The sequence below is a fragment of the Ruditapes philippinarum genome, unplaced genomic scaffold (assembly GCF_026571515.1).
Source record: "Ruditapes philippinarum isolate M1 unplaced genomic scaffold, ASM2657151v2 ctg1484_1_1_1_1, whole genome shotgun sequence".
NCBI classification, from domain to species: Eukaryota; Metazoa; Mollusca; class Bivalvia; order Venerida; family Veneridae; genus Ruditapes; species Ruditapes philippinarum.
Window position 1 is genome coordinate 2195 of NW_026856993.1, and position 72089 is coordinate 74283.

The following is a 72089-nucleotide window of genomic DNA, read 5'->3' on the forward strand; positions in this document are numbered from 1 at the left end:
AGACACCCATTAGAACATATTTCATGCTAAATATCTTAGCTCTAGCTCATTGGGTTCTTTAAAAGAAGATTTTTTAAGTTTTTACAATATGCATATAGGGAAAATCAATGACCCCTGCTGGGGGGGGCCAATTTTGACCCCAGGGCTTTTATTTGAACAAACTTGGTAGACACCTATTAGAACATGTTTGATGCTCAATATCTTAGCCATAGCTCTTTGAGTTCTTTAAAAGAAGATTTTTTAAGTTCTAACTATATGCAAATAGGGAAAATCAATGACCCCCCGGGGCGGGGCCAATTTTGACCCCAGGGCTTTTATTTGAACAAACTTGGTAGACACCCATTAGAAAATATTTCATGCTAAATATCTTAGCTCTAGCTCATAGGGTTCTTTAAAAGAAGATTTTTTAAGTTTTTACTATATGCAAATAGGGAAAATCAATGACCCACTGGGGCGGGGCCAATTTTGACCCCAGGGCTTTTATTTCAACAAACTTGGTAGACACTCACTAGAAGATGTTTCATGTCAAATATCTAAGCTCTAGCTCTTATGGTTTTTTAAAAGAAGATATTTAAAGTTTTTTCTATCGGTTGCCATGGCAACCAGAGTTCTGCATGGAATTAAATTCTTTGAACAATTTTTAAAGGTGACCACCAAAGGAACATTCCTGTGAAGTTTGGATGAAATTGGCTTAGTGGTTTATGAGGAGATGTCATTTAAAGTAAAAGTTTACGGACGGACGCCGGACGGACGGACAACGGGCGAAAAGCGATCACAAAAGCTCACCCTGTCACTTTGTGACAGGTGGGCTAAAAATACAAACAAAATCTTGTCATGAAGAAACTAGTTAATGATAAAATCTAAGAATTTTATTACTATGGCTGTTTAGGTGTTTTAACACACTTATTAGGTCGCCGTTTAAACGTTTATCATTTTTACTAACCGTGACATCTCTAGTTTATATACTGTGTTCCTGGGCGAGTAGGATAGACCAACTAACCTCTGCATTATTCTTGAACAGTTAAGCTTAAAGGGGATAATTTGTTTGAATTCTTTTAAGCTGCATGCCTCCAGGTGAGCCAAATTATTTTAGGACAATCAAATTTGAGAAAAATATACAAAGATTTAAAGAAAATTAAAAAAAGATATTTAAGATTCCAGTAAATATTTACATGTTCTGCTTGATACATGAGTTATTTTGCAGTATTCTTCACCATACTTCTACTCACACCGTGGAGATTTGATCTCTTTTAGATAATTTACGTGGACTGCTATTTGCGATGTGTAAATTACTTTCTTTGTTCACTTCACAATACTTTTAAATACATATTCGAAAATATCAAATGGAAATGTGAAATTTAAAGAGAATACCTAAGGTGATGTGAAGTTTCAAGAGAATACCTTCAAGTTAGGTGAAAAGTGAAGAGAATACCTTACATGTAGGAAATGTGAAATTTCAAGAGAATATTTTGAGAAATGTGAAGTTTCAAGAGAATACCTTATGTGATATGAAGTTTCAAAATAATTTTTTAGGTGACGAGAAGTTTTAAGATAATACCTTATGTGATATGAAGTTTCAAAATAATTTTTTAGGTGACCAGAAGTTTCAAGAGAGTACAATTCTACCTAGGGCTCTCTCTCTCTCTGTTTTTCGTGAACAGGACCCCGAGAGTGGGGGAATTTTCATGATGTTTTCCTTTATAGAGGGAATCTCATGCAATCATTGCTGTACATCCATACGAAAGTGACAATACTCATGTTGTAAATGATTATAAATTTGCAAACAACGAATATTAATAGAATATTGTTCCAGCATTTGGCAGATATAGGCAGGTAAAGTTCAAATAAATTATGTCTTTTTAAAAAAAAAAAAATTGGGAAAATTATACATGACTTTGTTATATTATGTTAAGAGGTGAATCTGCAAAAAAAAGCACCAGAATGTGTGAAGGGTGGTTCAGATATCCCCAGTATTCTTTGGATAATTGCGCTAAAAACCTTTCAATCCACTCTTTGGTATCTGACAATAAATAAGTCAGTGCCATTTATCATAGCTAGCTAGTACTACTAAATCACTGTGATCGGTAAGAATTGAGGTGAAGAACAATATTTAACTTATAAATTTATTAACTTTTTCAAACCGATAATTAAATTTATTATTAAACTACAAATTTTAATTTTCTTCTTCCTTTTTGTAAAACAGAAATAAAATGTAACTCGTATCTCAATAATGGCATATGACAGATAGACCTTAATAAAAGGCCAATATTAAAAGAAAAGAAATATTGTGATCCATCATCTAATGAAACAATTATTATCAAGACACTGCGCACCAGCCTTTCTTAGAGTTGCTAGCATTCACTTTCTCATTTGTAATGTTTATACCTCCAGTTTCATCAGAACTGTCACTTGAATTAGCTCCCTTATTATTAGAGTTCTCATTGAAATTACTGCTCTTAAGAGTCTCTGTATTTTCATTTGGAATGTCTGCATTATTTTGATTCATATTAAGTCTAGCTGCAATACATTCATCTTCTGACCTAATTTCATCTAATGACACTCTGTTTAATGGCTTGTTCCATTCAGCGTTAGGTGTGGTCCTGTATTCCCATACATTATTTGCTGTTGCGTTTGTGACACGGAAGTCACGTTTTGCCTTCTCATATTGGACTATGTAATCCTGAAATCAAACACATTGATAAAGTTAATAAATCTGAATTTATGAAACTGTTGGTACCAATAAATCTAAATGAATAAAACTGTTGGTACCAATAAATCTAAATCAATGAAACTGTTGGTACCAATAAATCTAAATCAATGAAACTGTTGGTACTAATAAATCTAAGTCAATGAAACTGTTGGTACTAATAAATCTGAATTTATGAAACTGTTGGTACCAATAAATGTAAATCAATGAAACTGTTGGTACCAATAAATCTAAATGAATGAAACTGTTGGTACCAATACATCTAAATGAATGAAACTGTTGGTACTAAAAAAATCTGAATCAGTGAAACTGTTGGTACCAATAAATCTAAATCAATGAAACTGTTGGTACCAATACATCTAAATGAATGAAACTGTTGGTACCAATAAATCTAAATCATTGAAACTGTTGATACCAATAAATCTAAATCAGTTAAACTGTTGGTACCAATAAATCTAAATGAATGAAACTGTTGGTACTAATAAATCTAAATCAATGAAACTGTTGGTACCAATAAATCTAAATCAATGAAACTGTTGGTACCAATAAATCTAAATGAATGAAACTGTTGGTACTAATAAATCTGAATCAGTGAAACTGTTGGTACCAATAAATCTATATCAATAAAACTGTTGATACCAATAAATCTAAATAAATGAACCTGTTGGTACTAATAAATCTGAATCAGTGAAACTGTAGGTACTAATAAATCTGAATCAGTGAAACTGTAGGTACTAATAAATCTAAATCAAGGAAACTGTTGGTATCAATAAATGTAAATCAGTGAAACTGTTGATACCAATAAATCTAAATCAATGAAACTGTTGATACCAATAAATCTAAATCAATGAAACTGTTGGTACCAATAAATCTAAATCAGTGAAACTGTTGATACCAATAAATCTAAGTCAATGAAACTGTTGGTACCAATAAATCTAAGTCAATGAAAACTGTTGGTACTAATAAATCTATATCAATGGAACTGTTGGTACCAATAAATCTAAATCAATGAAACTGTTGGTACCAATAAATCTAAATCAGTGAAACTGTTGATACCAATAAAACTAAATGAATGAAACTGTTGGTACTAATAAATCTAAATCAATGAAACTGTTGGTACCAATAAATCTAAATCAATGAAACTGTTGGTACCAATAAATCTAAATCAGTGAAACTGTTGGTACCAATAAATCTAAACCAGTGAAACTGTTGGTACCAATAAATCTAAATCAATGAAACTGTTGGTACCAATAAATCTAAATCAGTGAAACTGTTGGTACCAATAAATCTAAATCAGTGAAACTGTTGGTATCAATAAATCTTAATCAATGAAACTGTTGGTACCAATAAATCTAAATTAATGAAACTGTTGGGTACCAATAAAATCTACAATCAATGAAACTGTTGGTACCAATAAATCTAAATCAGTGAAACTGATGATACCAATTAAATCTAAAATCAGTGAAAACTGTTGGTAATAAAAAAATCTAAAGTCAATGAAAACTATTCGGTACCAATAATCTAAGTCAATGAAACTGTTGGTACCATAAATCTAAATCAGTTGAACTGTTGAGTACTAATAAATCTAAGTCAATGAAAACTATTGGTACCAATAAATCTAAGTCAATGAAACTGTTGGTACCAATAAATCTAAATCAGTGAAACTGTTGGTACCAATAAATCTAAATCAATGAAACTGTTTGGTACCAATACAAATCTAAATCAGTGAAAACTGTTGGTACCAATACATCTAAATCAGTGAAATTGTTGGTACTAATAAATCTAAATCAGTGAAACTGTTGATACCAATAAATCTAAGTCAATGAAACTGTGGTACCAATAAATCTAAGTCATTGAAAACTGTTGGTACTCATAAATCTATATCAATGAAACTGTTGGTACCATAAATAAATCTAAATCAATGAAAGCTTGTTGGTATCAATAAATCTAAATCAATGAAACTGTTGGTACCAATAAATCTAAATAAATGAAACTGTTTGGTTACCAATAAATCTCTAAATCAGTGGAAACTGTTGGTACCAATAAATCTAAATCAGTGAAACTGTTGGTACCAATAAATCTAAGTCAATGAAAACTATTGGTACCAATAAATTAAATCAGTGAAACTGTTGTGGTACCAATCAATCTAAATCAATGAAACTGTTGGTACCAATAAATCTAAATCAATGAAACTGTTGGTACCAATAAATCTAAATCAGTGAAACTGTTGGTACTAATAAATCTAAATCAATGAAACTGTTTGCGTACCAATAAATCTAAATCAGTAAAACTGTTGATACCAATAAATCTAAATCAATGAAACTGTTGGTAGCCAATACATCTAAATCAGTGAAACTGTTGGTACCAATACATCTAAATCAGTGAAACTGTTTGGTACTAAATAAATCTAAATCAGTGAAACTGTTGATACCAATAAATTCTAAGTCAATGAACTGTTGGTACCAATTGAAATCTAGGTCAATGAAAACTGTTGGTACTAATAAATCTATATCAATGGAACTTTGGTACCAATAAATCTAAATCAATGAAACTGTTGGTACCAATAAATCTAAATCAGTGAAACTGTTGATACCGAATAAAACTAATGAATGGGAAACTGTTTTTGGTACTAATAAATTCCTAAATCAATGAAACTGTTGGTACCCAATAAATCTAAATCAATTGAAACTGTTGTGGTACCAATAAATCTAAATCAGTGGGAACTGTTGATACCAATAAATCTAAATGAATGAAACTGTTGGTACCCATAAATGTAAATCAGTGAAACTGTTGATACAATAAATCTAAAATGAATGAAACTGTTGGTACCAATAAATCTAAATCAACGAAACTGTTGTACCAATACATCTAAATCAGTGAAACTGTTGGTACAATACATCTAAATCAGTGAAACTGTTGGTATCAATTAAATCTTAATCAATGAAACTGTTGGGAGGGGGGGGGGTACCAATACATCTAAATCATGAAACTGTTGGTACCAATACATCTAAATCAGTGAAACTGTTGGTACTAATAAATCTAAATCAGTGAAACTGTTGATACCAATAAATCTAAGTCAATGAAAACTGTTGGTACCAATAAATCTAAGTCAATGAAACTGTTGGGTACTAATAAATCTATATCAATGGAACTGTTGGTACCAATAAATCTAAATCAATGAAACTGTTTGGTACCAATAAATCTAAATCAGTGAAACTGTTGATACAATAAAACTAAATGAATGAAACTGTTGGTACTAATAAATCTAAATCAATGAAACTGTTTGGGTACCAATAAATCTAAATCAATGAAACTGTTGGTACAATAAATCTAAATCAGTGAAACTGTTGATACCAATAAATCTAAATGAATGAAACTGTTGGTACCAATAAATGTAAATCAGTGAAACTGTTGATACCAATAAATCTAAATGAATGAAACTGTTGGTACCAATAAATCTAAATCAACGAAACTGTTGGTACCAATACATCTAAATCAGTGAAACTGTTGGTACCAATACATCTAAATCAGTGAAACTGTTGGTATCAATAAATCTTAATCAATGAAACTGTTGGTACTTATACAGTAGAAGTTGGTGGGACTTCCGTAAAAACTTCGACACATCGGGACTTCGGCTCCTGAATCGGTCTGAATTTCATGACAAAATTTCAACCCATGACTAGCCCTAATTATAAGATCTATAACGTTACCTATTTCATGTTTTTCTTTCATTCATTAATCTGATATTTTACATTATACAATGATAAATGTTACATGTTAAGTAACTTTTCAAAGATACATTGATTTGGACTACCTGTTGATGTATACAATGAAGTTACAAAAGGCTTAACAATACGAAAGGGCAATAACTAAACCAGCTTATAATAAATATTTTGCGTGTGATTATCACGCCACACCGGGTCATTAAAGTACTCTAATGATAGTTCTTACTGTTAACATGTTCTTTAAAATACCACTACGGCAATTAAAATAGTAACGATTAAAGCATTTTTTCACACATTTAAACGCATACAAAGGCTGTTTGAACACTCGGCTGTGTAATTTACTAATAAATCTAAATCAGTTAAACTGTTGGTACCAGTAAATATCTAAATTAGTGAAACTGTTGATACAATCTTAAACAACAAAACTGCTTGTACCAACTAAGGCCCCCACGATTACACGTTTAAACAGATTCGTTTCGTTTTTCATTCATAAACGTTTACGATATTGTTTACCGTTTAACCGAAATGACTATATTGATCTACAAAATTTCTTAATCATTGCCTGTAATCATGTATGTTATCAATTCTAGTGGTTTATTCCAAAGTAAACAAACGGAAAATGGGTGTACACCCCTCCACACAGCATTATGGGGTTACAATGCAAAAAATGTGTGCTGACTCAATCGTGATGAGCCCTTTCACATTCTTTATTTGTTCATGTATTAAAAATAGAAAGAAAGACATCATTTGGCGACTCAAATACATGATGTGTATAGTACATAGAGGTACCACCGTTTAAACGGTATCGTTTCAGTTCTTAGCAATCGTGTAAACGTTTACAAAAAATTGTAAACGTGGGAGCCTTAGTACCAACACATCTTAGTCAAAGAAACTGTTGTTTGTGAAGGTGCTAGGCGCTGGTGGCCATATTTAACTGTTGTTTATTTTTAACCATTTGGTTTATGTTCACCAAACTAATATGATATTTTAGATATTTATACCAGCTTTTTATTGTTGCTCTGCTTCTACAAAACAAGTAATAAAGCAGTGACAAAACCTTTGAATCACACCTCATATCTTTAATAATAAGAAAAGCACACCTTTCAACAATGAAAAGCTTTGGTCTGTTTCAAGTGTATTGGTTATCACGAAAAAGGCTAGTTCTGATAAATATGTATAAAAGTCTAGCAGTACTCTGGTGGAAGATGTACAACACACACGCTATCTTGTAGAGCTCTTTAGCTTTTTATATAATTGCAACACTCCTATCATTACTTTTATGTCTTAAGGCTCATTGGCTTACCTTGTATTCTTTTTCCCCAGACTCCAAGAAGTTGTCACAAGCTGTCATCACATGCTTATAATGTTCACAGTCAAGTTCCTTTCCATATACAAAATACTGATTGACTCTTCCACCAAATGCTATAGAAAAGCAATAACAAATTTGAGTGTATTTTCTGTTAATCGACATTCAGATCCCTAAATATCTGTACAAAAAGTGGTCCCTCAAAAGTATTAAAAACAGCTAAAATACATGAAAATTGCAGACTCAGTTTGAGTTTGTACATTAGGTATAATAAAAAGGGGCAACATCCCTAAGGCAGTGCAAGGAAAAGTGACTGAAAAGTTTAAACAATCATGTCAATTGGGAATTTGGGAAAAGATACATCATGGAAATTTGGGAAATGTTCAAACAATCATGTCAATTTGGAATTTGAGAAAAGATTCAGCAATATTGTCAATTTGGAAAAGATTCAGCAATTATGTCAATTGGGAAAAGATTTTAGCAATCATGTCAATTGGGTATTTGGGAAAAGTTTCAGTTGGGACTTTAGGAACAGTTAGCAATGATGTCAATTGGGAATTTGGGAAAAGTTTCAGCAATCATGTCAATTGGGAAAATGTTTAGTTAAAGCCTCAGTAACACATTTGGTTATCATACAAATATTTATAAAGTTGTTTATTTATTTCAGAAATATTAACTGTTGTTTCCAAGCTTACATAAAAAAGAGCAGGTTGAACCGGGTGATGCTCCACGAATAGGTTTTCGACACATGAAGGTTTACCTCTTGTAGTGTCAGAGTTATGTCACAGACAAAGTTCAAGTGAAAAATGTTTCGCGCGACACGTTGTCTCAATATAGTGATCATTTCTGTGAAATAGTTGTAAAATCCAACTTCAAATAACAAAGTTATGGGCCAGACACAAATAACAAAGTTATGGGCCAGACACAATTTTGCTGCAAGGTCATGCTGTGACCTTGACCTTCAAGGTACCGACTTCAAATAACAAAATTTTGGGCCAGAAACAAATTCGGGCTGTACATACGTAAGTATGGACGGACTGACGGATGGACAGACAGACAACCCGACGACTATATATGCTCTTTTATATTTTTTATATATACTTTTCGGGGAGCATAAAAAACCTATTAATTTTGCATTCAAATTCTATTGAAAAGCTATTAATTTTGCATTTGTCAATTTCCATTTTGTAAGTTAACAATGTACCTGATGTCAAATTCAAACCCTGTTGCTGATATTAATAACATTAATATTAATTTTGATTAAATTTTACATACATTTACACGAGCCATAATCTGATGCATACACGTCACACGATGTCATCTGAAATAGACAAAATTCCATGTTTGTACTGAATTCTATTTAAGAATAACATGTTACATAATTGAGCCACGTCACGACAAAACCAACAGAATGGGTTTGCGACCAGCATGGATCCGGACCAGCCTGCTCATCCGCACACTCTGATCAGGATCCATGCTGTTCGCTATCAATTTCTCTACTTGTAATACGGTTGGTAAGCGAACAGCATGGATCCTGATCAGAATGCACGGATGCGCAGGGTGGTCTTGATCCATGCTGGTCGCAAACCCATTATGTTCATTTTGTCCTGACGCAATTCATGTATATTAAATCCATGCAGTGCTCTTATTGTACAAAAATTAAAGGATTAATTTTAGATCTTGAATGAGTGACTTTCGATCATTCACTTGATGATTGAGGTACTAAACAGCTAAATTATTAATTAGTAACTGTAAATTATGCTCATTATAAAACCAGTGTGTCATGTGAAAAAAATCTAAAATTAAGCATATTTGGGCAATACCGGTATTAGGTTCTTTGGGTAATACATGTATTTGAGAAATATAATTGGGTGTTTTGGCAGACCTTGGTTCAATTATTTGAAAAAGTAATCATTATATTAAAATTAAAAAGGCTAGCCAAACTGCACTCTTCAAAATTATATGGAAGTTGAAAATGCATGTGTTATTTTGTGTCTTTAAACAAGGATTTTAACCAAGAAACAGCAGTTGCCTTCGTATATGTTTACTTTTCAGTGATTAATCGCCATGGCTACAGTAAAGAAAGTACAAATTAATATCTATCTTTGTCATCTCTAGATGGCGAGAAAAAGAGCTTTTGGTTGCAGTTGAATAACTTCAATTGAATTGTTTACAAAATTGTGATTATATCCTTTTTTGTTTCAATAAGTTTAAATTTCAACACCTTTAAAAATGAAAAAAGCACCGAAAATAATGGTTGTTGAGCTTTGATAATTGTGTCAATTACCGACAGTAGAAGTTTGTCTACCATTAAGGAAAGTTTGCATGTTCCGTGATATGCATTCTAAAATTCTATTGTCAGTCCCTGGATAGACTTTTATTCCTTAAGGCTAATTGATTGTGCTTTTTTGTTCGATATTTATCTTCTGTACTCAAAAATTATACAATTGTTTTTCCTTTTCAGCGTTTTTTTTTATTTTCAATGTTCTTTTTATTTATTTATTCATTGATTTATTTATCCTCTGATCATGCCATTATGAAAAAACTTCTTTTGCCGTTATGATTATTTATTTGATCCATGTGCTTAATTATAAAAACATGATTTAATAATTCATCTTTCATACGAATAAAACAACAACTCATAAGCATAAAAAATGATGTTATAACTTATAACATGCAACTTTGACACTTATATCAAGATTACAATGCTTGCATTACCTTGATTCATTTTTTTACAAAATGGTGGAGCATCTTAATTTAAGTGAACACACCATACATGTTAACTTTTTTCCATGATCAAGTGGGAGATTTTTTTCAAAAAGAGGGAGATTTTAGAATTTTCAATAAAGAAAGAAGGAAGTTCTGTCATCAAAAATAGGGAGATTTCTTAAATTTGTGAGAATACCCTTTATTTTAAGTAAGTCTTTAAAAATATGACAAAAGTCTCTCGCTAAAACTGGGGAGAGTTCACATGAATGACACATGAGGAAAAATGCGGGGGTCTTGGTTAAAGTCCTCGTTTAAAGACACAAATAACATAATTTGCATTTTCGACTCTCATATAATTTTGAAAAGTGCTGTGCGGCTAGACAATACAGTGTGTCCTGGCTAGTCGTACTTGACTAAAATATGTACAGCTATAACTTTTGGCTAGCCGTACAGGCCCTAGCCGCTTCAAAAAAAAAAAAAAATTAAAAAAAATAAAGAGAGAGAGAGATTTATCTATCTCTGATTACTGTCAATAGAAAATGAATAAATAAATATAATAGAGGATATTTGTTTAGTTCAGTGTAAGATCGGAATTTATCCTGTCACTTGTAGCAATTTTGGCCCGATAACAAGGTGCCGTATATTTTTACTGATCTACGGCACTTGATCACGTGGTATGCATGTTTGCCGGACTACTTTTCAAGAAAAAATATAAAAACTGTCGTTAAATCTTCTGTGTGTAGAATAACGAATTTTGGAAACGTTGATACAACTTTGTTTGTTTTTATTAATTCACTCTATAATTTTTCAAGCGAAATAGAAATTATTAAAAGTGAAATAAATGTAAAACTTAACTCGTTTGCGACATTAAAATAGCGTACTTGATTTGATTGTTTTGCACGTGCTGTTTGGCGCTACATTGTGACGTCACGTAAACAATACTTTAAACGTCTGTACAGCGTTAACGACTGAATAAAAGATATTGGTGTTCGAATTCATTTTCTTAGTTAGACCATTTCCTTTCATTCTAGATAGTTTTCACAACAAAATTCGACAAAAAATTGTTTATATTTATCACATTTTTCAAACAAAATGGCGCCCTCAATGTGAAAATACACAGGGAGATAATAAGAACGGCGAGTGCATTGTTGTAGAATTATTAAGGCCTTCTTTGTTTATATACAAACATTTCCGATAGCGTGATTTAATTTAGTTTGCCTAAGGAAAAATTCTTTAAAAAAACGGTGACAGGATAAATAGAATAATAGATTGGTGCGGTGGATGGAGAAAGTTTATCTGGCTCTGCTCCGGAATTTATTGGGTTCGCCTTCGGCTCACCCAATAAATTCCTCCGCCTCGCCAGATAAACTTTCTCCATCCACGGCACCAACCTATTATTCTCTATATATTTCACCGAGTGAGTACCAAAAGGTATATTTCACGAGTGGCGCAGCCACGACTGAAATATGAACTTTTGGTGTCCACATGGTGAAATATATTTTGATCTTGCACTAAACTAAACAAATTTTCTTTTTATTATAATTTATATGCAGAGAAACGTTTTAAAAAGACATTTAACCTAATAGATCTACTGAATGAAAAGCGCGCCAAATAATAATACAAGGTGATGTCATTTACGACGTCACGTCATTAAGTTGGTACCCAGTACTGTGCACGCTGGTATTTCACTGAAACAACGTAAGGGGCTTAAATTCAAAACAGTGAAATTATCAAAGTGGTAATTTCACTGTTTCAAACAGTGAAATTACCAGTTTTATATCACTGATATATTTCTATACACCACCGAAAAGCATGTAATAAATAGATACTAATTTGTAAATGGCGATTACAGATGCCTTTACTTTTATGTCTAATTTTTCACTGTCACAGAACAGCTGAACTGGTGAGTGGTGGGGTAAGAAAAGCATCTGATTGACAAGTTGGTGCATGTGAACTGGAGGAACATTGATGTTATTTATCTATACAAACGTGTTCAACGAAGAACTCGACGACATCATCCGTCGGTTGAATTCGTGTTGCATAATGGTATGGTTTTGGTTTGTCCTTGCTGTCAGATGCATTCTTTATGGGGGCTGCCATCTTTGTTGTTGTTGTTGTTCCGCTTTCAAGCGTGACGCGATGAGTGACGGTGACGGTGGAGTGAAATGCGCAAATATTACATGTGTGCATGTTTTTACTTTAAAAACATATATCTGAAAAATCTCGACGTGCATATTGAATTTAGAGAGAAGCCTCATTTTGTGAAAACTTACAGGAAGGTAAATAATGATAATATTTTGCACAACTTTGTCGATTTTAGGAAAGCTTGGCCACTCGGCCACGAGTCCTCTCGCCTCTCGGACGTGTTCAAACTTACCACAGAATAATTAACTGTTGACGAAATAAATGCCAGAAGTGCTGATTTTTAGCTCGACTAGAATAAGTAGAGCTATTGTAGTCACCCGAGCATAACCACTTATGTTCAAGTTTTTGTAATACCTCAAATATTTTCAAAGTCTAAATTTGACATAAGTACTGGCTTTGAAACTTTGTACACTTGTTCATCATCATGACCCCAACCTGTAGACAGTGTATCAAGCATTTTGACAGAATTATATTGAATATTTCAGATACTCGATGAAAATGGTTATAACGACGATGAAAAGATTAACAAGTTAATTGCACAGGTATTTAATTTTTTGTACATACCATTAGATTGAATGGTAGCAAGACACCTCACCCCCCAGACACTTCACCCCTCAAATTTTGAAGACACTTCACCCCTTAAGACACTTCACCCCCCAAAATCAGTAAGACACTTCACCCCTCATCCAATTTTGTTCTATAAAGTAAATAAAACAAGTTGGTCAACAACAAAATGCTTATATATGTTTATATTTATTATTTTTAGTATTATTTGATTAAAATTTTTGCATATTACCTTTATTTTTACTAAGTTTAAAGCTGTTTTAGGTTAATTGGTTGTATTGCCAAATGATATATCACAGCACTTTCATCCATTAAGTGTTAATTGCATGTCACCTTGTTTATTCCACATGTTGATTAGTTGTTTATTCAACGGTTATCTCACAATTGATTAGATAATTGAATTAAAATGGTATATTTGTATGAAAATTAAATTTATTCTTAATAAATAAATTAAATAAATAAATAAATAAAATGAATAAAAATGAATATGAATGAATGAATCAGTTGCTTTATAAAATATAGTAAATATAAATTATTTATCATCATTATCAGACACAATTATCCTGCATTTAATACAAAGATCATTCATAATGTCATTTATTAAACAAATAAATAGCACCAGTTATGTTAATTAAGCACAAGGTTAAAGCACAAACCATCACTAAATGAACGTAACTCAATTATTATTATATGGTAAGGATCAAACTGAAATCAAACTTAATTAAGTACCAAAACTTCAAGAATTAAATCAACTCAAAATTTATTAGACAATGGCTTAAAACAATAAACATACTCAATCACTATTGAATGTATTTAACATAATCTACATAAATAATTGTTTAACACAAAATTAAAAAAATGAGGGGTGAAGTGTCTCAATCAAATTTCTTAAAATGAGGGGTGAACTGTCTGAGGGGTGAAGTGTCTGTAAAAAAGGGCCTAGGGTGAAGTGTCTGGGGGGTGAAGTGTCTGTAAGCCTATTGAACCACCAGATAGAATATGTCCATACTGTTTTATCAATAGTAATCGTTTAATAATTGAAAATGAATATCATGCCTTTTTTATTTGTCCGAAGTTTGATAGTATAAGACAACAATATCTGTTTAATTGGTATAAGGGAAGACTAGAACCAGTTAATTTCTCATACTTAATGAAAACCGAATATCATCCTACATTAAAAAATTTAGCATTGTATGTAACCAAACTTATGACTGATATTGATAAGAATTGATTAGCTTCAAATATTTTTTTTCTTTCTAGAATACTACATGAATCATTTGAATGTCTATTGTATAGTGTTTTAAAACAAAAGTTTGATTTTCTTTCTCTTTTTTTCATGCATTTAAAGGACTAGTTTTTGTATTCTTTTTATTTTTATTTTTTCATTTTCGGAACTTGATACTGTGTGTTTCACATTAAGGGTTGTGGTAATATGTATATTCTCTACCTTGTTGTACAATGTTAAAAATTATGGAATATATATGCTACTATTTTGTATTTCATAACTTGTGACACAATCAGATGTATATGTATCTTTCTGTTATTATATTGTGTATTTGGGCCGATGGCCTAGAATTACATTACAATAAACTAAACTTGAAACTAAGGAGCACTTTCTTGCTATTTTTGTCCTGCCAAACTGTATTTCAGTTAACCAGTGCCCTAATTTATAGGGGCCCTCAGGTGCTGTTTTGGGGAGGGCTGATCGCTAATGTTGTAAGAACTTGGGCCCAACCCTTTTGCTTTTTGTTATTTCGAAATCAATTTGTTTCTCTGTATATTTACATGTATATATTAGTTATAAGATATGATTAAACTGTGCTGTTTTGAAGAATAAGGTGAAATCTGTCAGTTTTCAATAATACTAAGCGTTAAATAATTTGTTTTGTAAACAGCAAATATTAATGAGATATTGTTAATGGTCTCCTGCTTTAAGGGTCTCTAATAATTAAAAATTTTCTGTTGGTACAGACTGGTTAACCTACATACACATGTATAGTTTATCTGTTTCAGCAAGTTTGATATAGTTTAAGTTCCATATTTACCGCATTGCTTTAAACTTTACGCACTTCCTATCTCAGAATCAACTGGCACTGTGTGGCGGGGAGGCTAAGGGGTGAATGCATTCAACTAGTTATCTAAGAATTGCTCACCCTGTCAGAGCAAACCCCATCAAGGGCAAGCTATTGTTTCCTTGAGCAAGAAACTTTAGACTTATTGCTAAGAACTTGGTGAGGGTGTGTCTAAACACTTAAAGCAAACTAAAAAAAATTATGTATAAACATAACTTGCCCTGGAAGATTTTAAGTTTGATTTGGTGTAATCATTTTGTAGATAGAAGATGAAGTTGACCGTCGGAGAAAACTTGGTTTTGATAGTTTACAAAGGCTTCAAATGATAGAAGAGACATATCGGCCTCTACATCCAGAGATATTTGTTTTTAAGGTATGTATAACCACGGATTTATATTACAGGGATAGGACACTCCCAGTTAACCCTATATTAATGCTTAAATATCTTGTCGTGCACCCGATAAAGGTACATCGATCGATAATTTATCGGCGCTAAGCGAAAATGCCCGTTCGCAACGGATACCTACTTTTACAAAATACCATGTAGCTTTTCCATTTATTATCCGATTTCTGAATTAATCTTTCTCTGTGGAAATTCCCCTTTGGATGAAAAATATTTGACAATCATGCAAAATTCCCCCCCTGCATGGACCCTGGCCCCAGTCTCAAAATGCTTACGAGAGCCCTGGTATAATTTTTCACAGAGCTGCAATAACATGCGCATGCGCGCGACGGGACTTTAAGCGAAACGAAAGTGTCCGATCCTTGTAATATAAATCCGTGGTATAACTAGCTGAGATTGCCAAAAGTCACAGATGTATTGTTGGGTTGTAATGTGACCTACAGAATGATGACCCCTATAGATTGTTAGGTTAGAGGTCACATAAAAGCTGAAAATACAAGTGTCAGATTTGATAAGATTGTTGTTAAGATTGTGATGAATTTGACTTCATGTAATTGGTTATCATACTTTATTAGCTTCAAGGACATCTTGTGTAATTTAAATATTGCCTTGAGCTTTAAATGACTGACTGTAAAGGTCAGATGATTGAATTTTGCGTATTTTTTCTCAACTTTGTCATTTATTTATGAAATGATTCAAACTTTGATAAAACAATTTTTATGCTCCCCGAAAAAATTTCGGGGGAGCATATAGTCGCCGCCTTGTCCGTCCGTCCGTCCGTCTTTCCTCCGTCCGTACGTCCGTCCCCTTTTCTTGTCCGGGACATAACTTTGAAACAACAAGAGGTATCAACATGAAACTTTGTAGGTAGATAGATCTCATTGAGTAGGTGTGCAGTGCACAAGAACCGTAACTCTGCCTTGCCTAATTTTTGAATTATTCCCCTTTGTTTATTTTTACACTTTGAACTTTGTTCGGGACATAACTCTAAAAGTATAAGAGGTATCAACATGAAACTTTGTAGGTAGATAGATCTCATTGAGTAGGTGTGCAGTGCACAAGAACCGTAACTCTGCCTTGCCTAATTTTTGAATTACCCCCTTTGTTTATTTTACACTTTGAAATTTGTCCGAGACATAACTCTAAAAGTATAAGAGGTATCAACATGAAACTTTGTAGGTAGATAGATCTCAGTGAGTAGGTGTGCAGTGCACAAGAACAGTAACTCTGCCTTGTCTTATTTTTGAATTATCCCCCTTTGTTTATTTTACACTTTGATCTTTGTCCGGGACATAACTCTAAAAGTATAAGAGGTATCAACATGAAACTTTGTAAGTAGATAGATCTCATTGAGTAGGTGTGCAGTGCACAAGAACGGTAACTCTGCCTTGCCTACTTTTGGAGTTATTGCCCTTTGTTCATTTTGACACTTTGACTTTGTCTGGGACATTACTCTAAAATTATAAGAGATATCAACATGAAACTTTGTAGATAGATAGGTCTCATTGGGTGGAAGTGCAGTGCACAAGAACCGTAACTCTGCCTTGCCTTATTTTGAAGTAATTGCCCTTTGTTTATTTTTACTTTTTGACTTTGTCCTGGACAATACTTTAAAACTATTAGAGATATCAACATGAACTTTGTAGGTAGCTAGATATAATTGGATAGAATTGCAATGCTTAAAGAACCTAAACAAAGCCTGGTCTAATTTTGGAGTTATTGCCCTTTGTTCATTTTTACACTTTGACTTTTACCTGAAACATAATTCTGATATCATCAGGAAACTTTATAGATAGATAGATCTCATTGAATAGAAGTGCAGTGCAAAAAAACATAACTCCGCTTTGCCTAATTTTGGAGTTTTTGCCCTTTGTTCATTTTTTTTATACTTTCCTGTGTCCAGAACCTTCTCGGGGAGCATCACCCGGTTCAACCGGTTCTTGGGTCAGTATCTCGAAGCTATCGTTAGCATAACGACTGTCGTAAGCCTCTCGTTAAGGTTTTTACTGGTATCTCGAAACTCTCGTAATTAACGAATAATCGTTAAAATGCCCAATTATTAACGGTTGCGTTGAAGGTGTCGTATAGCTCTCGTTACTATCACTTTGGCACAAAAGGAAGAATACTTCGAATTTAAAATACACAAAAAAATGAGAATTATATCACCTTATTGATAAAAATGATGAACCTACATAAATATGATATTTTATTTCTTTTTCTCACATATCAAACATATGTAAGAGCTCTTTTAGTTTACATGAAGATGTATATTTAAATGCAGATGAAAAAAAATCATATAATAACTGAAGCATCGAAAGGAATAAACTCTGAAATGTGTAATTTTGCACAAGACAATATAAATAAATATTTGCATGTACATAATGTTAAAAATGTAACAAAATTCGGTACTTTTTACAGAATTATATTTCGAAAAGTTACCTGTGATGTAATGATTTAATGACATGAAGAAAAATGCATTACGTTACGCTGCAAAAATCAGTACAACAGATAGGCATGAAATATATGGAAATTTTGTTTGTTTAACGTAACAGATTGAAATATTTTGCTCTTGCCAACACCAGCTGTTATATTTTTACTTGCTATATTTAAATTTGTAATACATAATCCTTTCTTAATCCTTTGTTAAAGACAAAATGAAAATGTATCCATAAATTAACAGAAGATTATATAAAAATCTGGAAACAAAGTGATCCCTCGGAAGCATTAATCACAACAAAATCACAAGAGAACTGCTGACTCGGTTTGATTGAGTCTGTTCATGAGGGGTAATGAATACGTGCAACATCACTCACGCCCCCTAGCACCGGCTTGAGCGGTACTCAATTCTCAACACTTAATAGTGCTGGCATCAATGATCCCGAAGGACCAGAAAAATATAACAACACTGAAGTGGACTTAGTGAATATCCACTGAAAATAATATTTTTTAATATTAGACAGGTTGCGTGACCTTATATAAACGGTTGTTTGTAAATATAACCTGAGCCGTCAGGCGAGGTTTATATTGCAATCAACCGTTTATATACGGCCATATAACTTGTCAGGAATATTTATAACGAATTTATAAAGCTTTGAAATCGGAAGTTCTTTTAAAAGAGTAAAATTAAGATTTCCAGCTCGTGAAAATATATGGAAATTTATCATGTTTCGTGAACATATTCTATATTTCACTCAAACGGAAAACATCTTAATATTTCTTTAAAACTTAACCCATCGTCGCTGTCGTCGTTGTAATATCATCATTATCATAGAAATAAGCATTGTCACTGGTATATCACGATCGTTTTTTTAACTTACATAAGAAAAAAGAAATTCTAGATTAATTATGGAGAGATTAAGCGTTTACGTTGTATACTAAGCCGAGTTATGGACTAACTTGAATCTTAATTTATTGTCCTTATTATATGTGTTTAAATAAACCGACTACTAGTATTCAAAATATACATTATGACGACTGAATGTTCGCTATTTACATTCATTTAGATATTTGCAATTCCAATATTTCATCCATGAAAGCAACATTTTTCAAGTTTGAATCTTGGGAGTATACTTACACCCTGAAACATGTTAATTGCTGTAGCCTGAAAAAAATGAGGGAGGGTATTGAGAAGAAGCTCGGCCCGAATATTTGTTTTGACTTAGTAAAGTGTTTAAAATATTCTTTACTGCACAATCGTCAGTCTACAGTCGTTTTCCCTCAGTTACTAGTCTTGCTGTTTCTATTTTAAGTTTTTACCTTTCAATCGTAATCACGTCAAGTTCATAGGAATTTTCAACATTTGCAATTTTTACATAATTCAATCGTTAATAACTAACGAGTAAGGAACGAACGATTACTTAACTATCGCTTTCGAGATACCCGCGCTAGTCTCTCGTTCACCAACCTTCCGTCAATCGTTAGCACGTTCGTAAACGCAAATATAACGATAGCTTCGAGATACTAACCCCTTGTTTCTTATGTTTTCAGGAATTTTTTTTGTCACCAAAGTTTTTACAACTTGTGAAGTACTGTAAAGATGCCGATGCTACGTTTGAAGGTGTTTGCGAATATATTCAAGAATTAGAAAGTAAGTTTTAATTTAGTTGTACTCTATATTTTGTTGAGGTGTGGGGTTTTGTCCACTCTATAAAATTTTGAGGTGTGGGGTTTTGACTGGTGGGGCTTTGTCCTACATTCTACACCGACAGACCTTTTGATCATGAAAAAAGTCATAATCAGTGCTTCCTTGATTGGTTAATGCACCCTGTCAAATATTCTGATGAGGAAATGGCCATCTAATTTTTACACGTCATCAGTGAACTTGAGTGACCTTAGGGGAAATCAAGTTGAACACCTGTCAGATTATGCTGTAAATTATAGCATTTCTTAAAATAGCAACACATTTTGTTTTCAGTTATTTTTCAGTTATCAATAATCATTTTAAATATCAAGTAGATTTATGATTTTTTGTTTTTGTTTTACTGGATTAAATTTATGGTACTGTGTGGGAAAGGGATTGGGTAAGTAGATAACGTGGAAAAAGCTATAGGGAAATGGATAAACTTGAGAATATGCATAATTACAGGGGAATCTGTTGGTACCAGTTTTGACTGGATGACTAAATAACCCAACAGACAGTTTTGTTTTCATATGATATTAGTCTGGCTGCAGATATATTGCGTCCTCGGCAGATCTCTGCATATTGGATTTACTGAAAAAAGGTACTTGACCGGTGATGCATACAAAGAACAGCTGGTTTAGCGAAAATTCAGGACAAAATAAAAGGATTTATTGTCAATTTGAAGAAGTTTCTCTCTAATTTGACTTATAGTACCCAAATTAAATTGACCAAATAAATTACTAGTAAATGGTTTATCTTTTAAAATTAAGCAGTCGTTGCTTAACTCATGTGGTCAGGGATCAGCAGCAAGCTTGTTCATTGGACAAATGTTAATTAAAATCACAGAGTATTCAATTAATTAATTAAAGCAATTCAGTTCAATACGATGTTTTCATAAACTTGATTGATTATAACATATAAAGAAAAACTTGAATTGAAGATAATGATAAGTAATAGAAAGAGCACCGAAACACGAGGCTATCTGATTTGTACGAGGGGGCGTAGCCCCCGAGTATTAATCAGATTGCCGAGTGTTTTGGTGTTCTTTCTCTTTTGTATCATAGCCAAACATAAAAGCACGTTCCCTGTTGTCACAATATGAAACCCCGGCAAAAATGAACCAATGAACGAACATCTGAATATGACATTTCTGTCGCTTTCCCTTTCTCTGCCGCCACAATATGTAAACCCCAGCAAAAATGAGCCAATCAATGGGCATGCTCTGAAGTGCGGGTAACTAATACCCGCACTCCAGTTAACGCACTGTGCATGTATATGTAAACGATTTAACCCTGACACATTTTCAACAGAAAGGTCTCCAAACTATGATACAATTATTGAGTTAACGTACATGTAACAACCATCCATTATCGGAGAAAACATTCAGTTAACATGCAATAATATCAATATCTACATAATTATACTACTTCAGGGCTACAGATAATATTTTGTGTATATTGGGTAATTACCCCTTATTTTGTGATCTATTGGGTTTTTTCTATTTTCTTTGAGTTATTTCTGTATTTTTTACCCTACCCCCTCTAACCAATTTGGGTTATAAAGTACAAGTTCATGCATTTTACCCAAAATTTTTGACCTTCATTGTAGACATTAGTAGGTTTTGTACGGTTATAAAAAAGCTACTTACTACTTTGCTTTATGGATTATTGGCCTAGGAGATTTCCAAGTTGCCTTATATAATTTAAAGGTTAAAACAGTCTGAAACAGTATGATCTGCCTGATGTACGCGTTAAGTAATAATTTTCGTCATAACGCACCAGTTCAAATGTAGTTTGTATAAATAAGAATTCATTTACTTTTTCTTACCCTTAGTTATTATTTCTATTGGGTTTTTAGACATTTTAATTGGGTAATAACGCAAATACGCATGTTATCTGCAGCCCTGCTACTTATTTAAATTATTGTCATCTCATTTTTGTAAAATCATTTTAATACATGCATGTATGTGATTATAATGTACGTAATGAGATTAATAAGTTCTTCATCAAAATATATTTCTGTTGTACCAGCGTGTACACCTATACTGAAAGTGGGTGTAATACCTCATAATCTCGGTCTCGTCTGTCACAGTGATTAATCTAGGTGTGTGTCTTGCATAAAATACGCATAAAAATCGAAAAAGAAGCACAGTTTTAAAATATGTGCGTTCAATTTGACGCATGCAAATCTGGTAGTTTATAATCCAAAAACACAATTAGTGATTTCTATGTACCGTTTGATAACTTTAATTTCATCAGTTGAATAATGTATCAATTTTTTTAGTTGAATATGGGTATGTTTCCGATGATTACAGGTGCAAGACTCATCCCCCATTTGCTTAAAATGTTAAATTCAAAGCAATTGTTGCTTGTTATCGGTAACCGCCGATTATCGGCATTAGCCAATCAGAGCGTCCCTTTTGCATGAGAGCGAAACGCCTACAGTACAATGGTGAAATAACGCATTTACTTTGCTACATGACTCATTGAATTTGCTACAGGACTCTTTTTGTTTTCAAACTTGTGTGTCATGCAACACATTGTAAGGAATTTCTAGATTAGGCCATTATTTTTTGATATTTCGGTTTACAGACCCGCCGACTCTGTATTTTGGGAAAATGAAAAAAAAAAAAAAAAAATCTGCCCCCAAAAAAATTCTGTGTTGTCTTGAAATACGCTGCTAATAATACGACTTGTCAAAGAAATGTCGCGGTAAGTATTTTAATTAACTGTTAAACCTACCACATGCCAGACTATTTTACCTACGATTTATACACGCAACCGGTTACAGGGCTCGACACTAACGATGGTCCGTTAGCCCGAGGCTACCTATTTTCCCCAAGGACTACCCGAGTTTCCAAGCTGGGTATCCCGTCGGGCTACTCAAAATTTCAGTGACCTGATCTCTTAATTCACTTAAAATAATTAATAAAATAACATTTTTTTAGGCTATGATTCAAAACGAAAGATAAATTCATCTTACTAGTAAATAATTAGCCGTTGGGTCACAAATGATTGTAAACATTAAGCGCACGACATGCCTTCAGGCACTGAGGTATAATTGCGTCATCCGTTTAATCTCTCGACATCCCTTAATAAATCAATATCATTATTAAATAAACAAACCAATTTTATCTATCCAAGCATGTCACATACTTTCTCAATATAATTGTCAATCAGTGTCAGTCACAGCAGACGCATAATAGATTCTATTTAATCTCTATAAACTTGCGAAAAGTGAAACCGGAAGTCCAACTTAATTGCCGATTTTTCCAGCATACTTCAATAGAATTCTTTGTCTATTAAACATTTCAATGAAAATATTTGCTCATATTGGAACCTATTCAAGGGTTTAAACTTAAAAGAATATGATTTGTTGATTGATGTAAATCACACTGACAATGATAACCAAAATAAACGTGTTGTCTAAAATAGATCTGATTTCGGATGTAATTTATTCGAACATGAAATTATTGATTGGGAAAAAATCTCTTTATAAAAAAAGAGAAGAAAAATGTTTAAATCTCTTTAAAAAAGAGAAAAGAAATATTCTAAAGTGTTTATAATTGTCTTTGCAATAACTTCACAATGTTGTAAGCACTTCTTAATCATGTACAAGCAAATGTAAGCAATAATGCCAATACATGTATATGAAGAAAAAAACAAATACTTATACCCTAGGCATAAAAAACTAAGGCAATATAGTTTGATTAAAAATGGCTTTACATTTCTAATTTCGTGTTTAAATCAGGGACAACAGATATTAATCTAATGTCCCTATTTAAATCTTCTGACAGTTAAATAACTGAATTACTAGCACTAGTAAAAGTTTGTTATTCTGATATTTTGTTGTTTTATGTCTGACAAAATAAGTTTGTAGAATAAATCAATTAGAGTAAAGACAAACATATTTTGTTCTTGTCCAAGCTTTTTACTTCTGTTTTGAATTTAAAAACACATCTAAAAGGTCATACATTATCTATACCTGAAAGTAGATTTGTAAGCTTTATTGAAATATTTTTTTAATACAAAAGCCAGGTATTACATAAATTTAAAACTGACAGATACTTCTTTAGCTCGTATTGCCAATATATTCTCCCCTTCCCTATAAGCTGTCAATAATATAAGCTGAGCTGATTGCCTAGCAATTTTATTTGTAATTCCTGGCTAGAACCCTGTACCTGTAGGTAATGTCTGGCCTTTCAAAACCTAATGACTTTTGTGTGTCACACTGCCATATTTTATAACAAAAATATGTAAAAAAATTGTTGATGATGACTTTGAAGAGCTCAGAGGCTAGCCGGAACCTACATCTCATGCATAATAAAGCTTACAAACTTTTACTAGATTTATCTATTGGTGATTTTTTCGAATAAATTTGAAGAGATCTTATGCTATTGTTTTCTTATCTTCAGATACATACACTCAAAATGCATTTAAATAGAATAAGAACATTTTTTTATGTTTTACAATGAGGACTACCTAGATTTGCCAAGGACTACCTGATCCTCAAAGTAGGTAGTCCTTCTGACTACCCCTAAAAAAAGTTAGTGTCAAGCCCTGGGTTATCTTTACTCGAGAATAGCCTGTCGTCTGCTAGTTGGGCAAAGTGTTTATTGGTGTATTATGAAAGAATGTCTGTTAAATGGGGTCAAGCCATTCTCACAGAATTATAATTAGACTTTGATCATATTTCATCAATGCATTGAAGGTCGAAATGCGTAAAAATGTAAAACAACCAAACAAAAAAAAACACGCCAAATTACGTAAGCAATTACATTCAAGGACAGAGCGAGAGAAATCTGCTGCAATTGACAAGATCAGTATTTTCAGATTTAACAAAAAAAATTAGTCTTTAAAAGCAGATTGAATACAGGTTTCAAACAAACAAAATTAAAAAAAATGCCCGCACTTACTTTTAATAGATTTTTATGTCAAAAATTGACCCGCTAATTATCCGATAAAAATATTTTCACAATGGGCAAAATTGAACATGACTTTGTGTAATCTTTTCTTGACAGTTTTTTTTAACATCTGATCTATAAAGAAATGAGTGCAAGTCAGCTGATTTTCGGCACCTTTGATGATTCAGATTACACAGCAGTGTGTAAACATCAAAGAATGACAGATTCTTTTGAAGAGCTCGCTTGCCACTTGTCATAAGTCATTGTGTGTAGATTTCATGTGTGTTTTTAAACAATGGCAATATGAGCAAAAGTTGTTTTTTTGTGTATTTAAACAATCTTTGGAATAGACAATCGGCGATTTATTTAATTTCATTGCTCTAGTAAGTACTATGTATATGTATGCACCACATTTATAGTTATGAAAACTTTTTTTTTTTTTTTTCCCGCCGCCGACCCTACCTTTTTTTGGAAAAAATCAGTAAACCAAAATATAAAAAAAAATTGGCCTTAATCACTGCATTCATATGATACAAATTCTGGAGTATGTGTATAAGCATATAGCTTCAGACACAATCACAATAAAATAAATTCTGATGAAGAACCAGATGTGTTCAAAACTGATAGATCTCAATTAAAATACTGTCCATATTAATCAGAAAGATTTAAGGATCAGGCTCATATTTAAAAACTCAAATATTCTCCAATTTGCTGATCCACATATTAAATATTTAATATCAACTAGATAAAATTGGACTTTAAATAGCATGTTTATGATTATTTTGAATAAATTTATTGTTATTTTCACAAGAAATGGGCATTTTACAGTTGGTCCAAATATTAATCTTGATCCTTACTTTGATTCTATTATTTTTGTATCAGTGTTCCTATTTGTCTATTTTATCACAAAATAGGTTTGTTTCTTTGCAAATAAGCATTGTTTTATATTTTGAATAAGTATCATTTAATTCTAGCAAAATACAATCAATTTTAGTCTTATATAAAACAAATCAAATTAAATCAGGATAATTTTATCCTGATTCTGATATTTTCTTAGTGTACTCAGGGCCTGGTGTTGATGTGTGGTTTCTTTGTATTTTTCAGTTTCATCCATGTTTGTAAAATTAAACTTAATTAGTCAAATTCAGTAAGAATTTCCTAAAATTTCATTAAATTTAAACTTCTGATGTCAAAATTAGGCAGTCACAGTGGGTCATGGGTTTTCCTTTTATGGTCCTAGTATACAATTTAAAACTTTTCTTCTCTTAAACATCGAGAGACTGAACAGACATAAGATTTGCTGTGTAGGCCTCGCCATTTCAAAACCAACATAATGCGTTTGCGACCAGCATGGATCCAGACCAGCCTGCGCATACGCGCAGTCTGATCAGGAGCCATGCTGTTCACTTACAAACCCTATTACAAGTAGAGAAACTGATAGCGAACAGCATGGATCCTGATCAGACTGCACCGATGGGCAGGCTGGTCTGGATCCATGCTGGTCTCAAACGCATTATGTTGGTTTTGTCATGGTGCTGCTCATATAGGTTTACATGACTATTGATTTTGAGGTTAGTAGGTCAAAGTATTCACAGTTGAACCATATGGTGCCAGTGGCCTCCATGTATCACTAGGTGATCAGCAACCTTTTTCAATAAACTATCATATACCTATGATGGCCAATTTTATCTCCCTCATCCTTGTGGGTTTGAATCTGGCCAGGGACTTTGGACGCTTTGTGTTGGGCAGCTATCGTACTAATGTATGGAAGGAAATTTCTTCTACTAGGGTCTTCCTTCACCAGGAAAGATAGACAGTTGTCATAAAGCCCCTACAGTGTATACATTAGTAACAAAAGATATCTTTAATGTAATAATTGATACCAGTTAGATAAATATGACCTTCCAAATAACTAATTTGATACTATTTTTTTTAAGTTTCCAGAAGCTATGTTATTCCAGTATTCACAGACGAGTTTTGTAAACTGTTTCTAGAGGAAGTGCATCATTTTGAACAGAGTGATGCTCCAAAAGGCCGGCCTAACACAATGATTAAATATGGGGTAAACAGAATATATTTTATTTAGTTCCATAGTTCTATTTTGTGTATCATTGTGTCTATTTTTAATAAAGATTTTTTTTTATTAAAGTATCTTTTCTAACTAGTATTTCAGTAAGAAATTTCTGAGATAATCAATGTATTTGCATTCCTGATAAAGAGTATTTATTGTAAAACTGACTTGATATTGATGCATGTATCTTCTATTTTATAATTGTAGCAGAATTAAGATAATTTTTTCAAGTTTGTTTATTTAAGAGAAGAAGATCATTTTTGCATATTTCTTTTTAATAGTATTCATTATGCTAGTATTTATGATAATTTGTTATTTTTGAATTGAAAAAAAACAACGAACTTTAGAGCTAATGACATAAAACTTCAAAAAACAGTGTTTAAACAATTATATTAAAAATTATATTTACTTGATCCTCATGCCATTGTTACAAATTTATTTATTTCTCAGTTGGCTTGCAAATATGGGAATGCTATAATTGTATGATATCACAATTGAATTTTGTTTGTTATATGGAGTGTCAGTGGTACTACTAATCTTCAATGGTGCCCATTTATATCTGAAATGATGCTCAAGTGGGCACCTGAGGTCTTTCCCCACCAATAAGGCTGGAAAGCTGCAATATTACCTTTACAACTTGTCAGTGTGACTTAAAACCCTTAAAAAGTAAATAATCATGGTTCATACTTTTCTTCAAAGGTGCTTCTAGAAGAGCTAGGCTTCGATCCTTTCTTCACTGAACTAAGAGAGCAATACCTGAAACCAATCACCAGGCTGCTGTACCCAGATCTAGGAGGTGGTGAGCTCGATTCCCACAAGGTATTTGTAGTGCAATATAAAGTTGGAGAGGACCTTGACCTTGCATATCACTATGACAACGCTGAGGTCACACTAAATATAGCATTGTCACCCAAAGACTCGTACAAGGGAGGTAATCTTTACTTTGGTGCTATGAGAACAGAACTTGCTGTTGATCGATATAAGGAGATTGAGCATCAACCAACGGCAGGTGTGCTTCATAGAGGACAACACATGCATGGAGCAGCATCTATCACATCAGGAGAAAGGTTTAATTTGATATTATGGATGAGGGCCTCTATTGTTAGAAATAAGAAATGTCCTATGTGTGATAATATACCTGATTTAGTTGAAACTGTCGGGTTTGGTGATGGCTTTACAAAGCCAGAAACTGTAGATGTCTGTTCAGTGGTTTAGTTTATGGTCAAAAAGTGTTATATTATAACTATTTTTCAAATTGCAGCATTGGAAATAACCACATTGACATATTGTTTCTTTGCCACTTCCCACTAAAATGAATTCATGTCAGCAGTGCAATATCAGTTTTCAATGTGTAGGTAACTTTTTCATGTGTATTAGTGTAAACTATTTCATGCTATAGGAAACTTAAAATTCTATTTCAGGGCTAAATTTCTTTTTGCAATTTTGCTTGGAAACAAAGAAAAAAATATTTTTTTTGAAAAAAAAAGGGAAAAATTAGGATTTGCATGTTGCAGTCTGGTATGGCAAATAAATGATATGTGTAATTTAGCCCATTTTGTGGAGTTGAAAGTTACCTATGACAGAGTTATGTTAGAGTTTTTTTTTTGTTTTTTGTTTTTTTTTAACAGAAGTGTATATTTTTGGTGATTTTTTTTTCCAAATTTAGCATAATGTTTTTAATGTTATTTAGCATTACAAAACCATTAGGGTATTTTTGTACTCGTAGCTCTTATGAGCACAAATGGCACCTGAGCACAAAGTGCTTAGAGGTGAGCTTTTGTGATGGCAATGTGTCAGTAGTTTGTCTTCAGTTGCCTGCCACTTTCTACATTTTCTAAACATAAATTACATCTCCTTAACCACTTGGTGGATTTGGAACAAGCATTACATGAATGATCCTGAAGTGACCCTCTTCAAAAGTGATGTAAATGAGATGAAATGATTTTAATTAGTTGCAGAAGTTAGTCACAGAAGCTAAAAATAGACTTTAAAATGAATTCTTTAAAATTCTTCTTCTCGGACTTGACAACACTAAGAGCTATGATATTTGGCTTTGCAGCATCATGATCACCTTGTGGTCCTTTTATTTCCTTTTATAAATTACTGTCTTGGTTATTTTAAAAAAAATATGAAAGTCATTACCTGTTGTGTCAAATTGATCACACCCTAGAGGTCACTTTGTATGTAAAGACTTGCATAGAAAAATACATTCATGTTTTTCATTGTGAAACTACAGACTTTTGACTAGTAGTATTGCTCAGTGAACAATTACAAAAAGTGTATTTTACATATAACCTAATTTTTAAACTTACTTTGAATGTTTGATTTATTAATATTTCATGAAAATAATCATGAAAATAAACGTAATTTTATATCGATGGTTGATAGAGCTGGCTAGGTGGATTGATCTGTCTGTTGTGTGGAACTTTACAATTGTTCCTTGTCTTCCAGGACTCCCATTTCCTTCAGTATTTATAAGACTGTCTGTGTCACAGCGGGTTTTATATCATCTAGCTCTGCTATAGACTTTTGTGCTTTAGGAGAGGTTGATCGGTAGTTGCTGGTTCATTTTTGTTTGCTCATCTGAATCTGAACTTGCTGGTTGATTTTTGTTTGCTCATCTGAATCTGAACTTGCTGGTTGATTTTCGTTTGCTCATCTGATTCTGAACTTGCTGGTTGATTTTCGTTTGCTCATCTGAATCTGAACTTGCTGGTTGATTTTTGTTTGCTCATCTGAATCTGAACTTGCTGGTTGATTTTTGTTTGCTCATCTGAATCTGAACTTGCTGGTTGATTTTTGTTTGCTCATCTGAATCTGAACTTGCTGGTTGATTTTTGTTTGCTCATCTGATTCTGAACTTGCTGGTTGATTTTCCTTTGCTCATCTGATTCTGAACTTGCTGGTTGATTTTCGTTTGCTCATCTGAATCTGAACTTGCTGGTTGATTTTTGTTTGCTCATCTGAATCTGAACTTGCTGGTTGATTTTCGTTTGCTCATCTGAATCTGAATAAGAATGCTCAATGCTTAATGTAATGTCTTTATATTCTATATAATGAAAACTTATATTATATTACCTAGTTAAGATGTCCTATTCTTAACCATAAGAGAAATACATAAAATTGCAAAAAATATAACTAATAATATAATCAATTTAATTTTCAAGTTTTCTTTAAGTCCTTTATCCTATAGTATTACCATATAGTTTAATGTAAGTATTTATTATATTATGATATTATTGTTTGAAAATAGCTTTAAAATACACATTTATGTATTGTATGATCAACAATACAAAAATATTATTTGTAGTAATGTCCTATACACTGTTGTAATGTGCTATAGGTAACATGTAGTATGTTCCTATAGATGTGTTTCGAAACCACCCTGGTTGGTAGTAATTATATTATGTTGATAATGGCTTCTGGCTACTGTTGACCGGACCTTCTAAGTTTTTACACAACATAAACTGTATGGTTCATTCCGTTGTTGTGCTGTTATAATCCAGAATATTTCTTTATTATTTACATCGAATGATGACCCCTCTAATATTATGATATATGTAATTCTTCCCATCATCATTAAGATGAACACCATCTGGTTTCAAAAGATCTAGACTTAGTGTAGCATAATGTCTTAGTTTCCAAAATGATACCTGATGAAGACTTCTAGTGTTTTTTAGTGCTAATTTATTGACCTATTTTACTTCTGCATTGTAAAGTGTAGTGTTTGCATTTTGTGTGCGCTGTCTTTGAACTAGCTGCATTATACACACATGTTGTAGATTGTTTCTACCTTGGAAGCGAGTGGCAGTTGCAATTAGATGTTGACCCACTTCCTCTGCGGTAACATTACCCAAACTATCCAGATCATTGCCACGATAAGGTAGATGGGTCGCAAAAAATCCTCATTTTAGTGTGAAATAAGTTCATCATAAATGTGATTCGTAAATAAATCAGTCTCCCTCTGCTGTATCCAAAAATACTGACTTTCTGATTTTCATTTAGCGTAAACGCTCTATCAATTCAACAATGTCTTCTTTGTTAATGAGCCGCGTCAGGACAAATCCAACATGATGGGTTTGCGACCAGCATGGATCCAGCCCAGCCTGCACATCCGCGCAGTCTGATCAGGATCCATGCTGTTCCCTATCAGTTTCTCTACTTGCTATAGGGTTTGTAAGTGAATAGCATGGATCCTGATCAGACTGCGCGGATGCACAGGCTGGTCTGGATCCATGCTGGTCGCAAACCCATTATGTTGGTTTTATCGTGACGCGGCTCAAATTATGTCTGAAATGATTCATATGACAATTTTCATCCTCCGTTATCTTTGGATCTTCTGACAACATATCTCGGACAACATATGTGAATCTCCGAGCAACAGTATATTCGTGGCCATCTTTGGGCTATTGATATATCAATCCTTATGTGTATATTGTCCTTCCCCTTTAAGCAGTTCATAAATATTATATTTCCTGGCTTCTAAATCAGTCTTTATTCCAGTGACATTATGCACATACAAATATGTCTAACTCCGCATCATATTTACTGGTGACATAACTCACGTGATAAATCGATAAAAAGATATAAAAAATAATCAATATGGTTTATTTTTTTGTACTAGATAATCTTAGCGTAGAGTGAAAACGTGTAAGTAAAAAAACTTCTTTGTTTTAGTTTGTTTGAATAAATTAGTGCAGCATAAAATATACACATTATGGTACAATTTTATTTATTTAACACATATAGAATTTTATTAAGACTGCATGATTATTTTTATGCCCCCACAATGTGGGAGCATATAGCGTTGCACTTGTCCGTCCGTCCGTCATTCCGTCAGTCCGTCCATCAGTCCGTCCGTACGTCCCGAAATCTTGTGAATGCAACTCCTCTTAAACCGGATGGCAGATTTTGCTTAAACTTACAGGGATGAACAACCTTAATGTGTAGATGGTAATAAAGGAAGGAATTTTCGCTGCGACCAAATTTAACAGAATTATGGCCCTTTGTTGATTTTTTCACTAGATACTATGTAGAAATTTTGTGAACGCAACTCCTCTTAAACCGGATGGCAGATTTTGCTTAAACTTCCAGGGATGAACAACCTTAAGGTGTAGATGGTAGTAAAGGAAGGAATTTTCGCTGCGACCAAATTTTACAGAATTATGGCCCTTTGTTGATTTTTTCACTATATACTATTAGAAATTTTGTGAATGCAACTCCTCTTAAACCAGATGGCAGATTTTGCTTAAACTTCCAGGGATGAACAACCTTAATGTGTAGATGGTAGTAAAGGAAGGAATTTTTGCTGCGACCAAATTTTACAGAATTATGGCCCTTTGTTGATTTTTTCACTCTATACTATGTAGAAATTTTGTGAATGCAACTCCTCTTAAACCGGATGGCAGATTTTGCTTAAACTTCCAGGGATGAACAACCTTAATGTGTAGATGGTAGTAAAGGAAGGAATTTTTGCTGCGACCAAATTTAACAGAATTATGGCACTTTGTTGATTTTTTCATTATATACTATATAGAAATTTTGTGAACGCAACTCCTCTTAAACCGGATGGCAGATTTTGCTTAAACTTCCAGGGATTAACAACTTTAATGTGTAGATCGTAGTAAAGGAAGGATTTTTTGCTGCGACCAAATTTAACAGAATTATGGCCCTTTGTTGGTTTTTAGTTTTCAACTTGTGGCACATGTAGTCCAAAAAATATTTGACCTAGAGTCATAAGATTGACAGAACAGTGGCGTGTGGGGGCATCAGTGTCCTATGGACACATTTCTAGTTCTTAAAGGAATTTATGCATGTTGAATTTGAAACTGACTGGAATATTCCATGTAATAATTTCATAAATCATTAATTTGATTTGTTTGACAAGATGGGTGGAAATTTTGCTATTTTATTTTCTCTTTTGAAAAGTTAATCATAACAAAAGTTACATAGGTAGTTTTTACCATCCTTTGAATGTTGGATTTAATAGTATTTCATGAAAATAATAAAGAAAATATATTTCTTTCTGTTTGACCATATGGGTGGAAATTTTGCTATTTAATTTCCTCTTTTGGGAAGTTCATCATTACAAAAGCTACATACAAGGGTAGTTTTAACTTCCTTTGAATGTTGGATTTAACAGTATTTCATGAAAATAATCAAGAAAATGTATTTCTTTCGGATTTAACAGTAATTCATGAAAATAATCAAGACACAATGTATTTCTTTCAGTTTGACCTGATGGGTGGAAATTTTGCTATTTAATTTCCTCTTTTTAGTTGTTGATCATTACAAAAGTTTACATAGGTAGATTTAACTTACTTTGAATGTTGGATTCAATAGTATTTCATGGAAATAATCAAGAAAATATATGTCTTTGTTTGACAGATAGGTGGAAATTTTTGCTATTTAATTTCCTCTTTTTTAATTGTTGATCATTACAAAAGTTACATAGGTAGTTTTATCTTCCTTTGTATGTTGGATTTGATAGTATTTCATGAAAATAATCAAGAAAAAGGATTTCTTTCTGTTTTACCAGTATGGATGGAAATTTTGCTATTTTTATTTCCTCTTTTGGATTATTGACCATAGGTAGTTTTTTTTTTAACTTCCTTTGAATGTTGGATTTAATAGTATTTCATGAAAATAATCAAAGAAAAAGGATTTCTTTTTGTTTGACAAGATGGGTGGAAATTTTGCTATTTTAATTTCCTCTTTTGAATTGATGATCATTACAAAGTTATATAGGTAACTACAAGGGGGTCGGATGATGTCACGAGCACCTGTATGCAGATGACGTCACAAGCATTCTAGTATTTTTTAAATTACTTTAACATGTAAACAATCATACTTAAGTAATAAACTTACGTCTTTATCGGTAAACACATAACAGTGTTTCCTGCGTCCCATTTCTTATTAGAAGTTCAGAATAAAAAACAGCAAATTAAATTCCATTATGCATTATGGGATAGTCAAGTGAAGGCATCTTGACAACCATTCGTATAAGGTCTTCAGGCTTAGCCCTATCTGTCAGTTCTTAAATTACGGCACTGATTCTTCTATTATTATTAGATTTTCAGAGTAAAAAATAAATAAATAAAAATAAAATCCACTTTGCATTAGTCCATTTCTTTTTATGCCCCAACAGAGTGGGAGCATATAGCGTTGCACTTGTCCGTCCGTCCGTCACGCCGTACGTCTGTCTGTTCGTCCGTCTGTCCGTACGTCCCGAAATCTTGTGAACGCAACTCCTCTTAAACCGGATAGCAGATTTTGCTTAAACTTTCAGGGATGAACAACCTTAATGTGTAGATGGTAGTAAAGGAAGGAATTTTTGCTGCGACCAAATTTAACAGAATTATGGCTCTTTGTTGATTTTTTCACTATATACTATGTAGAAATTTTGTGAACGCAACTCCTCTTAAACCGGATGGCAGATTTTGCTTAAACTTCCAGGGATGAACAACCTTAATATGTAAATGGTAGTAAAGGAAGGAATTTTTGCTGCAACCAAATTTAACAGAATTATGGCCCTTTGTTGATTTTTTCACTATATACCATATAGAAATTTTGTGAACGCAAATCCTCTTAAACCGGGTGGCAGATTTTGCTTAAACTTTCAGGGATGAACAACCTGAATGTGTAAATGGTAGTAAAGGAAGGAATTTTTGCTGCGACCAAATTTAACAGAATTATGGCCCTTTGTTGATTTTTTCACTATATACCATATAGAAATTTTGTGAACGCAACTCCTCTTAAACCGGATGGTAGATTTTGCTTAAACTTCCAGGGATGAACAACCTTAATGTGTAGATGGTAGTAAAGGAAGGAATTTTTGCTGCGACCAAATTTAACAGAATTATGGCCCTTTGTTGATTTTTTCACTATATACCATATATATGTTGTCAGTGGGGGCATCCGTGTCCTTTGGTAGTCTTTCCTAGCAGATTAGACTTATGTTTGTTATTTTTACCTATTCCAGAAATTTCATTTGATATAGAGGAGAGGAGGTGCATGCTATATGATGATGTCATGAATAAACGTTTATGAATGAACCGCATTAACAACACGTCAATTTAGTGCATTAAAAAATAAAACTGTGTGCCAAGGATGACATCACTTTGCCATAATGAATAAAAAGATAAATTTATAAACTATTGTAAGAAAATAGTTATGGATAAAATGACATTAATTTCCATAAAAATTTGTATTAGTTTATTAAAATATGGTAGAATATGTAAGAGAAAAATATATATGGCATGTGTTTGCTGTTCAGATCAGAATATCTGTCCCTCTGTTACTTGCCCATTGATGATAACTCAGCAAGCGTCAATACCGCCCAGTAGGCAGGTACCTCAGGTTGGCTCACTGATTCTATCTGAACCACAATATATGACAAATTTTATAAGTATGCCCAAGTAAAAGATTTTCTTTGCAGTTTTTACGTATATTTAGGCAACATTTAACAATAGACCACTAAAATTTCCTTTCCATTGTTTAGATCTTCGTACTTACATTTGGTTGTTCGAAGTAAGGTGGACCACATTTTGATACTTACCCTAAAACAATAAAATCAAAGGCATAAACATATGCTTCATAAAGTGAATCATTCATAAACATTTTAATAGAATAATAGTACAAATAATTATCTTCTATAAGAAAATAAAGTCAGCAAGTACTTTGGCTACATTACATATTTTGAAAAGCACAAATTTAAATTTTAAAGGTGATTTATAAGCTTTACAAATTTAAATTATGAATATGACCCTTGGATCATATAATTTTTTAAGTATTTATGATACAGTCTATATTTTGTAGGAATGAAACTGAACAGCATCAATTATATACAGTTAAACTTCGTTCGCTCGAACTCGGATCGCTCGAATACCTCCCTTCGCTCGAACTCATCGCCCGGTCCCGGCAAAATTCCTATATAATATATATTGTTCTACCTCGGATCGCTCGAACACCGATCGCTCGAACTCTCGAACCTGATCTCTGGTCCCTTCGGCAGATATATAGTGAAAATCACACCTTTTCGGTCGAACACGAAAAGACAAGTCAACATGTCCTAAATAAATAACAGTCGGCGACACATGTTTTTAACACCTCGTGATTATGACAAAGGCAATTAAGGTTAATTGATACAAAATAAGAACGGTTGTCACCGATTTGTTTGTTACAATAATATTGTTTATTTGCCGTTTATGGTAACGATAAAAAGAAAAGAACTTGTGAAATAAGTGAAATATGCAAAAGTCAATAAAGAATGACGTTTATCCAGACGGCTTTAATTACAACCGTAGTTCATATAACGTGAATTGTAATAGTGTTATGTATTTATTGAATGATACTTGTACATGTGTTTATTTAAGTAAATGACTACAAATAAATGTTGCTGTAAAACATTTTCTTAAATATTTCATTAATTTATTTTTTAAAATTAAAAAATCCCATTATAAACATATAAATATATTTTGAACATTGTTCAACAAGTTTAGTCTGATTGCCCAATCGAACTCAACCAATTACAACATGCATGAATATAGATTAACACAACATACCGTTAATTCATAATTGAAAACACTGGGATAATAATTCTGAATATGACATATTCGACGAACAAATGTACAAACAAATACTTATATTTACATATTTATCAGTCGATCAATGTACGAACAAATTTGCACAGGCCCTCCGAGTTCGAGCGAACGAAGTTCGACTGTAACAAATAACATTAATTTTACTATTACTAAAACAAAAACTCAAAGTAAAATGTTATTCCTTAATATTCAAGTATCATACAGATAAAATGTTTATCAAAATTCGCTATTTTATTTCTTCATTACAAAAGTTACATAGGTAGATTTAACTTACTTTGAATGTTGGATTCAATAGTATTTCATGGAAATAATCAAGAAAATATATGTCTTTTTTTGACCAGATAGGTGGAAATTTTGCTATTTAATTTCCTCTTTTTAATTGTTGTTCATTACAAAAGTTACATAGGTAGTTTTTATCTTCCTTTGTATGTTGGATTTGATAGTATTTCATGAAAATAATCAAAAAAAGGATTTCTTTTTGTTTGACAAGATGGGTGGAAATTTTGCTATTTAATTTCCTCTTTTGAATTGAATTTCCTCTTTTGAATTGATGATCATTACAAAAGTTATATAGGTAACTACAAGGGGGTCGGATGATGTCACGAGCACCCTGTATGGCAGATGACGTCACAAGCATTCTAGTATTTTTAAATTACTTTAACATGTAAACAATCATACTTAAGTAATAAACTTGCGTCTTTATCAGTAACACATAACAGTGTTTCCTGCGTCCCATTTCTTATTAGAAGTTCAGAATAAAAAACAGCAAATTAAATTTTATTATGCATTATGGGATAGTCAAGTGAAGGCATCTTGACAACCATTCGTATAAGGTATTCAGGCTTAGCCCTATCTGTCAGTTCTTAAATTACGGCACTGATTCTTTTATTATTATTAGATTTTCAGAGTAAAAAATAAATAAATAAAAATAAAATCCACTTTGCATTAGTCCATTTCTTTTTTTTTTGTCGAAACGTCGGCAGTTCAATTTGAAAGAGTGTCTAAAATTTAAGAAAGGCAAAACCTGGGCATAGCCTGGCTCAATCTTTGACAACTTCCATATATTTCAGCAACTGCTGAGCTTCGGTAAGGTACCTATGCAGATATACAGCCATAAACCTTATAAATGCTGTGGTCCATGCTTCTATATGCTGGATTTTCTTGGATTGTGATGTTGGTTTTATAGTAAGATTTGAATGGTTATCCACTTGTTAGGCATTCTGTGTTGGTTAATGGTTTGTAGCTGAAGGTAATAGGACTTCCATATCATTCTTTTTCTTCCAAATAACCTTACATACAATTCTCATAATCTGGTTAATAACAGGAGTGCTTAAAGGTTCTGTAAACTAAATGTCATACCTGAAATAAAGGTATTAGAATGTTGCGAGACAGCATCCTGAAATGATGGAATAAATTTGGTGTCTTCATCCTTAAAACCTGAATAACTAGAGTCAGAGATATCTGAAATTGGGGCAGCTAAATTTGGTATTTGATTGCTTGACAGACAAAAATTAGAAGCATCTGCAGATGTAGTATGTCAACTTGACAAGAACCAGTTGTTGTTGAAGTAGTTGGTGCTGGTAGTGTCTGCCAGTTGTCTTGAAGAGCTTCGTTATGACATAAATTATTTTATTTGTTCATATAATCTATTAATTTTGAAGGTATCCAATCATCACTACCTTCGAATTTGACTTTCCATTCTTCTTCTAAAAATTTGGTTCTAAAACCTACAATAAGATAACTAACAAGTCCTTTTTAAAATCGAACACGTCGTTCTTTCTCTCACTTAACCACACTAACAATTCGGCCCTCTCTTTTTCACTCATAAAGTCATGACCGTAATACAGAGCATCTGGGTACGGTCCTACATAAGTTTGATTCTCGCTAGTATTAAAGTAATGAGGAAACCAACCTTTCTTTAATTCAGTCAATCCAAAAGCTTTAGGGAGGACTGACAATTTCATCGGTAAAAAGTTTAGACTGTCAATCACTTTGATATGTAGATCTGACTACTGTCATATACATAATTTTGGAGCCACTGTAAATAATCGTGTCAGGTCTTACAGATTGGTCTATTAAATATTCTAAAAGAAAATAACCGTCGTAACCTTTCATATTATGAACACTTTAAAGTATTCGTGATTAGGCGAAAACAACCATTCACCAAATTTTTCAGCGGTGTTGACCCATTCGAACATGACTTCCCTAAATCCACATTTCCAGGACACGGTCCTGGGTCTTCGTGGTCGTAGAGTTCAGACTTGTCACATTCGTCGCACCATGTGCCGCATTTTTTACATACAGATTCGGGAGTCAATGGCTTATCAATACATTTTGGACACACCTTATGCGCTACAACAAAATTTGGACGATGAGTGGCTTTTCCCCACCAAGATGATTTTCAGTGTTGACATTTAGAGCAAGATTTACATACCTGTTGTGATTGACAGTCTTTACAATTTTGTTTTCTTCTACGTACATATCCGTTTTTACACTGTGATACTTCGTCTTGACAACATTCAAAATAAAAAAATATAAATTTAGAATCGTAATGTTCCTTTGCCGGCGTGGCTCTTAAGTAACACAAATGTCCTTCCATTACAAAAGTGTGACAAGAGGAGCAATAAAATTCCCAACACTGATGTTCTTCTTTCTTTCTTTCTTTTATCGGTCCTTAATAATTTGTAACACTGAGGACACTTCCAATACTTTTGACACTGGGATGGTCCCCTGGGCATTCCTTTACATTTTCCTCTATCTATGCACCAAGATGATTTACAGTGTTGACATTTAGAGCAAGATTTACATACCTGTTGTGATTGACAGTCTTTACAATTTTGTTTTCTTCTACGTACATATCCGTTTTTACACTGTGATACTTCGTCTTGACAACATTCAAAATAAAAAAATATAAATTTAGAATCGTAATGTTCCTTTGCCGGCGTGGCTCTTAAGTAACACAAATGTCCTTCCATTACAAAAGTGTGACAGAAGGAGCAATAAAATTCCCCGCACTGATGTTCTTCTTTCTTTCTTTTATCGGTCCTTAATACTTTGTAACACTGAGGACACTTCAAATACTTTTGACACTGGGATGGTCCCCTGGGCATTCCTTTACATTTTCCTCTATCTATGCACCAAGATGATTTACAGTGTTGACATTTAGAGCAAGATTTACATACCTGTTGTGATTGACAGTCTTTACAATTTTGTTTTCTTCTACGTACATATCCGTTTTTACACTGTGATACTTTGTCTTGACAACATTCAAAATAAAAAAATATAAATTTAGAATCGTAATGTTCCTTGCAATATTTTCACCACGTATCCGATAACACATATAAGTCAAAATCATATTCAAATATTATATCTACAAAATAAAATACAATCCAATATACTAAATAGAAAGATACGGTATTACACTAACATATATACATGTATAATTGTTTTAAAATGTTAAACAATGTTTCAAAATATAAATTATATTAGAATATATGAAACAATATATAAAATATGTACTTGCATATTAATTATAGGTGTCTATTGCCTGTGGGAGATGGACAGAATTACAGATTACTGAGTGTCTCCATCTTAATATTTTTTTCATATTTATCTTTCCCGAGGGTCCCTCTAGAGGCTAAAAAATTTTTGGGTGGGGGAGAGGCTAAAAAATTTTTTTGAGGGGGGGGGGGTGGCCCAGACTAGCCCTTGTACTATACTACTGACCTTGAAGGCCCAACGTTCCCTGCCAGATCGCCCCAGGCTTCATCGAGCACAAACATTCAGTGAAGTCCTTTCCTTATATCTTCTAGTTTTTTTCCTTCATACTGTTCATTAATCTTAATTTGATAGGTACGATCAATTGTGGCATTTTTCGCGCAAGTCCTTTCTGATTTTTTTCGCATCATATACTGAAGCCCCCGCGGGGTGTTGAGCTTATGTGACGGTCCCTGTTGAGAACCATCTCCGTCCCCTATCATGACTGGTGATGGAGGGCTCCAATCTCCATGGTTTATACAATCAGTCGCCAACTGGTTCATTCCTTCGTCAAACAGTAGTGTTTTTACACTCTGTTCTATTTCTTGTGTTGGTGACGTAATCAAAGTTGTTTGTGTTCTGGTTTTTTGGTTCTTCAAAATTTTGAAGTATATTATCCAATCGTTCCTTAATAAAGTCACTACAGTATTGCGGTTTCTTAGCTGATAAAGTCGAAATCGCACCCCTGGGGAATCCTGTATCCCCATGTTGCCGCAGAATTCATAAGTTCTTCAGCGAAGGTAAACATATCCGCCATCATTTCGAAAAAGTCCATGTTGTCGAGTTGAATTCAAAGATGAGAATGATTTTGCCTGCTTATATTCTTTTCATCAAAAGTATTTTTAGTAATGTAGGTCATTTCTTTTGCTGTTTGATTGGCTGATATATTTAGAAATACCGGTTTAATCCGCTTTTAGCCTGCCTTATCAGGATACACAGCATCATGTGTCGTATAGTGGTTTAAGTCAATTAATAACACAAGAGAAATTTTCCCGTAGTCTGTAATTCTTATGTTACAATTGTAGTACTTCGCATTTATCTTATTTATCTTAACAATGTTACAATGTTCGAAAGTCGAAAGCTTATATTACGGCGAGAAGTGCACTGATCGCAATAAAGAGTCGGACTGCCGTTGCGGGCTTGTGACATCAGGTATATACGTATCGGAAATGTCAAAGGGGAGTTTGGATCCCTTCCCTTATGAATGCTTCAATTAAATATTATAAGAAATGATTTAAAAAGATGAGGAACCAGTCTGTCACGTGGGCAAGTCATATTTGCATAAGAAAGATCAAGACTTGTTGAAAATCTACCAACCTTAAAATGAATAAATGTTGATAATAAATGCATTTATAGCTAAAACAAATCTAAAGCATAATTTCCCCTTCCATTTATTACTGGCTAATCAAAGCTTAACTAATTGAATATTGGTTGTTCCGGGATAGTTATAACTTTGAAAATGTTTTCATTCTATTATGTTTTAATGTAGTTTTTCAGCTCTTTTTAAAGGCAGTTGACCAGTGAATCCATTTCTTCACTGGTGACTATGAAACACTGGTAACACCTTTGCTATAACTGAACTAGAGCATTATTTGTGAGTTACTTTTGTGTCAAATATGCAAAGTTGAGCCCATATCATGGTCTTTTGAGGCCATAATTAGTCCCCTACCGGTTTACCGGAGGGGACTTTAGGTTTACCCTCCGTCCGTCTGTCCGTCCGTCTGTCAGTCCGTCCGTCCACAAAACTGGATCCCGCGATAACTTGAAAAGTACTGAAAATATTTTTATGAAACTTGATATATGGATAGATGGCAGTATGGAGATTATGCACGTCTTTTTCTTTTCTTCCTATGTTGAAAATTCTGGTTGCTATGCTAACAAATAGGCTGAAAATATGGCAAATTTTACACATAAACTGGATCCAGTGATAACGCAAAAAGTACTGGAAATATTTTTATGAAACTTGATATATTGTCAGGAAAGGGCCGGGTCAAGAAGCAGGAAATCGCTAAACTTTAGTATACGATATATAGACGGAATTAGATATATACGGAAGAACACGGTTTTTAACTTAAACTGGTGTTTATTTTTGATAAACAAATAAATAAATGCAATGGAACAAACTTAATGTATATGCTTCAATTAATTGTTAATGTATGTTCGTAAGACTTTATCTGTATATGGTACAAGGTGGGTTTTGTGTGTCCAAGAATCTGTAAAACTCAGTTCATTTCATTTCAACGGTACAACTCAGTTCATTTCAGTTCAGCGGAATTAAGTTCAACGGAATTCGCTCCAGCGGAATTACAAAGTAATAACAATATCAGCGGATTTATATTTGTAACAATCAAAGATTCATTTCATCAGCGGAATATAACTCAATATAATGTTTTACCAAAGCAATATAATTATTTCAGCGGATTCTACTTGTTTACAACATAACGAAAGGTTTTCCGCTCAGCGGTTGGGAAGCTGACATTGAATGTTCGCGCCTGTATTTATATACTTTGGCGCCTTGATAACAGCGGGTAAAAAGTACCAGTCCAAAACATTTGAATAAGGCGTCGACCAATGAAAACGCATAGCGGATTCCGTTAGCCAATCACAAGTATTCAGTCTCCAAATAACTCACTGTCTGTGTACGCCGCATAAATAAAATAGATCCGCTGTAATCCGTTGTTTAGAGTTTACAATAGTTTCACAATGAATAGAAATATAAGAGACATTGTTATAAATACAGCAGATAAATGTTTTTTATTGGTACTTTTCTGTAGTTAAAAACTTTCCGTTTATAATTTATCGTTTGGTTTTTGAACGGAACTCATTTCCGCTGGAAACTTCTTCATAAAAGTAAACAAAACGTGTTTCGTCAAGGAATTACAATTATGTGTGAGTAACTGTTGTTTAGAGGTTTTAAAAAAAATATAAGTTCTTCGATAGTATAACTTGAATGAGTTAAACCAGCTCGTACTTCTAGCTGGATTCAGATATTGCCGTCAACGTAATTATTGTCACTAGTTTCCGCGAATCAATAGTTTGGGTAAGACGAAATTGTTAGAGTTATTTTTGATTTTATAGTACAATCTTATTCATATTTGATGATTTAACAATGATAATTGTTCAAACACTTCAGTTTCATATAAGTGGACGACTTGATATATGATATATAACACTATGGATAGATGGCAGTATGGAGATTAGGCACGTCTTTTTCTTTTCTAACTCTGTTGAAAATTCTGGTTGCTATGGCAACAAATAGACTGAAAATAAGGCAATTTTTACACATAAACTTGATCCAGTGTTAACGCAAAAAGTAATAGAAATATTTTTATGAAACTTGTAATATGTGTAGATGGCAGTCTTGAGATTTAATACACGTCTTTTTCTTTTCTTCCTATGTTGAAAATTCTGGTTGCTATGGCAACACATAGACTGAAAATATGGCAAATTTTACACATAAACTGAATCCAGTGATAACTCAAAAAGTACTGGAAATATTTTTATGAAACTTGACATGTGGGTAGATGGCAGTCTTGAGATTATGCATGTCTTATCTGTTCTTCCTATTTTGAAAAAATATTGGTTGCCTTGGCAACAAATAGGCTCAAAACATGGCAAATATACAATATTTGTGATTAGTCAAAAAGAGCTGAAACTTTTTATGAAATTGCATCTTTAATTCTAGAGTTATCTCCTCTTTAAGAATTTTGCTTTTTAAAATGTTGTATTTTGGTAACAGGGATGTTTCAAATATTAACTTTAGAGTGTCCTTCAGTCCGTCTGTCTGTCTGTTCATAAAAACTTTTTCCTGTGATCACTTTTTAAGACCATTTCCAACAAATTTACTTAAAATAGAGAAAAATTTACACATTAGTGAATGGCCAATGGCCCTTCAGAATGCTGATGGGGTTCTATCCGGTAGGGGACTTATGGATTGCTTGCAATACTATAATAATTGCTTGTTTAGTAATGAAATTCCAACTTTTAGCCCTAAAATTTCTTTTATTTACCCTAAAATTCCTAATTTTAGCCCTAAAATTTCTTAAAAATTGCCCTAAAATTTGCCCTAATTTTTTGTCAGAAGATGCTGGACAGCCTGTAAAGACTAGGAATTTTGCAAAATCTTAAGTCTTGGAAATCTCAGAAAATAAATAACAATTCCTAGTATAACTAAGAAATTGATGAGTTGTTTAAAAATTATTAGAAATGCCTAGTTCTCAGTAACTGGTATTTCCTAGGCCATACTAGAATAGCCAAGACTGGTTTTAACATTCTGGAATTTTCTCGGATAATAACTGGGAAATACTGGGACTTTTTAAATACCAGTATATATTTCTGCAAGGGTTAAGTCTTTCCTAGCAGATTAGACTTATGTTTGTTATTTTTACCTATTCCAGAAATTTCATGTGATATAGAGGGTGCCAGAGAAGGTGCATGCTATATGATGATGTCATGAATAAACGTTTATGAATGAACCGCATTAACAACACGTCAATTTAGTGCATTAAAAAATAAAACTGTGTGCCTAGGATGACATCACTTTGCCATAATGAATAAAGAGATAAATTTATAAACTATTGTAAGAAAATAGTTATGGATAAAATGACATTAATTTCCATGAAAATTTGTATTAGTTTATTAAAATATGGTAGAATATGTAAGAGAAAATATATATGGCATGTGTTTGCTGTTCAGATCAGAATATCTGTCCCTCTGTTACTTGCCCATTGATAATAACTCAGCAAGCGTCAATACTGCCCAGTAGGCAGGTACCCTCAGGTTGGCTCACTGATTCTATCTGAACCACAATATATGACAAATTTTATAAGTATGCCCAAGTAAAAGATTTTCTTTGCAGTTTTTACATATATTTAGGCAACATTTAACAATAGACCACTAAAATTTCCTTTCCATTGTTTAGATCTTCGTACTTACATTTGGTTGTTCGAAGTAACGTGGACCACATTTAGATGCCAAATATCTAAACATAATTGCTTCATAAAGTGAATCATTTACATCAACATTTTAATAGAATAGTACAAATAATTATCTTCTATAAGAAAAAAAAGTCAGCAAGTACTTTGGCTATATTACATATTTTGAAAAGCACAAATTTAAATTTTAAAGGTGATTTATAAGCTTTACAAATTTAAATTATGAATATGACCCTTGGATCATATAATTTTTTAAGTATTTATGATACAGTCTATATTTTGTAGGAATGAAACTGAACAGCATCAATTATATAACAAATATAACATACAAATATTATTTTTCTTAACGGTGTAAACATAGATATTGTCTAGTTTATCTTGCAATATTTTCACCACATATCTGATAACCCAGATTTAAGTTAATGTACTCGGTTATTAATAAACCACTATAGTTTTATATCTAACCATACATATAAGTCAAAATCATATTCAAATATTATATCTACAAAATAAAATACAATCCAATATACTAAATAGAAAGATACGGTATTACACTCACATATATACATGTATAATTGTTTTAAAATGTTTAAACAATGTTTCAAAATATAAATTATATTAGAATATATGAAACAATATATAAAATATGTACTTGCATATTAATTATAGGTGTCTATTGCCTGTGGGAGATGGACAGAATTACAGATTACTGAGTGTCTCCATCTTAATATTTTTTTCATATTTATCTTTCCCGAGGGTCCCTCTAGAGGCTAAAAAATTTTTGGGTGGGGGAGAGGCTTAAAATTTTTTTAGGGGGGGGGGGGGTGGCCCAGACTAGCCCTTGTACTATACTACTGACCTTGAAGGCCCAACGTTCCCTGCCAGATCGCCCCAGGCTTCATCGAGCACAAACATTCAGTGAAGTCCTTTCCTTATATCTTCTAGTTTTTTTCCTTCATACTGTTCATTAATCTTAATTTGATAGGTACGATCAATTGTGGCATTTTTCGCGCAAGTCCTTTCTGATTTTTTTCGCATCATATACTGAAGCCCCCGCGGGGTGTTGAGCTTATGTGACGGTCCCGGTTGAGAACCATCTCCGTCCCCTATCATGACTGGTGATGGAGGGCTCCAATCTCCATCGTTAATACAATCAGTCGCCAACTGGTTCATTCCTTCATCAAACAGTAGTGTTTTTACACTCTGTTCTATATCTTGTGTTGTCGACGTAATCAAAGTTGTTTGTGTTCTGGTTTGTTGGTTCTTCAAAATTTTGAAGTATATTATCCAATCGTTCATTAATAAAGTCACTACGGTATTGCGGTTTCTTAGCTGATAAAGTCGAAATCGCACCCCTGGGGAATCCTGTATCCCAATGTTGCCGCAAAATTCATAAGTTCATCAGCGAAGGTAAACATATCCGCCATCATTTCGAAAAAGTCCATGTTGTCGAGTTGAATTCAAATATGAGAATGATTTTACCTGCTTATATTCTTTTCATCAGAAGTATTTTTAGTAATGTAGGTCATTTCTTTCGCTGTTTGATTGGCTGATATATTTAAAAATACCGATTTAATCCGCTTTTAGCCTGTCTTATCAGGATACACAGCATCATGTGTCGTATAGTGGTTTAAGTCAATAACACAAGAGAAATTTTCCTAAGTCTGTAATTTTTAAGTTACAATTGTAGTACTTTGGGATTTATCTTATTTATCTTTACAATGTTACAATGTTCGAAAGTCCAAAGCTTATATTACGGCGAGAAGTGCACTGATCGCAATAAAGAGTGGGACTGCCGTTGCGGGCTTGTGACATCAGGTATATATAATATGTATCGGTAATGTCAAAGGGGAGTTTGGATCCCTTCCCTTATGAATGCTTCAATTAAATATTATAAGAAATGATTTAAAAAGATGAGGAACCAGTCTGTCACATGGGCAAGTCATAGTCAAAACTTGACCGGCCAGATTTTTTAATTACCAAGACATAAAATTTGGACAATAGAAGATAAAAACTGTAAATGGGTTTTTAATGGCCTGACCTGGTCATTGATTATGGGATGGTGACTTTAATTAGTTCCTGCAGACAGACGTCTCATTGTACTATGTCCCAATTAGGTGAACTGTCTGGGTGACCTGTCGTGTTCATTCTAGCTTGCAAAATAATATACATGTAACTATATGATGACCTTGATAGTGTGACAAATATACCCCTCATACTAACTGGAAATTATCTATGAAAACCAAGTTTGAATATAATTTCCTACAATAAAAGCACTTCGCCATTTCATTGATAACAAATAAATGAATATCACCTAAGTATTATGAAACAAGTAATTACATACTTAATATTATACAGGTGAAATTTAACAAGTAATCATATACTAATAAAAGTGAAATTAAAAATATCATTAATGAAATATTCACTGTGAGTAATGAACATCATAATTAATACATATCTACATTTATGAAGTAAGAGTCACTTTTTATTACAATTCTAACTTTAAAATAGTCAATGTCACTATTTAATAATAATCCGTCTATAATGTTATTAATATATAAGTGTCTATCACTCGCGGTCTTCATCTGTAACGAACGGTCTTCATCTGTAACGAACGGTCTTCATCTGTAACGAACGCCTATCCACAGAATGAGTGTTGATCTGTCCCTTCCTGGCCTGAGGAGTTATGACCAGGCTGGCCTGAGGAGTTATGACCAGATAAACCTTAGGTTCACGATAACGATAAGTCATCTGGAGGTCCATATATCCATCAAAATGAACATATCATAGCTTTAGTTCACTCGAAGTTCCTTTATTTTAAAGTGTTTGAGAGATTAGCAGAGAACTTATACTAACATCACTGGAATCGATTTATAAAGTTCATATCGTAACATGAATTCGAATGGTATCGTAAGTCCGAGTTATGTGCATAAATAGTTTACAAAATAGTTGTTATCTCGCCTTTTTCGTTTGTTATTACAGTTACTGAAGCTTCTTTTTCCACAATGGAATTGTTTTTGTTCGGAACAAGGTATACTGGATACACCTTATTACTAATGCTATTGTTATTATTGTTCATCGACGAGTAATTGTTTTTCATTACGATGACATCGTTGATTGGATTTGGTATGATCTTATTGTTTCCGGATTTTCTCGACATTATTTCCGTTACGTTTAAAATGTTCTACTGTTTTGAATCTAATACGTTGAACTTCTTCTTTATGATGTTTGACGTAGATGGAATCGCAAGACTGATTTCATTCGTTGGAACAAAATAAGTAGTTGTTTCTGGTTCGTCACCTGTTACAGAGTTCATTGTCATTGGTAATGCCTGTATGCTTTCTCTCGTTTTGGGCTTTTTATTAGAAATGGAGAGAAGTTTTTGAAAAAAAATTTGTTTGAAATCTTTTATAACAACACAACAAAACAATTAATGCAAACAGTGATGAGACTATCACAATTACCCAAGTCAGTGTCTTATTATGATTGATTTCCATAGGGTCCAAATTATCTCTACTATCCAATTCATTAGCCAGATTATTCAACGGAAAATCTTCTAGATTTGACAGTTTCTTCGGGATTTTGATTGAATTATTGTTCGATACAATAACCCCATTGATATTGTCCCAAACTCTAATGTCAGTAAAGTTATAGTCTTTTAACGTTAATGCTGCTGGATTGTCAATTGTTTTTTTTTCTGTTTTATTTTCAAAATAACCAATTAAAGTAAAGTCGTTTGAAGTCGCTTGACATGACCTTGTCAATGTTATAAAACTGAAAGGTGGATCAACTGAAATTCTACTTTGTCTCTGATCCTTGCAAGTCAAGTGAAACATAGTTGGCTGATGAGTAATTACTAAATAAACGTCATTTGACAAATAATAAGCGGTAGGTAAGCGCGTCTGATGAATCCATACATCGCATACTTTGTTAACTTTTTCTTTATCCTGATTGAAATTGCTAATTAAACAATTGTGACCAACGTTCACATTCCTCATTGGGTTTGGAATATTGCATATTTTTAACCTGCTTCATGACATTCGCTTACTTGCGATCCACTCAAGAGAATGTATTTTGACCTGTCGGAATTAATTGCGACAAACTCAATCTCTAATTTATAATAAGGTTAAAAAGATCTTTGTTATTATTCTCAACTTCCCGTCTATTAACTAATGGAACTAGAAGCAAATATGTTTGAAAAATATCAAACTGATAAGAATATTCGACTAATGGGATAAATTTTTTAATGATGATATGATTTCCGTCAAAGATTGTGACACTTTTGAGAAATTTATAATATTCAAATAGATGTGTCCTTGGGACATGAGGAAGACCTACAGTTTTTGGTAATTCTTCACGAATACTCAGTAAAACATTTCTCAGATTCTTTGCTGGAATAGTATTTGGTGATATTTTTTGCATCGCTATTGCTTGAACTTGTATTTGAAAATGCATATAGAAATAAATAGATCTTGTGAGCGCGTTCTTAATTTCTTCAATGACCATGTTCACTTTCGCGAATAACATGATAAGTGTTCCCAGTCACGAATTTCTTGTTCTAGGTGATTTGCGATATTAATGATAGAGTCTTCTACATTCATTACCGTATCAATTAACTTATTTATTTGTTGGCGATTTTCCGAAATTTCTAATCAACTTAACATTGAGTACGGATATTAATTCTTGTACATGCGCTAATGCATTTTGATTTCAAGATAAAATCTTTACATTCTTTTGAATCTTCGATAAATCAGCATCAGTTGTTCATTTTATCACCTATAAAACCAAAGACTGCACGTTTATTTTGGCAGTTTTCATGAGATTCATGCAGATTTTTATAATCCTTAAAACTAACAACAATATCTTTGTGCATGCTACGCACAACTTCTATTTTATTCTTTATTCCCTTGAAAATACCTTCATAAGAAGCGTAAATGAAGTATCAATAGGTACACCATATTTTTTAATTATCAAGTTTGTAAGATTTTCAGCATTATTGATATCAAAAGAAATTTTCATATGTGTTAAGATCAATCACAAAAGAAATTAACCATTTTGACCTCGACATTGAAAAATCTCCATTTTTGACCTTTGTATCGGCTTCATTATACATTGGTCTTGTTAGTTTAAATGCGCTGGACAATTTGAATGTTCATGTCCTTTTTCGTGACACCCCCAACACTTGATTTCTCTTCTGATATTGTTAATTAGTTTACCCTGCGCTTCTCTTTGTTCGTCGCGTCTACTATAAAGCCTATCATCGCGTTTATTGTCAAATCTTATTTTGTCGCGAATATCGCGGTTATCTGTATAAAAATTGTTTCTACCCCGGTCGAATTCCATTTTTCTAGCCCGCATGAAATAAGAACGGTGTCTAGCGTGGTCTATTTCAATAGGAGTTTCTCTATCTATATAATCAGATTTTGTTTTACGTGTCTCGCATTTGTATAATATATTCTGTTCCGTTAAAGCAATATTGTACGCTTCATCGAAATAGCTGGCCTAACTCCCCTCAACTTGCACTCTTATTTCGCGGTCGGATATACTTAACAATTGACCCTCTATTATCGGTTTTGTGTGTTCATTTTGCTTCGGATATGCTTTCTCAGCTAATTCGAGTAACCTTTCAGCATAGAACTGAACGTCTTGGTCCCTTTTTTGTTTCGTGTTTACTAATAATTCGAAGGCCTTAGGTCTGTGTACTATAGGTGAAAACCTACTTGTTAAATTGTCTTTTAAAATGGTCCTTGATTTTCGTCTGTCAGAATCTAAATATCTTTTAATATAGTCTGAGACTATTCATGTACTCATTTAATATGCTAGGAGTTGTCTCCTCGTGTCATCATGTCTTGCTAAAAAAATTGTTTCCTCTAATTCTCTAACCCAATTCTCAAATTTCTTCGGGTCCTTCTCAAAAACTCGTACATTAGGATGATTGCCTAAATTTTCCGTCCTATTTTCTTCCCCTAAGTCAAGGCTTTCTAACGATTCTGCCACCCTACCTGTACATTCAACTTCGACCCTATTACTTTGTTCGAGATCATGTGAATGTCTCACCAATACTTGCGTATTCTCACTAACAGCTTGTGTTAGATTTTGTAACTGATTCAATTCTCGCTCTGACATTTTTATTTATTTATGGATTGGAATAATCAATATAAACAATTCATAACTTTACATATCAATTTAATTATTTCAAGTTTATTTCAGAGCTTGATGCCAGCATAGCATGTACCACTTATTTAATGTAATCAATAATAATAATAAACATAAAATAACATTATAAGGAACAAAGTCGAGACTAGAAACAATTTTATGACTAGAAATAAAATGTATTGGAATGTTTGGCCGCATCTAAGTATATCATGCTAGGATATGACAACTAAATGTCCTTAGCATAACAAAGAAAATTCCAGCAACCGAATAAACCAGTTAAATGCAAAATTTTACATGTGAAAGTTACTGAGCATTTAAGGACAGATGTGCCTGCTTCTGGCATATGCGTGCCAAGATTGCGTAATTACCCTATGCAAGGGTGCCAAGATGCGTAAATGAGATAACTTCTGGCATATGCGTGCCAAGACTGCATAATTGAATATGCGAGGGTGCCAAATGCGTAAATGCAGTAATAAATGGGAGCAACTTTCAAGCAAATACTCAGTTACTTAAAAATGCCAAAGAGACACCTGGGAAATACCGAGCATAGCGCAAGCTTTGAGCAAAACCCAGGACTCATATAAAAAATTCCAATTTTGAAATTAATGTAATCTAGTAATTCCAGCTTATGGAAGGATATTCTGTCGAAACAAGACCATCTAATAGATGAAATATATACCAGACTACAGACTTAAGCGTAAATATATTACGAACCGATTTTCCCGAAGGATGTACCATAGAGGCCATCAAGAGAAACGGTTTTGAAAAATTTATACATAAACATGACTGGTTCTGGGCTGCCAGAATTTTCCGACACAATAAATATAACAAAAATTTATTCCCCAAAATTCAAAGACGATAAGATAAACTATCCTTTAAAGAATCTAGGAAAAAATCTTATCCAACGTCAGATAAATGAACACCATCTTTGCGGAAAAAACCCGGAGTAGAACCATCAATGTCAATGGACAAGATATAGCCTTTTGTTAGTGAACGCACTACTTGCCTACCATGGCGATTTATCCGACGACGTTTCTTATCGGCTATTTTCTTATCCTGATAAGTTACCCAATTTAACCTAGGAAGGATGTGGCACCAAATTATATCACATGAAGGGAACATACTGGCTACATACTTAAGCCCCGAGGATATCAAATTAAAGATACGTGTCATAGTCAGACCAGTTACATCATTGCCACCAAAATGCACAAGAAATATTGATGGTGGACTTTGAAAAGCAATTTTTAATTGTAGGCTATGTAAGAAACTTTCCCAAGACATACCCCTGGTTCCGTACCATCCTTACAATTTACCTGTTCTTAGATTAGGTTTTCCCGTATTGCCTGCCCTTACGCCAGCCCAATGGATAATAGAATCACCAAGTAACCATATATCTGTGCTTCTGTCGCTCTCATCTTCCTCCAAACAAGCCCGCTGTCTTCCTTGATCCATAGGCACCGTCGTTGACCTTCTCTTAACGCCTATCCCATGATCCAGCATTGTTGATTTCTTCGATTGTTGCGTTGTTGTAAAATACGTTGTGTTTCTTTCGGTTGTAAAAGCGAAAAGGAATTGTACATCCGGTGACTGGTATTTATACTCGACACCGGTAGTATTAACAGAACCAGTCCGATTATGTGCTATAAATAGCACGAAGAAAAACCCAATTATTCTTACCAAAATAAACTCGAGTTATTTCTATGCAGAAATAATCGGTATTATTTATCTATTTTTTTTGAATATTTAATAATAATTTCTTGTTTGTTTATTTATTAATTGTGTGCTGTTTTTTTCTTCAAATTTGAGCCCGACTAGATACTAACAAAATGGCTTACCTTTTATCAAAATATTTTCCATCAGAGAATATGTTTTTTCACTATCACAAATGTCTCTTTTACAACGCAGGTAAATTTTCCTAAGTTTTTAATTCTTATGTTACAATTGTAGTACTTCTTGTTTATCTTATTTATCTTAACAATGTTACAATGTTCGAAAGTCGAAAGCTTATATAACGGCGAGAAGTGCACTGATCGCAATAAAGAGTCGGACTGCTGTTGCGGGCTTGTGACATCAGGTATATATAATATGTATCGGTAATGTCAAAGGGGAGTTTGGATCCCGTCCCTTATGAATGCTTCAATTAAATATTATAAGAAATGATTTAAAAAGATGAGGAACCAGTCTGTCACATGGGCAAGTCATAGTTGCATGACTATGATGACCACTTCACTTTTGAAGGTTTGCCAAAACTTGACCGGCCAGAATTTTTAATTACCAGGACCTAAAATTTGGGAAATAAAAGATAAAAACTCTAAATGGGTTTTTAAGAGCCTGACCTCAGTCTTTGTTTATGGGATGGTGACTTTAATTAGTTCCTGTAGTGCACTATGTCCCAATGAGGTGAACTGTTTGGGTGACCTGTCGTGTTCATTTTAGCTTGCAAAATAATATACGTGTAACTATATGATGACCTTGATAGTGTGACACATGGTGGCAATTATCAAAAATAAATACAAAAGTGTACTTCTTGATTATTAAATCTCTTGATTTACTTGTATGACAGAATTATTATTATTTACAGCAAAAACATGTGTTCCATATAAAAGCAAAAAGCATGTCTACTTTTATTTTACAGCAACAACCTATTTCATAATTGAAAATGTTTATTTACAAAAGTTGATTTTTTTTGCTACTTACACTTTTTTCATGTTTTTAATAGTGGATTATTTTCACAATGAATCAGTAAAATACAGTTTTATGTCTCATCAAATATTTATTAAATGGAGGGGGGGGGGGCTATAATGGAATCGCTTTGTCGCGTCAGTCTGTCTGTTTGTCTCCATTTTGTTGTCCACTCTATAAATCCTATACCAATTGAAGGATTTTCTTCCAACTGGGGTGTCCGGGCTGAGTGGTTAAGGTTGTTGACTTCAAACCACTTGCCCCTCACCTCTGTGGGTTCGAATCCCTATAGGGACTTTTGATTCTTTCATGTGAGGAAGCTATCCAGCTAGCTTATGGAACGTCGGGGCAGCTTCCATCTTCTCTGCAAATCAGATAGCTTTCAAAATCTGGATACTGGCACACTTCATAAAAAACAATCATTCTGTGCAGTAACATGGATAAAATCAATATGATAATCATCTGCAACTGTTCCATCTCCAATCCTTTTACTCATTTGCAGGTGAACTTTCTTCTTGTAGGAAAATTAAAAAAAATATAAAATTTACAAATATAAAAGAAATCCTCTCTAGGTCACAGACCACCTTATACTGCTGACCAAAAACGATTGACATAACAATTCTACTACGACAGATATCGTAGTTAAAACTTGGTCATAATAAACTTTCACAGTTAATTTATCATCAATGGAGGTTTGTCTTATTATTCCATTTTCAATCCTTATACTCATTTGCAGGTGAACGTTCTTCTTGTAGGAAAATTTTGAAAAACATAAAATTTACAAATATAAAAGAAAGCCTCTCTAGGTCACCGACCACCATAAACTGCTGACCAAAAATGTTTGAGATAACAATTCTACTACGACAGATATCGTAGTTAAAACTTTGTCATAATTAACTTTTACAGTTAATTTATCATCAATGGAGGTTTGTCTTATTATTATGTCATCCGGAATATTTTCCTCTATTAGTTTTAATTTTTTGTTTTTAAAGACTTCATCAGTATCCAGTTGAACCTTTCGCTTATTACTTGTCTAAAAAATAAATAAAACAAAATGCAGTTTAAAAATAATATATCATAATATCGAATTGCGTTAATTTCTTTTTAAGCTCTCTTCACTTCACTTTCCCTACCAGATGTTAAATTCTGGTGTGGTAGATTGGTGGTCTGGTAGTAAGAGACATTTTTTACTCCCTGAAGTATGAGTTACGTAATCAACCTGCTCGGTAGCCAATATGTCTTCATTAATAGTATTAGTGGATGACATTTCACACTCTTATATGCTTAAAAAGTTTATGTGCATAAAGTTAAGAATTATATTTCTTTTTATAAAAAAAAGAGATTTAAACCTTTTATTTAGAAGGTCTGTAGCAGGTTTTTCAGGACGTCCCACAAAGCAATTGGCAGGTGCCGGATGTCCAAATATATTTGATGTCTGTGTCGTTGGTAATAATGGTTTTTGCGGTTCTGAAGAAAAGGGATTGTTCACTTGATTTTTGTTAACAGGCTGGTCATTACATCCGTATCCAAGCATTTTAAGAAAAATACACTGAGGTGAAAATTTTAAGTGTTCATCTAAGGCAATATCATTTGTATTCCAATCCCGCACTTTTACGTGACAGGCAAAACACTCTGTTATGTCACCACAGAGAGAATAAAAAAAGCCAGCCTTTGCCAAACTATATTTGTTAGGTATTATTTGATTGGACCAGGTTTTAAAAGTTTCAAGTCTGTCTTCGTAAAACATCATATCTTGTGGAACCATTGTTGCACAATCTATTTGCTCCATTTTTTTTTTTTCGAAAGTCATTATTTTTTTTTTTGCGGAAGTTTAAAAACTGTCACAAGAAAATTGACCAGTCTCTCAGTATACGTTTGGTGTTCATATTTTCTAAAATAGTTACCAGTTGGTAAAGTTGTCAGGATTACACTCAGAGCATCTCAGCATTCCTAACTGGTTCATATGATCTCCTTGAATATAGCACGGTACCACGGCGTCCAATTCTGGTAAAGTACGATTAATTTCCGGTAATAGTTCTTTTAGGCAAGAGAATTCTTCGGGTCTCAAGCAAAGTCCCTTTTTGGTGGGCACTACCTCTGTCGAAGGTTTCCAATGTTGTCTAATATCTATGCAAACGCTGTTTTCGGCCAATTTGCAATTAACGTTACCACCCAGGTGATGATTGTCATGTTTTTTCTCTTTTAAAGCTTCATCTTCGGAGTCAAGCTGGTCTAGAAAGTTTTTCCAGCGCATCAAAGTCAAACTAATGCCCTTTTTAGAGGGCTTATCCAGATTCCATTCCCTCAAGTCCACCTTAAGTTCGCCTTTCCACTCGCAAACTTGAACGTAACGGTTGTTTCCCAAAGAAAATTTACCTCTGTAGCTCGACATGTTTCTTGTTCGAAGTACGAAACTAGAATGATATAGACTGACACGTTTTCTGGTTTTTATACCCATCAGTACACATCTGTTGGCTATTTTTAAATCGTTGATGTCATTCTATACACGCAGTGTTTAGTCACCAATTGGTAGATGAATGTTATAGAGTGTCAAAAATCTATTCATAAAAGTCTATTTTCGTAATGCCCCATAAGGTCATGGAAATTTCCATGTAACCTAATAGGAAATGTCCATTGACCGAGTTGTGTCAGATAATATACGATACCATTCCTTTGATAGATCTTCCGTTGATGGTGGGTATTTAAAGTTTAACAGAAAGTGATAAGTATTTCTGATAGTCTACCATGCTTAACGCAGGATATAGGCAGAAATTTAAGTCTGGGATGGTTAACACACTCTTTATCATCTCGTACAATAGATGGCATGATGTTAAACACTTTGTCTCTATATCACCGTGTGCAGAATTTTTACTGTCCCTTTTCACTACTATTGCCAAGTTATCCACAGAGGACAAGGTTTTACAGGGTAAGATCGTGTTAATAGTTATCCTCGCGTTATTTCGCATTTTAAATGCAATATTAAAAGTTTTATATTTCTTTCTCTCTCCGAAGTCCATAAGCGTGTGACAGGTTGACATTGGATAAACGTTTAAAGAATTCTTATATGGCTTATAAGTATTGCACCATAATAGGGAAAACCTGTTTCACTATTCCAATCTGAAGAGTCTCCTCCCAGTTGCTCAACTACTGAAACATCACTGTCCAGGCTGTCCTCTTGTGGCATAGAGACCTGAAGCATGGTATGAATGGCACGTGCTCTTGTTCTTTTCCTTTTCTTATTCTCAGTGAGAGCACATGTGCCTCTAGTGTTCTTTACAGGATTTGTCTCTGACAATGTTTGTTCATTAGGTTTGTGTGTACTGCCCACTACTAGATGTTCAAGTTTTTTGGATACTTTGACACACGGATGCAATAAGATAGATTAATCTGAGCAGTTTATGCTTGTCCATTCAACAGGAAAACAGGATGTGTACTGACAGGGAATACTGGGACATCCCATCTCAGTAGGTCAAACACCACTATATTTTGGTAAGAACAATGACCACCACAATACATTGATTCCTCTTACTCTTTTATATGTTTCTTGATTCCTCTCAGTCTTCACCTCCACCTCAAACATGCGCTGGGCCTCTGCAGCCTTTGCTCACTGTAGATTTCTTAAATTGATACTTAAATTTCCTTTCAACGTCAAAAATACTTTAAGTTTCGTAAATTTTTTTCACCACAAAAATACGGTGATCTGGCGTCAAATGTGCCATTATGAAAAAATATGCTATTTTGGAAATGACATCATGACGTCAAAATTTTACAATTTTTAGCACAGTTTTTACAAAAAAAAAAGAAAAATTAATAGTTTACCCTTCAAAATGGTGTATTGAATTTGTTCATTTAAATAGCCGAATCTAAAGCAAAATTAAAGAGATTTATAAGTGTTACCTTCCTTTTGGGACACCTGTATTACTCAATTATTCTCTTACAGTCTCATCTCTATTTTCAAAATTTAGGTGTCTCAGACTCTCCAAACATGGCAACTCAGAATAACTTGTCTAATTCCTGCCACAAGGCGGCCATGTCTCCACAATGTAAAATTGTGTTATCTGGAATGACGCATGGTTCTTCTATGATTTTCCACTTGCTGTCTGTACTGCCCCAACATCTCATTGCTGTTATTCTGCCCAAGTGTAAGCCCCTTTGGGCCATGGACTAAACAATCCATTAGCAAAAAAAGGAATAGAATATTGTTGTAGCTGTAACAATTGATCAATATGATAAATAAACAATTTTGTGAATTTATATACATGTCAGTTAACCTTATTGAATTTCATAAGATACTAGTAATCAAGTTAACAAAAATCTTAAAATACTATTTTACCTGACACTTGGATTTGATATTGTCTTGCCTAAAGCTAAGAAAAAAAGAAGTCTCAGTTTAACTGTACTTAAATATATGCAGAACTAGCTTCATCACTCTAGCTGACACAATTCTCCTGCTTACATCCACAACACCTAGCTACATCACTCTAGCTGACACAATTCTCCGGCTTACATCCACAACACTTTCTCTCAGCTCTGTTGGCATTTCTTTACAGTTCAAACATCTGCACCAAGATGGAATATTACTTGCTGCTTGATAGGGAGGCTGCGGTGGTGGTGTCCCGTCATCCTCAATCAAGTCAAACAGCAAGCCTGGTTCTCTTTTTATCAGCTGAATAACCAGTTCTCTGAGTTTTTTTCGTTTTTGGTTTTTTAACCACATTCTTAAAAAAATTATAATGGATACAAAAATGATATGCGCATGTGATAATATGGGTATGTTTTATACATTAATTTTAGGATTATATTTTACAATGGCTTTTTACAACATATACGGTAAACTTACTACAATCTCTGTAAGGGTATCTTGGTGTCAACAACAGCTCGTGTTGAGAAAAAAACTCAATCATCTGTCCATGAGATATATCTGCTGGGATAGAGTATTCTTGGCCACTAAATGATGAGATCCAATGTGGACATTTCTTTCTAAATTCTTCTGCAATCTAAAAAATGTGATGTAACATTTTTGTTGAAAATTCAATTCCATATCACCTTACATGGATATATAAGTGTTTTCATACAAATACTGGACTGCGCAATTACGAGAAGAAAAATGCATTTAACCATACAGTTTTGTGAAAGTATGACATATGTCAGACAATATATGGTTATTGCCTGTCAGTAAACATTGATTAATGACATTAGAGAAAGAAAAACCTAGACCAAAAGTTTCATTTATAGGACATGTTCATGTATTTGACTAAAATTATAACTATACTTGGCATTTGTAGTGAGCAGCTGTGGAACTTTCCATTGTTTTGATAGTGATGAGGGAAGGTCTGGCATGTATAGAGTAAATTCTCCACTGAGAGCAAGAAGTTCATTCCAATTTCTCCTGTTCAAGTTCCAGATTGTTATTCTCTTGAAAACAAATTAAATATTTTGATGAGGCCATTACACATGAAACAACTAAAAGAAAGTAACCAACACAAGTTGAATTGGTAGATGCATGCTGTTAAATAATGACACATGTGTAAAATGGAGCATGTAAAATTTGGTTCTGAAAAAAATCTGAATTTTTTTTATCTAAAAATCTTTAAATTTCTTTTAAAGCAATATTTGCAACTTTTCTCACTTCTCCCTGAGATATATTCCATATTCTCTGGAAAAAAATATCCTCTTTCTAGTATTTTTACTGTTGTATATGACTATTATTCTAGAAACCCATTGACAACATTTTCTTTTAAAACATAACAAAAGTATATTACTCACGCTTAGGATGATTAAGGGAAACGAAGGAAACAGAAGTCCTTCTCCACCATACAGGGCAATTCTGCATATCGGCAAAAAATGTTTTTCTCTTTTTCTCTAGCTAATGAAAAATGATAATTATAAGTGAAAGCAAAAAGAATTAGTTAAAGAATTAATCCATTTGAAAAGAATTGTCAAAGAAGACAAAAATTTGAACGCTTCAATGCTGGGAAATGAAACTGACCAGATAATTATGATGAATGTAATGCTGTAACAGGAGTGTTTAAATACACAAAGATGAAGACATAAACATGATAACATAAACAAGAATGAGCTAAAAAAAAAAATTATAATTTGCAACACACCTGACTTTTATCTTGGTAAAAGAAGTAACTTACTTTTATCACTTCTCTGACTCAATGTAGCACTCCGGAAATTTAATCTCCGTGCAGACACAAAAGATCAGGAGACCTGGTCTGCCGCCCAGATGGGGATAACCTGGCGCTCCCTGAACATACGGAACTGGCAATCGTTAAAAGACCAGATGAGGCCTGGCCTGGGACAAGCTAGATCCAGGGCAATTTCCCCATATTTCATTAACTGTGGGGTCTCATGCAGGTAGGTTGAGGAGTAGATTGCCACAAACCTCAAGAAAGCAGTCGTCCAGCAGTCAGTGTTATGTATTTTCTTAGTAGCTGTAGAGGGAACTAGGCTTAAATGATTCTTGAAATTAACTGTCAGGGAAAAATTGTTTTGGTGTGACATTGACAATGCCATGTTTGGCAGAAAAGAAGCAAAATCTACAAATTTATTTGTTTGAATCATCCTGATAATCCTATTTGGTACAGAATGGGAAATAGGTGTAGAGACAGGCTCTTCGAATTAGGACAAACCAATGTTACCTGCCAGGTTTATATATGTATGGTTATTAACTATGCTATCTAAGTTAAAAAAGTCATCATTGCTTTCCAAGTCATCTAATTCATGTGATTCAGTACATGTGTCCGAAGAACTCTGTAGGTCTTGTAAAGGGGGTGTTGGCATATGGTTTTGTGTAGGTGTTACATTGGATAGAACTCTGTTAATGTGATTAATGTCGTAGATGGCCGTGATGGCATAGACGGAATGTTGAGATTCTGTTTACATTTGTTAAGTCTACTTGGAATATGACCAATGTTATTAGATTTTGTTTTCTTTGCTGTTTACCTTGTCATCACATTGTGACTGGCATCTTCTGCTGGACTATGACTTGAGGTACTCGACGTACAACATGGTAAGAGGCATTTATGGACTGTTGCCGATCGTTTGTTGTGTTTCATCTGGAATGAGGACAGAAAGAGGAATGAATTATAAATGAATCAAATAACCTGAATTGATATGAATATATGAATTAAAACAGCTGTTAAAAGCTCTGGTCTATTCTTTGATAGGATAGCACATAAAGACATGTACCTTTGATGGTAGTTTGTAATCAGACCTTAGTCCCAAAAACATGTACATCAGACATAGTCTGGAATGTTTACATGTATGTCTATACATTGAATTTAAACAAAATTGATTCCAATTAAAATGCAAGGACTTTTTAAAATTCAAATGAACAAAGTGTGACCTTTTTATAGATTTGACTATGAAAAAGTTTTAAAAAAAATCTTACTTTTGAATTCTAAGATGTTCATTTCTGTATACCATTAGTGTCTTCTTTTCAGCCTTTGTTTTAACCACCATGAGTTTGTTCTTTATCATTGTGCAGATATCACACTGTGAAAACTGGATCTCTGTTAAAGTGAAAGTAGATCAGAGGTTAGTGGTTTGCACCATTGATTTGGCATACAAAATTGACCAAGAATTTTCTTAGAAATAATTTTGTCAAAATCCATGCTTAAGTTGCCGGCTTTGTATATTGACCTCACAGTACTGTAAAAAAAATGTGTGAATTTACAAGTCAATAATGTTAATGTTTGATGAGATATAATGTGGCATGCAAGACTTTATTTTTAACCAGGTTTTCCGAAGGAAAAAACTGGTTATTAGATTGAGGTATGTCGGCGGGCGGGCGGGCGTAAACAATTTCTTCTGTGCACAACTCCTCCTACATTTCTCAACGGATTTTGACCAAACTTTCACAGAAGCTTTGTCATCAAGTGCCCTGGCGCATATTGTCGGGGTTTTGCGATTAGATAATATTTGACCTAATTATGGCCCTTTGTTTTTTTTCCTTATATAAAATATATAGTGAACAATTTCTTCTGTGCGCAACTCCTCCTACATTTCTCAACGGATTTTGACCAAACTTTCACAGAAGCTTTGTCATCAAGTGCCCTGTCACATATTGCCAGGGTTTTGCAATTGGTATATATTTGACCTAATTATGGCCCTTTGTTTTTTTTCCTTATATAGAATATATAGTGAAAATTTCTTCTGTGCGCAACTCCTCCTACATTTCTCAACGGATTTTGACCAAACCTTCTTAGAAGCTTTGTTATCAAGTGCCTGGCACATATTGTCGGGGTTTTGTGATTGGATAATATTTGACCGAATTATGGCCCTTTGTATATTTTTTCCTTATACAGAATATATAGAGAACAATTTCTTCTGTGCTCAACTCCTCCTACATTTCTCAACGGATTTTGACCAAACTTTCTTAGAAGCTTTGTTATCAAGTGCCTGGCACATATTGTCAGGGTTTTGTGATTGGATAATATTTGACCGAATTATGGCCCTTTGTATATTTTTTCCTTATACAGAATATATAGTGAATAATTTCTACAGTGCGCAACTTCTCCTACATTTCTCAATAGATTTTGACCAAACTTTCACAGAAGCTTTGTCATCAAGTGCCCTGGTGCTCACTAAATTCCCATGTTTCTTCCAAGACATCATTCAAGTATTTTTTTAAAATTGTGAACATACTTTTCTTGATATCGCACAAAACACCACACGTCAATATTGTTGACAAAAGAAAATGACAAGAGACGCAAAAATGCAAAAATTAAGCAAAAATAAAGTACTGTTTACCTTTCTAAAATATTTGGGAAAAAAAGGCGAATAGACAACATAAAATTTCTCAATCATTTTTGTTTGAGGAATATTAAAAGAGCCATAATTCCTCCTAAAAGTTCAATTAAAAACAAATGCCCCTTCATGACAAAGCTTCTGTGAAATATTTTGCTGAAAACCTGGTTGCATCGCATTGCGATGTTCCTTGTCAAATGATAGGCAGATGCAAAACCAAGGGTTGAAAGCATTTTGATTATAACTTTACAAGAAGGAACTGAGTCTTTGCTTTTATCATCTGAAGTAAGCTATTAAGAGATTACTTCATCTGTCACTCAATTTTTCAAAACTATTTCATTCTTGTTACCTGCGGTATAACAATATAGGTTATAGTCTCATGCCAAAGCTTCAGGAAATGAGTGAGGAACAAGATGTTGGTATCCTAATTTTCTTTGTACATATTATAGACTGAGAGCTTTGTCAAATAGGATGGTTAATGAAGCTTTGTCGAGTCTGGTAGTTTATCAGGATGGTCTGCAGCAAATGGTAGTTTATCAGGATGGTCTGCAGCAAATGGTAGTTTATCAGGATGGTCTGCAGCAAATGGTAGTTTATCAGGATGGTCTGCAGCAAACTGAAACAGCCAACCCATTGATCTTGAGCGGAACTACCCATTCTTCCACATACATGTATATTTCCTGGTCCTCCAATGCATGTATATCCTTCTAGAAAATATAAAGTATACAGATTAATGTTAAAGGCAAATAATCATGTTAATTTTCATGCAATTAATGATACAAATTCTAACATAACACACATTTTTCTGTATTGAACATAGAAGATTCAAAAGTGAGTGTTATTATGCAATAAAATCACTGTTGACGTTCTATTTTTAGACATGTGACTTAATCATTATTCATGTGACGTAACCACTAAAAATGTTTGGAGTTTGGATGTTAGGTATTTTTATGATTTATTACATGCCTTTTGGTAGTTTATAGAAATACATCATTGAAATATAGATGGACTATAACCCCCCATAGTTGATGCCAGGCATCAACTAACCCCACATTAGATGAACTAACCCCCCTAAGTTGATGCCAGGCATCAACTAACCCCACATTAGATGAACTAACCCCCCTAAGTTGATGCCAGGCATCAACTAACCCCACATTAGATGAACTAACCCCCCTAAGCGTGTCATAAGCATATCTGGTATGATGACCTCATTGTCTTTTAAAAACTGATGTTAGTCCCATTTGTTGTTTGAAGAAGGTTCCAAAGTTAAGTAGTAGATTTTCTACAGTTTCACCAAGCGCCCTTATGGTTGGTCTCCCAACTCTTTGGTATTTTATATACTTTTCTCATCGTCTGAGGCATGAATCGCAGACATCATTTCCTATGCTATAGAACCTCTCTGACAATGGACGATGGCGCCACTTACATTGTCTTCCATGGTCGCCGCAGGATTCACAGAAGGGTTTACCAGGTAACAAAACCTTCTTGTGGGAGCACCAGTTGCATGGCTTCTAAATATCCTCTGATTTTCTAAATTTCTTTTCTGTTAATTAAACCTTCATCCTGACGTTGACAGTGCTTAAGTTGTTTACATCTACAAAATTTGACCGCATAATTTGACAACATCATAGCAATTATTATTTTCTGTGGCGCTGTTTTAGCTTGGATAGATAGTCTTTACTAGTTTGAGAGGGACTTGTGAGGGAGTTTGGGGTCTAAATAATGACTCGGGGGGTATTGAAATATATAGGTTTCCTCCTCACTAAAATATCATAACAGCAATGTTTCTTCTAAATCTGTGAATTCATTGACTACATAACATAGAAATAATATAAATGAAGAATATCAGTTAGATTCTTGTGAACAAGTTTTAACACAGAATGTCTGATCCATCAATTAGGATAAAATATTAAATAATAATTTCTTGACAAACTGTCCAACAATTCAATAATTTCAATGTATGAATTCAACTTTTATATGTAAGCTACTTTCTTCAAAAAGTCATTTTGTAATCAGAAGTCATCAGATATATATACAAATACATTGGACAGTATCACACACTCATATAAAACACAGTATCATTCAGACATCAATAATATGTACATAAATTCTTTTCAATACTTTAACAACTTCCTTAATCCTAAATGCCTTATATTTGTAGTTGCATTTATAACTCTGTGGCAGTAATGTGCTTTAAATTATACTGGTAGCATCAGAAAACATCATATATTATTGAGCATAGATTTTGCTAAACATTTTAAGAAACTCTACAATGTTAATTTCAAAATAATAATAATATGCTGATTGCATAAAAAATAGTATAAGTTGTCACAAGGACAAATTGCAGAATTTTAGTGTTTACACTGATTAAGTGTGCAATAAAGGAAAACATGGGTTCTTTTTAGCAATGGTGTATTGTAACATATTAATGACATTTTGAAGTGCCATTTCATTAAGAATCAATGGAGAAAGCTGTCCATGTTGCAGAGACAGGAAGCCATTATACAAATCTTGTAAGCTGTTTTGTAGGTAATTGTAGTTATGTGATTGATCAATAACTCGTGCAAGCAAAAAGGATTGTCATTCAGCTTCATGTTAAGCAAAGGTATGAAAGCTTTCGGAATCCGCTCTTATCATATCGTGGTTTTGCTTTACACCTGTCATTTATATTGTCAAAAAGTTGATAATTTGACAACATCATGGCTATTATGATTTTCTGCGGCGCAGTTTTCCTGTCATTTATATTGTCAAAAAGTTGATAATTTGACAACATCATGGCTATTATGATTTTCTGCGGCGCAGTTTTCAACATGTGGCACTTCTAGGTGAGAATAACATTAGCAACTGATGGTGAAAGTCCTGGGTCAAAACTGGCCCCGCCCCAGAGTTGTCATTGTTTTTAACTATATGTGTATAGTAAAAACTTAAAAAAATCTTCTTTTATAAAACCCAATGAGCGAGAGGTTAGAAGTATAGCATGAAACATCTTCTTGTGGGTGTGAGTAGTAATATAGGTAGTTAGTCAACTCCGGATACCTTAGAAGCAGTATACCTTAAAAGTCGTAGGTGTTAAGTGCTATAACGACTTATCGATAATTCATTACTGCTTCGTTTATAGTCGTTATCCCCGCAGGGTGATTACATCATCATGGATACACAAAAGAATTTTCTCCGATAAATACAATACAGTACAATATCAACGGTTTTATACGATTTAATTAAAAGAATTTTTTTTTCTTTTTCTTGATTTGTGTGTGTGTGTGTTTTTTTTTGTTTTTTTGTTTTTTTCATTGTTTTTTCTTTTCTTTTTTTAATCTACTACATTCTTTGATCAGAAATGCCGATATTTGAAAGTGAAAATTTTGTGTTTTTCTTTGGAAGAGATTGTGAATTCAGTCAATTTTTTCCTTGTTCGTTCGTGGAAGATGAAAAGGAATTTAATTGCGCCGAACAGTACATGCATTTTCACAAAGCGGGTGCGTTGTTGTTGTTGTTGTAATACTAGAGTTTTCATATAAAATAAACATTCATTTTGATAGTCTTGATGAATCTACTTAGATCAATTGAGAAGGTATTATAAAAATTAAAGATAATCTTTGATTAATAAAGTCTTAATTGATAAAATTTGACTATCATCTTAATGATGATAATGATGTCTTCACTCCTTTTCTAGTTTGGACAGAACCAGCACCTAGCAGAAAAAATGATACGAACATTTCCAAAGATTCTTGCTGAAGCCAGTCCATATGACAGAAGATGGGGGGGTAGGCTTTGACATGTCTGACACTAATATTACTAACGCAAAGTTTTGGAAAGGAGAGAATTTGTTAGGTCAAATTCTCACAGATGTCAGGCGGATGATTATAAATAGTTCAATTTTGGACAAAAGACAGGTGAATTGTTATCCTCCTTTTTAGAGCATTTCACAGTTTGTCGGTTAGTTGAAATAGTACTTGTCAATTCACACCCGGTGATTTTTCTTTTTAGTGTATTGATGGAAATATAGATTATATCAAATTAAGAGGGGATTATAGGTAGACTGAAACGATACTAATAACTGTCAAAATACTTACTTTATATATCTTATCATAACCTTTTTTTTTTTTTTTTTTTTTTTTTTTTTTTTTAATAACTGTCACACTAGTTTGTTCTTTTAGATGGATTGAGCGCAAGCCATATACATATTGTCTGTTTCAAACTCATCCTTCTCGAGTACCTTCATTCTCATCTCATCTGTATCGTAATATTTCACGGTATTCAGTGATGAAACAACCAATCCTTTGACTCCAGATATTTTTTCTACTGCTTTCTCAGCAACCAACATGATTTTATCTTTATCATTTTCTAATAAAAATTGTACCATAGCCCAGTGATCATATACTACGTCTGTCCACTCAGCACAGCATCCATACAACCCTGTGTGATCTTTCTGGTTATGTTTGTCTGCAAAACACCCTTTCGCAACTTTTAGCCTTAGCAGCATGTAAGATTTCTATTTCCTTGATACAGCTGAAAATATAAGCTGTATTCAAAAGCCTCTCTGTTAAAAACGTGGCTTCCTTGATTTCGCATTGAATTTTTTTAAATTCATTTAAAAGCAAAACGGATTGTTCCAGTGTCAGCCTAACACCTTGCTTAGAATAAATGTATACATCATCTTTATCTTCATCTTCCATACATTTTCTTATATCTAACTGAATGGGATTTTTTCCGAATGCATTTTCCTTGACAAACAACATGGCTTTGAGCGTGCGTTCGCCTCCCGGTACAAGAACAAAAGGTATAAAAAAGAACTAAACAAATATTTAAATGAAGTAAATCTCAAATTTTACTCATATAATGTACATTATCTGTGCTTTTAAGTTGACTTGTGTTAAAACAATTACTTATTAATCATATAGGTAAGATCATTTTTGTGTGTGCGTGCGTGCATGCGTCTTTGTATGTGTGTTGGTGTGTGTGTGTGTGTTTTATGAAAGTGAAGAGTACTTACAAAACTTATAAAATCTTTTAACTGTTAACCACTTCTAGTTATAACTATTTCTATGAAAAATAAAATGGTGGACAAAAAAAGAAAATTTTCTAAAATTCACCTTTAAAGACTATTGAAAGAGTTGTGAAAATGAAAAATAAATAAATAAATAAATAAAAAAATGAGACATATGTATTAAAATTAACAATATGACAGGGAATGGTAAAATATATTGATAAATTTACCAACAAGTAGCACCAAAAAACAGTATTTTAACTGATCAAAGCGGAGTATTTTATAAAGAAAAATACCAACTTTAGTAATCTCAAGTCATGATATGTCAAATCAAGTCATTTAAAATATTCTTAGTATGATCAATTGCTGGATCAGAAATAATAATAAAAAAAAAACTAACAGATGAAATGTTTTTTTCCATTTGAAATTTTTGCTGCCGGTATTTTTTTTTTAATGTACACTTTTAATTTCTATTTCGAATTCTTGGCCTAAGGTTGTATTGTTGCTGGATCATGTTGTGAAATAAATTCCTCACTTCTCTCAATAAAGGTTGTCTTCTCCCATTTCTCGTTCTTTTAACTCTAATATGTATCACAATCACTGTGACTGAAAACAAAAGAATTGTATCAAACAGGGGTAGAGTCTTCTTTATTTACTGTTACTTGATTTTTTCTCATTCGCTCTGAAAAGGACGGTCTGTATGTCTGAGGAGGTATTCTTGATTGTAATTTTGAAAGTATTTGCGTATCTCCTTCTCTGCGTGCATCAGTTATTTGTTCACCAAATTCCTTAAAACAAGCGGTTTTGGAGTATTCAATTACTTGATAAATTACGCTTACTATCATTCCGTGCATTATATACCATTTTAATAAAGGTGTCATAATCAGCATTTTTTGTGCTTTTAGACCTCCTACTAAAAGTTGTCTTGGTCTTTTTGATAAATTATTTCTTTCAGCGTATTCTCTCATATGGTTTCCAATTTTTTCCCAAGGCACTTCTATAGTAACAAACAATGGAGCCATTTCTTCAAAATATTCATATGGTGTGAGATGAGTTTTCGGTTTATATTTCGTTTCATCCCACGACGTAGGAATACTGATATCACACTCAACGAAACCAAATATTTCATCATTTACAGTTGCATCTAAAATTACATCTTTAGTTACTTTGCGCGGGTATTTTTTGTAAAAAGCTGGTAATGACTGATCAACAAATGATTTCATTTCCACATCAATTTGTAAAAGCTTGCGATATTCACACTCCCAAATAATGTTAACTTTAAACCCTTGATTGCGAATATACTCTATTCTTTTCAATGTTTTTTGATAATTTGCTAAGTGTTTCAGATCTGTTGACTTTAAACAAGGACAAGAATGATACCAGCATCCTAAAAATTCGTAAATTTCGTGCGAATTTTTATCATAACCATCACAGTAATACGGCCCCACCCGGAATTCGTGTCCATTATTCATCTTTTGTAGAATCGATTTATTTTGAGAATAGTTTATCCAATTCATCCAGTCATACATAGCAAAACATCGTTTTACTTTATTTAAAGGTTTAAAATCATTTTCTTTTAATCTCCTTATGTACCTCCCTACAGGCATTTCTTGACAAATTGCATACAGATACAAGCTGTTAGCATCATAGCCATAAATAGATTTACATAATTTATCCTTTTGCTGTCTAATATATGTTTTATCAACTTCGTGATGTCGACAAAAGATGATAGATGGACCTCCCGTTAAATTATTCATGTATGTTTCATACAAATCATGATCATAGCTATCAATAAGTGAGAAAGAAGCACCATGCTTTAATCCGCAATTGAACAAGAGTTTTCTTGCTATACCAGGTACAGAAACAAAGTCTTTAAATACATCTAGTTCTTTCTGAAAAAAAAAAATTCTGAAATGTGACTACACCTTGCACGAACGGACCTACATCCAATTCCGAATAATATTTAAAAAAATCCAGCATTGTTTTCATATTATTATCTTTCCAAATGGTTCTCAGTTTAGCATAGTTCTGGTCTATTGTCGACTGCGGTTTCGTTATTAATTGTAAAATTTTCAGTGATTCATCTTCTGATTTGCATTCTTCGTCTATAAGTCTTCTAAAACGAATGTATTGCTTGTTTTCAAGTGTGTTGCATTTTTTTAAGGATGAATAAAATGCTTCTTTAGGTGGTAGAGTCATATCTTGTAACTTTGAAATGTCAGTCATGTATTCATAAGGAAAATACGATTTCCTAATTGGTACATCAAACGTTTCTAAAAACGAGTCGTAAGTTGTAGCTGGTGGCAGATAATTTGTCATATCTAAAAATTTAAAACTGTCATTTGCAATGCAAATATAGTTGTTATTGTTTTTGATAACAAACCTTTTTGTTTTGTCTTGATGTAGCTTTAAATGTTTGATAAACTTACTCTTTATCAAGTTGATGTCGTACTTTCCTGAATTAAAACCAAGTACCGGTACTTGCTTACAATAACTATGAAATTCTGCTATTATCTTTTTAACTCTTTTTCTCATAATGTTATTAGCAGTCATGCTACTTTTAAGATCATCAAAAGTTACGTGAGATTTTGAATCATCATCATAATCATCAGCATCATCATCATCATCATCACTTTCTATTTTATGTTTTCGTAGTAAAGGGCGAAAAGGTTGAATAAAATCATCATCTTCATCATCATCATCATCATCATCATCATCATCACCATTATCATCATCACTTTCTATTTTATGTTTTCTCAGTAAAGGACGAAAAGGTTGAATAAAATCATCATCATCATCATCATCAACACCATCAGTATCATGATTGCTGATGAAGTTTGCATCAGTAGAACAATTATCTTTATCATCAGTATTCCATTCGTTATATTGTACTTCAAATTCACCTTTCTTGTCAAGATTTTTCAATAGTCTGTAAAACCCGTTCTCTTTCCTTATAGCCTGTGAAAATTCCGTGGATACTGGTTAGAAAGCATTGCTTTCTCTCGCTTCATAACCATCATCGCCATCAACATCATCTCCATCAACATCATAGTTATCATTATCAGCAATCATTTCAGGATACCATTTCTATTCGAGTTTTTGTAGAGCAAGAAAAACATCTGACCATCGTTCTTTAGACAGATTCTCACATTGTTCCGAAATTTGCATTAAATATTCTATCATCTCTTGTAGCAAAATATCGAGATTTTCGTTCATTAAAAATTTCTCTTTTTCGAAATTTTTAACATTACTACATAAACAAACAGAAATTTGTAAATGCACACTAGTCAGTACTCTGTTTTGATTATCGATATCATGATTAGCTTGTGGAAGTAACAAAGCTTCCATGTCAAAAACAGAAAACCATGGAAAATGTCTCCGCTCAGACTCAACAACAATACCAAACTCTTCAAGTTTATCGAATACTGTTTTTTTCCGCTCGTAATAACCTCCAGGAAACCGCAGTTTAGTAGATTTTTCGCATACACGCTGGTGTTTGTTTAAGCGAAACGGATTTGGAAATAACTTTTGACATAATTTACACTCAAATTTAAAGGCATAACGAGAAAAGTCTGTAATGTAAGACAAGTGGTCTTCGTGTAGATTTAAATTCATTGTATTCATTTGTCCGTTTTCTTGAAAGGTATTCCTACTTTTATACATTATTTCTACGGTTTTATCTTTGTTAAAGCAATATACGTTGATATTAATATTAAAACATGATTCAATATTTGGAATATTAGAAAATGTCACATTTGAGGAGTGGATATTTTTTTGTTCTACATAAAATAACCAGTCACCATACAACTGTTTAGTTAATGTTTCCACTCTAATTTTCTTCAGGCGGTGATAAGCTAAGCACCTGAACAAACACAAGTCATCATCATATAATTTACCCGTATCAGGGTTCTTGTGAAACGCTATAATCGACTTATTTTTCAAAATGTAATTTGGTAATTTTCGACCGTTCCCTAGCGGAAACTCTGTTAAGTACACGGAAAAAACAACGTTTGTGACTATTACAGGTTTATATTTGGTATCGGGTCGTTGCAGTAATAAATGAGAAATGATATCTATTTCACTCAGTCGCTGTCGCAATTGTGCGATTCCATCCCTGTTTGAAATAAGTACAGGGATATCAAAAACGGTTTGGTTTGAATACGGAGCAAAATATCTATATTCGCCACTTTCTATGTTAACAAGAATTGACCCAAAAGAAAGATTTATTTTGAATGCAAGCTCAAAATTACTGTAAATTTCTTCGACTTGTTCAAACAGGTAATCAACTGTCAAATTCTCTCGCAAAGGAAAGTTATAGCGTATACCATTCGTTTGATCTGTTCTTCTTTGTTTTAATATCAAATGCGCGTGTTGGTCATAAGTTCTTTTCAATTCGTAGTCAATAGTTCCGTCTGTTTTTATCCAAGGTGGTTGATCCGAGTGAGACCAAGGAGATTGTTGAAACGAACTTGCGATTTCGTTCGATTGAAAATGTGATATCGCTCTATGATGATACAATTCCGCATGAGTGGAGCAGGTATATTTACACTTTCGACAGTGAAGAGAATGTTTTGTTCTTTTCACCTCTGCATCAACATTTTGTTCACTAGTCCTTTTCAATGAAGCAGATGATGTGCCGCTACCACTCGCGACAATATGACCGCTTGTTTTTTGATGATTCACAATATCCGAAGAAGTTTTAAATTTCT

The 72089-nt window shown here is 33.3% G+C and overlaps 3 protein-coding genes across 3 annotated transcripts; 2 read left to right on the top strand and 1 right to left on the bottom strand.

Annotated features, from left to right (window-relative positions):
• Positions 1-2109: 2109 nt before the first annotated feature.
• Positions 2110-12597, bottom strand: LOC132748414 (uncharacterized). The gene is made up of 4 exons (XM_060738023.1): positions 12437-12597; positions 9014-9059; positions 7736-7854; positions 2110-2680 (listed from the first exon to the last, which is right to left on the bottom strand). The coding sequence occupies exons 1-4, from the start codon at positions 12545-12547 to the stop codon at positions 2318-2320; spliced, it is 639 nt and encodes a 212-aa protein (XP_060594006.1). The 5' UTR covers positions 12548-12597; the 3' UTR covers positions 2110-2317.
• Positions 12589-19938, top strand: LOC132748415 (2-oxoglutarate and iron-dependent oxygenase domain-containing protein 2-like). Its single transcript, XM_060738024.1, has 4 exons — positions 12589-12726; positions 13078-13134; positions 15491-15601; positions 19619-19938. The coding sequence occupies exons 1-4, from the start codon at positions 12613-12615 to the stop codon at positions 19727-19729; spliced, it is 393 nt and encodes a 130-aa protein (XP_060594007.1). The 5' UTR covers positions 12589-12612; the 3' UTR covers positions 19730-19938.
• A 2102-nt stretch (positions 19939-22040) lies between these two features.
• Positions 22041-28197, top strand: LOC132748420 (2-oxoglutarate and iron-dependent oxygenase domain-containing protein 2-like). The gene is made up of 3 exons (XM_060738030.1): positions 22041-22044; positions 26592-26716; positions 27425-28197. Exons 1-3 carry the CDS (start codon positions 22041-22043, stop codon positions 27938-27940), a joined length of 645 nt encoding a protein of 214 aa, XP_060594013.1. The 3' UTR covers positions 27941-28197.
• The last annotated feature ends 43892 nt before the right edge of the window (positions 28198-72089 follow it).

Excerpts from the sequence above, each read along its gene's own strand:
- LOC132748414 (XM_060738023.1), bottom strand. The coding sequence starts at position 12,547 with ATGGCAGCCCCCATAAAGAATGCATCTGACAGCAAGGACAAACCAAAA. Across the intron at positions 7,855-9,013 it reads AGATTATGGCTCGTGTAAAT|CATTTGGTGGAAGAGTCAAT; the intron begins GTATGTAAAATT and ends GCTTTTCTATAG. Across the intron at positions 2,681-7,735 it reads CTGGGGAAAAAGAATACAAG|GATTACATAGTCCAATATGA; the intron begins GTAAGCCAATGA and ends GTTTGATTTCAG.
- LOC132748415 (XM_060738024.1), top strand. The coding sequence starts at position 12,613 with ATGCGCAAATATTACATGTGTGCATGTTTTTACTTTAAAAACATATAT. Across the intron at positions 13,135-15,490 it reads TTAACAAGTTAATTGCACAG|ATAGAAGATGAAGTTGACCG; the intron begins GTATTTAATTTT and ends ATCATTTTGTAG. Across the intron at positions 15,602-19,618 it reads CAGAGATATTTGTTTTTAAG|GAATTTTTTTTGTCACCAAA; the intron begins GTATGTATAACC and ends TTATGTTTTCAG.
- LOC132748420 (XM_060738030.1), top strand. Across the intron at positions 26,717-27,424 it reads ACACAATGATTAAATATGGG|GTGCTTCTAGAAGAGCTAGG; the intron begins GTAAACAGAATA and ends TTTTCTTCAAAG.